Here is a 72,089-nt window from a genome sequence, read left to right on the forward strand (position 1 = left end):
AAAGGTTGAGAAATGAGGAAGTTATGCTCACTTAAGTGCCTTAATACGAATCTGATTATCTTCTGTCTTTTTCTATAGATTTCAACTGATTTGAGAGTGAATTTGAGTGTGTTGTAAAGTGGAAACTGTGTGGAAGTCACTTGGGTTTTATAGGGAAGAGCTAGGTTAAGTTGGTGGAGTGTATTTAATGTAGAAAACACAAAAACAACCAACAAAACACACTAACTTGGCCAATCCCGTAACTAGCTGTGATTTGTGCGGATTACACGGCCTCGCTGCCCGCGAAGACCCCCTATGGGCGAGTCGCGGCCGGTGAGAGCCCAAGGCTGAGGTTCAAGTTTGAATTTTTGACATTTTACACCCCTATACTTCCATTCTTGCAAGTTTCAAGTACTTTTTAGGTGTTTTAAGCGCAAAGGATCTTATATAAGGGTATGTTAGGTAATTATTTTATAAAACAACCATAAACAAGTATAAACATGTATAATTGTTGGGAATACGTGTCGAATTTCGCATAAATTGAGTATATAGGCCGTATGTTTGCAAGTTGACATATTCTGCACAAATTGTGATTAAAGTGTTACATGATTAACAATTTCAAACATATGAACATGTATAAAGCGTGTATAACATGAATGTAAGAAAATACGAATTTCATTATGATCCAAGTCTCGGATTTTACATCGATTACAACGAAAGAACGATTACAAGAATACAAGACTTCCAAAAATAGAAATACAAGCAACGGTTTCTAATAATGGAAAGTATGAAACAGCAGGGCGTTACAACATCACCAGCGATCCTACATACATATGAGAATCAATCAATGAAATAGCAACAGGTAGACCAGACCTGGATTTCCTAGCCTTAAAATGCAGAGCAAAAGGCATTCTAATGAGTTTTTTTACTGATGTAGTGCTGTTTTCAAAAGTTTAATCAAAACTAGTGCTGCCTTGGAAAACATTACACAATTGATGCAAATGCCAATATAAATGGCGATTTTTTAGAAAATAGTAGGCTGTGTGCAGGCTTTTGCAGGATATAGCAGGCTTTTTGCAGGGAATTGCAGACCAATCAATGCCCAGGAACTTTCAGCATTACAAATGGCGAAACTTTTAATGTCCCTGCACAAAGCCATTACAAATGGCGAAACTTTTATATCTCTGCACAATTTGTCGTTACCAATGGCGAAATTCTGATATATCTCTGCTATTTTTACTACATCAGTAAAAAACTCCACCAGAGATGGTTTTTTGTTTGCGCTTACTACTTATGGTGAGCAAAATCCTATCGGACTTCAGTTTGATTCAGCAACCTCAGCTTATATGTTTGATTCTGGTAATTTTGTACTCTATAAGGACTCTGAGGTCGTATGGCAAAGCTTTGATTACCCTCGTTATACGATATTAGGAGGACAAAAGCTTGTTGCAGGGCATACGTTATACTCTAGTGTATCAGCCTCACGTCACTCGAGAGAACGCTTTGTGCTGCATATGCAAGATGATGGAAACCTTGTGGCTTACCCTCGAAATAGTTCCTGGTCAAGTGATGAATCATATTGGTCTCGCCGCCCAAACCGCTAGCCCAACCGCCCAAGTTGTAGGCGGAATGAAAGATCGTATGTTCCCTCCGCAAACCAGAAATCCACCTCTCCAGCAACTTCAAACCACCATGTTTGCTGCAAATAGGCCACGAAACGAAACTTGAATTAAAAAAATGAACAAAAAATTTAGTGTTTCATGCTAACAAACACTAAATTTTGAAATGTTGATCCAATATCAAGAAACCATTATTTTGTTTTACCTTGATTCTTCGATAAGAATCCTACTCCGGTATCTAAATTTAACTTTTATCTAATAAACCACATAGCCATAGCCAAGAACTCATTTCAGAGTAGCAAAGTGGGCAATCCAACGAGTCAGGATCAGGAACGCCAACTGTAATTCTCCAAATGCATAATAGGCCGATTTGTAACAACATTTGATACCCTCCCAAATCCAATTCCACACCTCATCGATTGTATGTAGTAGGTTATGACATGCAACCTGTAGTATGATTCAATTGTATGAAGTGGGTCAAAAAAGCAAGATAATATAAGAATTACTATGTATTTAGACACATTAAAACTATAATTAATCTAATCAACTCACAAACTGGTCAAATAAGTTTTATGTCAAAATTAACAATTTCAACTCCAGTATTGTAAATCATAATCTCAACTTCTGATAGTGTTATACATATTTGGAATAGATATAAACGGATTCTATGGTTGTATAAAAAACCCAAAAGGTACTTTAAATGAGTATTTTTTACCAGGTACAATATAGTCATTGTAAGCCTCACCAAGAGGAACTTTTAATAGGAACAATACCACCTATTTCTTGACCATATGTTGGGCAATCCAACCATCCTATAATACCAAAAAATTGTCAACGTGTATATCTAACAACTTGAAATATATTAACCAAATTTTACTTCCTGAGATTAGAGTTTACCTGGAGGAAGCCTGCTCTTATCGTAAGTTCTTTGACTCTTTGTTTGAAATAAATGATCATTCATGGCCTGGTAAGCCTGTTGTTTTGGTTTGTCATATGGGCGTTCTCGTTTCAGTCTTAGCTTTCTTTCTTCACGCTCCTGATTCAAGAATACGAATGGGTGTAAACACATAAGTATTGCATACAAAAGTAACTTGTTTGTGACAAGTAGCATCAAGGTTTAAATGTTAGTGAAGTACCCGACGCATAATATCCACTGCCGACTCTCCATGTTCTACATGATGATGGCTTTGTTTTTCTTCTGGTGCACTATCTTCACTGAATTTTGGTTAAAAAATTTCCTCATCTTCTTCAGGTTCTGGCCATGCATTTAAATCCATGCTTACGTTCATTCAACGCACAATACTCCCTTAGTACACCAAAAAATGGTCAAATAACATCATACATTAAAACATTTTGTTATAAAATTGCTTATATATCTTAGCAGCTCTTAACAAGAGTGTGAACCAAAACATAGGGATGTTAAATCCGGTTCAACATAGTCAAACTAAAACAACTTCACACTATGATATGTCAACAAATTCAAAATAAAAAATCACATTTACACAAAACAACTACAAAAGATTAAAAGAAAAAATACCAGTTTACAACCATCTTCGATCAAAATTTCACACAATACCGAACAAAAAAAGCTTACATGACTGTAGTTTAAATTTACCAAAACAACAAACAAATATAATAACAAAATCCAGGGAAAACAAACAAGAAAGAAGCTACTCCACTTCAAAATTGACTTTAAACATCAAACAAACCCCCTTTTTAACTTCAAAATTGGGACAGGAGGAAAGCTCATAGTTGCAGATCTGACCAAAGTTCTTAATTTGAAAGAGCGAAACATTGTCATTCTACAATACTCAAAAGAACATAGTCAGTTGAGGTTGGAGATGTGACAACTCGAGTTTCCAAGATTTCCATTTTCGCATTTATTGCACGTTCACTGCTTGTTTAGTATTTACTTGCACAATTGGTTTGCCTTGTAACTGTATACGTTTTGGATTTGATAAGGTTTATGAATGATTTGACAAATACTTAAATGTGGTGGTGAAACTGTAAATTGTATATCTTGTGCATGTAATATGTGCTAGATAATTCTTTAGGGTGCTTAGTGCTAATAGTGAAACTTAAATCATTCTTAACCCTAATCCCTTTCACTAATCATCACAAAAGAAACAAAGCACGTACTTTCACATTCTCTAATCCTCTCTGGCAATCATCATCTTCAACATTGGCACAAGTTGTTCATCACTCTTGATTTCCTCTTTTTGTCTAGAATCAATTCAAGGTAATTGTTTAATCATTGTTTGTTGTTAATCGTTGATTGATTGATTCATGTTAAAACCCTAGTTCCACATGTAATGATTCTGTGTTATTGAATTTTGATTATTGTGAAATGATGTTGATTATTGTGTAATCATTGCCTGATGTTAAGATACAAGAATTGTAGAATGATTGATTGATTGTTGGATTACTGCAATGCACATGAAAGAATTAGGGTTTCCTGATCGTGTGAAAACCAAAAACGTAACTGTTATAATGAACTTGGTTGATACGCTTGTTATTAGTCCGTAGATTATGTCAATAGATTATGTCAGGACTTTTGTGAAGTCACAAAAGTCTGAACTTTGCAAACACACGATGAGTCCGAGTTTTATTGGTGTAGGGCATGTCCGAACTTTATAAATCACACAAGCTGGTCCGACTTTTATGTAACTTAAAAAGTCCGACTCTTATTAACAAGTATATGTCCGAGTTTTATGCTATCTTCACTTATCCGACTTTTATATATTAAAACTAGTCCGACTTTTAAATACAACATAGTCCGACTTTTAGTGATTCATCATAGTCCGACTTTTGACAAGGAAACTCTTGTCCGAGTTTTAATGGTTACCATGATGTCCGAGTTTTGCATGTAGACCACAAAGGGTCCGAACTTGTGCCTAGGGAAGCTTATGGCCGAGTTTCATACATGAAGGGGGGGGGGGTCCGAACTTTAAATCAGGGACAAGGGGGGTCCGAGTTTCTTAAGGGGGAAGACCCATTGTCCGACTTTGTGAAGGAAACCCCCATGTCCGAGTTTTTGAGGGGTGTACTACCCTGTCCGAGTTTTGGGGGGGGGGGGTATTACCCTTGTCCGAATTTTGTAAAAGAAAGCCCATTGTCCGACCTTTTTGAATGATACAAGGAGATGAGGTCCGAATTTATGTATATGATGCATATGGGTCCGAATTTGTTAAGTTAAAGATGTTAACTCTAATAGTGATTAACCTTGCTAACTTATTGTTCAGTTAAATCATTTACTTTGGTTAATTCCGTTAGTCTGCTAAAACTGTTAAACATTAACTGTTAGTTATCAACTCCGTTAGTTGTTAATTTAGTAAACATGTTAACTCTGTTAGACATGAAACATTGCTAGTGTGTGAATCCTGTTAAGTGTGTTAACTTGGTGAAATATGTTAACTGCCTGTTAATCCTGTCAAGCATGAATTGTACGGTTTAGACTAACTGCATATATGAAATGTGATAACTGCTTAAACACACACTTCGTGACATAAATGACATACGAACTTAAACTGATCATATACACGTGCGTACTATAGGTCGTGATTGATTAATTGTGAACGTGTAACCCTTTGAGCATACCGAGCAAACTAAGGTGAGTTCACACAGCCAAGGCATCGGGTTCCCAGGGTGGGAATGGGTTTGGATTATTTACTTGTACTTACCTAGCTTATGGAACTTAGTTATATGATCCTCGGGCGAGGAAGGGTTATTGATAAGATACGACTAGACTAGTGATACTTATAGAACTGATCTTCGCACACACGCCGGGGTTGGCCGCGATAATATGACTAATCTTCGCACACATGCCTAGGAAGGCCGCGAACTATACACTAAACTTCGCACACATGCCGGGTGGCCGCGATGCAAATATACCTAGTCTGGAATACTTGGGAAACTTTCCCTAATCTTCGCATACATGCCTAGAGGGCCGCGATACGAACTAATACGATACATGACTTAACGAACGAACACAAGGCGTACTATATTATTATAATTTACTGAACTATTAACTGTGAACTCGCTCAACTAGTTGTTGACTCTCTGCTGCATGCCTTGCAGGACCTTAGGTACTTATGGAGCTTGCACAGGAAGGATCAGGTCGTTGTGGAGCATGGATCGTGGATGTTATGTTAAACTTTATGACACATGAACTTATTACATACATTGGGTTTTCATATTATGCTTCCGCTACTTAAACTATGTTTGGTTTGAACATCAATTGTATTGAATTGGGTTTTTACAAACTACTTCGATAATTATATACTATGTTCAATATGATTGGTGGCTTGATCCTGGTCAGTCACGCTCCCAAGCGGTGTTACTCCGTAGGTGGATTTTGGGGGTGTGACATGAGAGTTTACCTTTAGTGATGGACCCAACAGATTTGCTTGATTTGGACTTTTGATGAAACCCTAGAAGACGACATAGTAGTTGTCAAAACGATCGACTCGGATTCCAGCCACAACTAAACAACAAACCCTTGAAGCAATTAATAGAATTAGAAAATCAAAGATAAATCAGAAGGCACCCTCATAAAATCGCCAAAGCAAAATCATATGTGGAAAATAAAGAATCGTAACTTACCAAGATCATAAGCTCTATCAGAGGAGGAGATGGTTTCGACGGCGCTGGTGGTGTCATCGGTGGAGAAGTGGCGACGAAATAAAATACATCAGGAATTAGGGTTGAGCTCTCTCTTTTCTCCTTATCCCCCCCTCTCTCTATGCAAATGACAAAAAAAAAAAGCTCAGCAAAGCAATGGTGGGGGTATGGGGAAGGTGCAGAGTAATTATGGTGAAAAGACTTTGGGTATGTTTCAATCGAGAAAGTTGGCTCAGACAGAGTAATTCAAAATTCAAAAGAACCGCCCATTTACACAAAAGAGGTGTACATGGGTGTTGAAAAGTCTCATGCATTGAATCAATGTACAATATGCTTTAAGGGGTTGTAAATGTTGAAAAAGTGGCAAATGACCATTTCTGCCATTCGGATATGCATTATATTTCTTTTAATTATTAATTTGACAGTAAGGGTATTTTTGTCATTTTACACGCACCTAACACAAAAAACTAACCCCCATTCACGCTAGGGACTATCTGAGAACGAAATTCAAAAACTTGGGAACTATAGGTGTAATTTTAGAAAGTTTGGGACTAAAGGTGAAAAATAGGCAAACCATAGGGACTATACCAGATTTTCTTTTTTATCTTTGGCAAAATTGTTGCAAAGTTTACTAATCAAAATCAGAATCGATTTACTATTATTCTGCTAGAATTTAGACGAAGAGAATTCAGAAACATGTGCATATTCACTTGATCACTTCCAATCTAGGGTTTAAAGTTAGCCCCAATTGCAGCTGACTGACAATGTGGTGAAAATCTCGTTAAGTAACCCGGAGACGTTAATATTTATGCACGACCTGATACAAACCCTAATTCAGATGAAAGTTTTGATTTAAGAGATAGATCGAGGGTTTCAGTTCGAAAACAAACAACAATGGCGAGATGGTCTGGAGGTCTCCGATGCTTGCTTTTGCTAACTGCAATTGCATTTATCTACACACAGGTTCAGCTACTTTCATTTTTCATTTGTTATTTCATTAGTTTATTAATTGTGTTTGTGTTTTGCATTAGGTGAGGCTGTTCAAGGCACAGTCTGAGTATGCTGAGAAGATTACAGCTGCTGTCAGTTCATCATATTAAACTCTTTCTGCTTTAAACTGTTACTTATGTGCTTCAACTTAATATTAAATATCAGTTTATAATGTTGCTTTTTTAGTTTATTGTTTTGTTGTTTCTCTGAGCCACACTTTAAAAAGGGTAGATGCACATTACCCCCGACCGCGGAAGGGATCCCCTTCCCAAGCTAGCGACCCGACACAACGCTGCCTGGCGGTGAAACCCCTGCCAACCCGAGGGGCTGAAACATGTTTCGAACCCGTGACCTCAAGTGTCCTCGGGCCGGTTTAAGGTGGGGGGTCGGTGGCCATTGGGCTGACACCCAATGGTTCCCTGAGCCACACTTTACGTTTCTGAAATACGTGTTTTTGGAGCTGGGGGTCTCAGCCTCCCTGTCTTCCCTTCCGGGATAGAGGAAAGGTTTGCCCTCATCCCACCCTACCAGTAGCTTGCTATGTGCGGGGTTTTACTGGGTATGTTTGTTTGTGCCAGGTACCGACTACAATGGTTGAAAATTGTCTGTCTTTAACTCCTATAGGCATTACTTGTGCTTAAGTTTGTGTTAGAAAGTTATTTAGATTTTTTCGTTTTCAGTTCTGGTTTTTAGAAAGCTGTTTTGTTTTATTTATAGAAACTGGTGTGGAGCAACTTGAACTGGCCTAGATGGTTATGGAAGTATGAAAGTTATACACATGTAATTATTGAACCGGCCCCCACAACCATCCCATGAAAAGCTTGATGGCCTGCACGCCTGGGCAAGATAGCTTTGTTGTGTTGGCCCAATTGCTGGTGCCTGGTCCTGAGTTCCATTGTTGGGGCTCGGATGGCCGATTCTAGAAAAAAAAAATACAGTTTTTTATTTTTTCTGTTTTTTTACCCCGTTTTAATGTAGATAATTGGACTTGGGGATATTTTTTCATTATGTTTTGCATAGAGCCATAGTTTTGAAATCTGAATTTTTGTCATAAACGCGAAGTTCTCTTTAAGATATTGTTTCTCTCTGTTTGGCTAGAAAGCATCTAGTCTACTCCTGTCCTGCACCAGAATAATAAATTATTTTAAAACAGTTTATCCACAAAGTAGTGGACTTTTACTTGAATCTAACCCCACATCCACCATTAGGATGTTATGATTGCTTAATGTTAGTGTATCATGTCACTTTCTGTGATAAAACCAGGCATGTAGCCTTAGGGTTCTTTTTATATATTAGTAGTCCTGTTTTCTAAATGATCCCACCTATATGTGGACGGAATTTCAACACTTTTGCCTTTATTCACATAATGTTTCTGTATACAGTATAATCCTATAGAAGTATAGATTCCCAGGGAGAAAAAATAGAGATGTCTCATTGTCTACTATGTGATCCGTTTTGAACCATCAAAATTTGAATATAAATTTAAACTAATGCTTACAGGACTTGTTATTTGATTTAATTTTTTGAGAATTGAGACGAAGAGGCTATTTTATTTAGTCATGGTTCATGATGTAAAATTAAATGTTAAGATGTTCTTCTATCCAGTCTGTTGTCTTGTAACCTAGAGCGGGCGCTTTGTAAAGAATTAATGCATAAGAATTTGTTGATTATAATAGGTGGAAGGGGAAAATCATTGTACGAGCCAGATGCGGTTACTAATTGATCAGATAAGTATGCAGAAGGAAAGGGTTGTGTCTTTGGAGGGTAAGCCGGACATATCTTGATGTAATTAGGGTGGTAATTCCCATTATATTATTTAAGAAAGTTACCAACTTTGACGATTGATGAAAACATCACAATTCGTTTTTCTAATTTATTTTGAGAATGTGTCTTGCTTCACTTCCCTAGTTATTCATTTTCATAAGTACCAAGGGCATGTTTGGCAAAAGTGGCTGGTGGCTGGAAGCTGTTAGCTAGTAGCTGTAGTTTTTTAGATATATTTAATGTTTGGCAGAGTAGCTGAAGCTTTTAATAAAATGTATAAAATGACCAAAATGGACATAACAAAAAATTTAAAAAGCTTATACATTAAAAAGTTCATTATCTTTAAAGGTTAAAATAATTATTTTTTCCCTAAAAGCTTGTAGCTCCTTCTAAACGCTACTAGTAGGAGCGTTCAACCAAAAGCTTCAAGCTCCTAACATAAAAGCTTCAAGCTCCTTCAACCAAACAAAACTTTTTATTGAGTTGGAGCTTTTTCTTAAAAGCTTAAACCTAGAAGCTCCTAAAAGCTCAATGCCAAACATACCCCAAGTGTTTTCAGTAACAATTGTTAATGTAACATTTTAATACGTATGAGGAGGTAGTTTAATTTGATTTCTTTTGTTCTTTCTTAGCTGGTAAACATAAATTATTCACATCCAACCTTGTGCACCTATTACTTGTATTTCAGAAATTGTGAAACGCCAACAAGAAGAGCGTGAACAATTGAGGACACTTGTTCAAAATCTTGAAAGTAAGTTCATACCATCACTCTCTTCTTTCTCTTTCTTTCTTTCCCCCTCTCTCTCTACACACACACACACAAGATTAAAAGTTATTATTGCTCTGCATATCCTGATATACTTATTGTTTACTTGCACTATATGAGTCTAGCCTTTTTGTTATCAATTTGCAGGGAAAGGTGTGAAAAACTTGTTTCAACAAAATCAGGTTGGAATAAGAATACTAAATTATGTATTTCTCTCTTGTTGAAAGATCAATTCTTTTATACGGTGAATGAGCTTTCTACTTCATTTGCAGGTGCCAGTGGCAGCAGTTGTTATTATGGCTTGCAACCGTGCTGACTATCTTGAAAGAACTATTAAATCTATCCTTAAGTATGTTTTTCTACTTACCAAAGTATGCTCAATGTTTTAAACAAGCTAAAAGGTCACCAACTTTCATTTTTGAGTAAATTACAAGTTTTGTCCTTTACGTTAACATCATTTTACAAGCGCTGTCCTTTGGTGCAAAAGTTGACAAGTTCTGACCTTAATGTTTCAAAATCCTACACGTTATGTCCTTTAGCCCTAACCCAGTTATATTTTTCTGTTAATTTAGATTACACAAGGGTAATTTGGTCTTTTTACCCATTTATTTAATATATTTTAATAAATAAAACAAAACCAAATTATACAAAATAATATATTATGATTATATATATAATAAAAAACCCATTTATATATCTCTCTCCTCTTTCTCTCTATGTATATGTTTACACATGGCATTGATACATACCTGCAACTTCACATTCCTTTTAACAATCTCACAATTTTCTTTCATCCATTACACCAATGAACACAACATCTTCAACAACCCTACCGGCTACCACCACCACTGCCGCTGCCTCTTCCGGCCATCAACCCCCACGCTCCGCCTACGTCGGAGATCTCCACCCTCACACCACAGACAACGATCTCCATCGGATTTTCTCGATGATTGGATCGGTGAGTTCAGTTCGTGTTTACAGAGACCGACCCTCGCACAAATCCCCAGGCTACGGTTATTCGTTGATTTCAGTTTATTGATTAGGTTTTGTTTGTTAAATTGTGATTTGATTGAATTTGAACTCTGAATTTGGCGTTGTTTAGGTTAAATAATACGAAATTGATTAGGGTTTTTTTTTTTTTTTTTTAATCTGGAATATGAACAGTGAATGGTGGGGTTTTTAGTGAATAACTGGACATTTCGGGGTGGAGGTGACGGTGTTGGGAGTGATGATGGGGATGGTTAGGGTTTCGTCGATGGTGGTGGGAGTGGTTAGGGTTTGGTTCACGGTGGTGGTGGTGGTTTGTGGTGGTGGATCTGACATTTCGGGGTGCATGGTGGTAGTGTTGGGGGAATTGGAAGTGTCTTCGTCTAGATCGTCTTTGTAGGTTGCTTGAAGGTCGTCCATGGCGGATTTGGCGGGTAAATTGGGGGAAATTAAAGTGTTTAGGGCTAAAATCTCTCTATCTGAAATCTCATTTTTTAAGCAGGTGGTGTGGGGGTGGCGTGGGGTGGGGTGGGGTGGGTTATGGCAGTGGCAGATGGTGCGGGTGAGGGTGGGTGAGGGTGGCAAGTGGTAGAGAGAGATGTGTGCAGAGGTTGAGATAGGGATTATATAACCCTTTTATTTTTTAGTTTGTTACAAAATAGTCCCACAATAAAAGTTCTTTACACAATAGCCCTTGAGAAGGTGAAATGACAACAATACCCTCATGTGCAAGGCACATGACCAGATTAACCAAAAAATCTAACTGAGTTTGGCCTAAAGGACATAACGTGCAGGATTTTGAAACGTTAAGGTAAGGACAAAGTCTTAAAACTTTTGCGCTAAAGGACAGCGCCTGCAATTTGGTGTAAACATAAAGGACAAAACTTGTAATTTACTCTTCATTTTTTATACCAAATATGGTGTACATCGACTGTTATACTTTTCTTTAGTTAATGAAAAGTAATACCAACGTGACACTTTTATTTCAGATATCATGCTTCTGCATCATCAAAGTTTCCAATTTTTGTATCCCAGGTATATTATATCTGTGAATATATTAGATTTATCGTAGCGCTTATTCCTTTCTTTATAATTACCACACTTATCCCTCCAATTGTTTACATTGTCAGGACGGGTCAAATCCTGATGTTCGAACAAAGGCTATGAGTTACAAGCAGTTGACCTACATGCAGGTACATTTTATGTTGCATACATGATGTATACAGTATAATAAAAACATTTATTTTCAAATTAACTTGCTATAGTTCGGCAGTTGAAAAAAAGAAGATAATTAACTCCAGTTTGTTGCAGCACTTGGATTATGAACCTGTGCATACTGAAAGGCCCGGAGAGCTAATTGCATATTACAAGATTGCACGTAAGAGATACAGCTAGACTAATGTTTGCATCAATTCAATATGTTTGCTGTAACTACCGTGTTTTCAGGTCACTACAAGTGGGCACTTGATCAACTGTTTTACAAACATAGATTTAATCGGGTCATCATACTTGAAGGTACAAGTACTCCCCTACTTTTTAATGCATATTACTTCTTTTTATTTATTCTGAGGTTCATAAAATTATCTATATACTAATTGTATGCAGATGATATGGAGATTTCTCCAGACTTTTTTGCTTATTTTGAGGCTGGAGCAGACCTCCTTGATAAAGATAAGTAAGTCTTTGGAATGATATATATTACTTTTTCATTCTTTGAATCTTTTTAAAATTCTTTTATCAATGTTCAACGATAGGTCCATCATGGCCATATCCTCATGGAATGACAATGGGCAAAAGCAATTTGTGCATGATCCTTGTAAGTCTGTAACTTCATTCATACCAACATGGAAGCTTGAAGTAAAATATCATAATTATATAAAAAAGGTAAAAAAAACAATTGTAATTACGGTGTATCCCTGTAAAATTTGAGTGAATCTCGCAGATACGTTATATCGTTCGGATTTTTTCCCTGGTCTTGGATGGATGCTATCTAAATCTACATGGGATGAGCTATCTCCAAAGTGGCCAAAAGCATATCCTTTTATGCTAATTTTCATTTTTTTGCGGTTTAATCTTCATGCCTAATTGTTTAGTTCCTTTTTTTGTTTCAAGAGGAAATTTTCTTTGACTGTGTATTACTTACTGGGACGATTGGCTAAGATTACAAGAAAATCATAAAGGGAGACAATTTATCCGTCCAGAAGTTTGCAGAACGTACAACTTTGGTGAGCATGTAGGTATCCATCTCAATGTCATAATTAGTGTGTCAAAATAAGTTCTTTTTTTTTGAATAAAATAATTTCCATCCTTTTCAGGGTTCTAGTCTGGGCCAGTTTTTTCATCAATACCTAAAACCCATCAGGCTGAATGATCGCCCGGTATGTAAAAGTATATCTTACAGTATGTAAGTTATTGCTGCTGGTACCTTGTATTGATTAATTACTTTTTTTTTTCTTTCTTCTGAAAGATTGATTGGAAATCGATGAACTTGACCTACTTAATGGAGGTATGAATAACATGATAGAATGAATTCCTTTTACAAGATAAATGTTTAAAAGAGTTGGTTAAACTACATTCATGGTAAATCTTCGACTTCTTTTTTTGCAGGATAAATTTGTCAAACACTTTGGAGACTTGGTAAAAGGTGCAAGTCCTGTTTTTGGAACTGATCTTATTCTAAAGATAAATAATGTAAAAGGAGATGCACGCATAGCATATAGAGATCAAGAGCATTTCGAAGAAATTGCTCGCCAATTCGGTATATTTGAAGAATGGAAGGTATCACCAATTTGGCATTTTCAAAAAGTGAACTTTTTATATATATATTTTTTTATGTTAGTAAGTCATGATATGCTATGCTTCAGGATGGTGTACCTAGAACTGCATACAAGGGAGTAGTTGTTTTTCGGTACAAAGCAACAACGCGAAGAATATTCCTGGTTGGGCCGGATTCCTTGGAACAGCTTGGGATCCAAAACTAATAGAGGTACACAATCTTTCTAATTTGTCACATTTTCATATTAATTAAGAAAATATATATAGGAACGTTTTAAAATTTCCTTATGTAAGTTCAAATTGTTGAGTTTGTACATTTGGAGTACTAGTTCTTACATTGGATCTAGCAGTTTTGAATCATATAATTTTTGAAATTGATTTTGACATAGTATTGGAGTTTCTTTTGTAATTCTGAGAAACCATTTGAAGTTGCAAGACAGTTGGCTGATTGAACAACACTCGAGACACAAGTTTAAGTGAGATCTTTCTTGGGTGCAAAATTCCCGTGTAACCCGAGTTGAATGTATGGGGTTTTATGCTCTGCTATTTGAAAAGTTTCTTTGGGTTAGCTTGGTTCGGAGTTGGTTAGAATTAATCGAAACCAGAACTGAAGCAGTTTCACCTTTTGTGGGTAAAAGTTTGATAACAGTATTGCTTCATCTTTTTATCTAGATTTAGGGTTAGTAGCGGGGGTGTCCACAGTGGAATTTCTGGACCACACTGATAACTATAGTTTTGAAATAGCACATCAATCCGGTTGGTTTGTTAGGTGGTGGACCGGATTAAAAAAGACAGTTTGGGCATTAACCTTCTAAAAGATGAATACTAGAGATGTACAACTTAAAACAATTAAATATATCAGAAAAGTTGAGCTCGGCTGGTTTATTTCAATGTTTTCAGAACCGGACCGGATGTCGAACCGGAAAGTGTCGTAAATGTTATAAATTTAATTGGGTTAAATCTGAAATAATATATAAAAAAACCGGTCCAACCCTTATAAAAACAGGTTCGACCGGCTAGTTTTCCCGGTCCAACCTCGGTTCAATGTATTTCCGATGCGATACCATGACCCGGATCGGCTCAACCTCCGGTTCAATGTATTTCTGGTGGTCTGAAAACATTGATTTAATTTACTTTACCCGACCGATTTCAAGGCATAAATCACCGGTTAAATATGCTTTCGTCTAACCCGTGAACCAAACTGTATAAAACCGGCATGGTTAGATTGTTAACTTTATCTTACAAGACATCAGAATTCAAATCTACCATAGGAAATTATTCTCACAACCCCACAAAGACAAGTTGAAAATTAAAGACAAAAAAGACAAAGGGGCACTTTCGTCATTCCCCCCTCAATTTTCAAATTCTGTGCTCTCTACATCATCACTCCCAAAAAAATATGGCAGCTGTCACCAGCCCATTTCCCTCTACCCTTTATAAATTCCCCATTTCCATTCACTATACATCTCACCCACCCATTTTATCCCATACCAAAATGTCCATTCTACCCCTCAGCATATTCATCCTCCTCACCACCACCGCTGCTTCTCTTCAAACCCTAAACACAAACACCTTCGTCAACCCAAAACTACCACCCATCACCTTCACAGATTCCAAGAAAAATGAAGGTTCATCTGAGCTAGTGAACCTCCGGTACCACATGGGTCCGGTTCTTTCATCTCCGATCAACATCTACATAATCTGGTACGGCAAATGGGCCCCATCTCAAAAACTAACAATCAAAGACTTCATACGATCAATCTCCACCACCAACCACCGTGCCGCCCCCCACCCCTCCGTCTCTGACTGGTGGAAAACCGTCACACTCTACACCGACCAAACCAACGCCAATATCTCCGGCAACATCCTCATTGCCGGAGAATATTCCGACCGAAAATACTCTCATGGGACCCACCTCACCCGCCTCACCGTCCAAGACGTTATTGCCACTTCCGTTAAGTCAGCTCCTTTTCCTGTTGATCATAAAAACGGCGTTTATTTAGTACTGACCTCAGGTGACGTCACGGTTCAAGATTTTTGTCGGGCTGTTTGTGGGTTCCACTATTTTACTTTCCCTTCAAAAGTTGGGTATACTTTACCCTACGCATGGGTTGGGAATTCGGGTAAACAGTGCCCCGAAGTTTGTGCTTACCCGTTTGCGGTTCCGGGTTATATGGGTAGTGGCGGCCCGGGTTCGCTTGCTCCACCCAATGGTGACGTTGGAGTCGATGGGATGATTAGCGTCATCGGTCATGAGCTCGCGGAGCTTTCGTCTAACCCGCTTGTGAACGCGTGGTATGCGGGTGAAGACCCGACCGCCCCAACGGAGATTGGGGACTTGTGTGAGGGGTTATACGGGTCGGGTGGTGGAGGCGGGTATATTGGTCAAGTGATGAAAGATGGGTCGGGTCGGACTTTTAATATGAATGGGAGACGGGGTAGGAAGTTTATGGTGCAGTGGATATGGAGCCCCGTTTTGAAAGCTTGTAGTGGGCCTAACGCTTTGGATTGATTGATTGTACATTGAGCTTTGATGATTGTTGCAATCTCAAGGGGGTATATTGGAAGTTGGAGGGCTTGTGAGGATTTCTTCTTTGTTTTGTTTTAGGTTTTTTTTGATTCTTTGGTCACTTAATTTTGTAATTTGTTTGTTTTTTTAATAATCTCCAAGTAAATAAAACAAGAAGGAAATCTTTACTTCAGCTGGGTTCACAAACAAGGTAATGATTATGGTGTTTGATATCTAGAAAAAAAATTATGAATAAAAATGAAGGTATTCGTTTAAAATGTTAATTTTTAATACAAAATATATAAACGTTTTGAGCTATAGTGCTAGTAATGGTTTTTAAATTCTTTAAACCAAAGTCAAACCTTTTCATAACTGAAACAAAACTAAGAAAATATATGAAAGTAATCTACTTAACAAAATACCAAATTTATACAAGCAATATCCGAAACATTTTCTAACTAAAAGTGATTCCCCCGCGTTGCGGGGCGGTTTTTCTAACGTGATTTGAGCAAACAACACAAATCAAAAACCAAAAGCAAAATACTGGTCAAAACAAATTATATACCGAAATGTTAGAAAACTTGTGCGTTAAAGAGTTGCAAGGTATGCGAAAGAAATTATAAAATGTAAATGGTACATGGTATGAGTGGCATCAACATTGTTGTTGGTTTTTGTTTGACTGAGTCGACTCGCCTTTTGACTCAAGTTCTGCCTTGATAACCAAGTATGATCATCGCACCCAAACAGGACCTGTATCTTGCTCGCATGCGCAAATGGTCCTTTGTTGCGCACAGTTCTTTGGGCCCCCTATTGATCCTTCACCGCCATATTCTGCCATCATCAAGACCTTACTGAATCTGAGCAGTTCCAATCATGAGCGTCATCATTGAAGGTTCCTCATCCATAAACAGATTCACAATATCAATTAATGAATATTAATATATTCAATTGGTAAGTATATCATACTTGACATGAACTGTTAATCGGCACCCTCATCTAAGCCGGCAGCCACCTGTTGACCAAAGTTCTTTCTGTGACAACAATATCATATTGGTAACCGGATTCTTCACCGGAGTCAAATTAGCTCAGAATGTTTTTAAGATAGATTACCCAAATTTGGTCCACTGGACTTTACCTTCGAAAAAGTTAACTTTTTAAATTTATTAAATCTGGAAAGCATATCGGTTGGCGTAGCCTTTTGCATGGATGAGCTGATGCTGTATCAATTTCTACATAATTATAATTTGCAAAGTCATTAGATTGCTCTTTTAAACTCATAAAAATTTATAACAAAGTTAAAGAATGGGTTGCAACATGTACATATAATAAACCCTACCAAAAACCCACTTCACAAAAAAAAAAAAAAAAAAAAAAAAAAAAAAAAAAAAAAAACAAAAATTGTGACCAAAATTAGCAATAACAATTAAGCATCAGCAGAAATAAATCATAGTCTACATCTTAATTCCTATTTCTTGAAAGAAAGCCACTCAAAAGAATGTAAACCAAACTGGAAGCAAAAACATATACTCAAAAATGAGAAACGATTGAAAAAAACTCATACCTTGGAGAATAATATAGGACGAATGCGATTCAGCAGATGTCATGAAACAGAAACCCAATTGTATACACATTTTTCTTATCATATTCATGCCGAACTATGGCAATCTAAACCAATTCCAACAAATATATTTATAGAGGTCCGTAACCTCAAATGCATTTCTAAGTAACTATTTTATGTAACAACAAATGTATACAATTTTACATAACAATTTGATGCTACACAAATGCAGATAACAACAGGTAACAACCACAAATCTAATACAATCCTTCCTAAGAATTTCATGCTATGCAAATTGAATATACTTTAACTGAAAGCATTACTTATATTTTTCTTCTTTTGAATGTTTAAAATGAGTACAGATAAGTGAAGTCATAACCTAGTTTCTCTTATGAACCTGCTCCTACAAATCTACAATAGGTGCTTGCTTACATTTAACATCATCATCATCATCATCATCATCTATATTAATATGAAGGTTTGTTGAATTTGTGGTTTTATATTCTCACACATATACATAAGCTTCTAATTCTTCTTGAGACATTTCATCGAACATTTGGTGTGCAACATTGTAAATAAAAACTCATTGCTATAGAAGTACCCAAAAGCAACATCAAAATGCATAGAATGTCTTTTATATGAAAATCCAAGGTGAAAGCGCAATCTGATTCCTTATCTCACAAACGGCGGGGAAATCATAAAGCCATACCTGCTGGCTGCTTTCTACGAACAGAGTAGAAGAATACCCAACGACGGTTCACTCCTTCAACCATAATCAGAAAGGGCCAACGGAAAACCTAGACTCGCTGCCATCAGTTGATTCCGTTGCCGGTAGGAGGTGGCGTCGGAAACAGCAACTACCGTCGTCTCTCTTTCTCTCTATCTCTCTCTGTTGTTGTCTTCTTCCTCTCTCTGTTGTTGATTTCCATGTTTGTCTGAGTAGAAATACCGTGGAAATGTTTGTCGCCTGATGTGGATTTGGGGCAAGTCTGGTGGTTACTTATAGGTGGTAGAAGCGGGTGGGTGACATGTGTGTATTATACAGCGGTGGTAATGACCGATAGGTGTAAGTTGGTAAAACCTGAACTGTGGCAACTATGTAATTAATTTGAATACGGGGACTTCTTTGGCTACTGTAGCCAAGAAGCTACCCTAAGGGTCTGTTTGGTATGGGGTAATGGAATGAACAAAGAAATGGAATGGACGAGGTAATGGAATGGACGAGGGAATGCAATGGATCATTACCATTCCATGTCTTGTTTGGTTACCACGTGTGAATGTAATGAGTTATTATTGTGTATTGTTCGGTAGCCAAGAAAAACGGAGTAATAAAATCAGCGGTGAGTGGTGGTGGTCGGTGGTAGTGATTGTGGGTGGTTATATGTGGCGGTGGTGGGTGTCGGCGGCGGCGATGGGTGGTGGTGGTTGCGGTGGCGGCGAGTGGCGGTGTGGCGGCGACGACGAGTGGTGGTGGTGGCAAGGTGGTCGGTGGTGGGTGGTGGGTGGCAGCAGAGGTGGCGGTTGGTGGCAGCGGCGGCGGTTGGCGGTGGTGGTGGTGGTGGCGGTGGCGTCGACGATGGTGGTGGGCGTCGGCGGCGAGTGTCGTTAGCTATTGGTCGCAGTTGTGGGTAATAACGGTGGCGAGTGGGTGGCGGCGGTGGCGGCGGTGGCTGTCGGGGTGAGGTGGTGGCGGGTGGCGTCGGTGGTGGTGGTGGTGGGTGGTGGTGGTGGTGGTGGGTTGTGGCGAAGGTGGTGGGTTGTGGTGCTGTTGATTAATGGTGCAAGAGGGGATGAAATGGAAAAAAACATGGGGGGTGGAAGGAATGATGTTGAGGGAATGGAATGCATTTTGGAATGAGTGATTCCATTCCTTTGACCAACCAAACACCATTTCCTTCATTCCGTCGTAATCATCCATTCCATTCCACCTCTCATTCCTGCATACCAAACACTACCTAAATGTTATTATTAGGGATGAGTTCGGTACCGCCCGGTACCGAAAATTCTCAAAAGTGGATACCGGTACCGAATATACTCGGTTCGGTAACGGTACGGTACCGGTATTTGAGGGTAAAAACCGTTACTGAACTGGTATCGTACCAGACCGGTACCGAAAATGTTAAAAATCGGTACCGAAAAGGTACCCGGTTCGGTAAATTCGGTACCAGTACCGGATCCATTTTGCTCATCCCTAGTTATTATGTATAATAAGATTGTAGTGGGGTACGAGTGGTCAAAGGCTTAAAGCCCTGCCACGTAGACAGCCAAAGCACAAAATGGAAGGATGGTGAAAGGTAAGAGGCAGGGAAAAGGGCTAAAAATCAAGTTGGTGGCGTTGATAATGTGCCCCACGCCTATGGAACTTTTGCCTTGGGATTGGGAATGCCCCACATGATCATCAACGGGGTGCTGGGTAAGGCGTGAAGGGGCTTGCCCCCTCTCTCCATGCCCCACACCATGTAGTAGAAGGGTTGCCAGTTATGAAACAATTCCTATTTTCTATTCCGAATGCGGCCTCTTCCCTACTACTTTCACTCGAAGGAGGCACAGACGCGTTGATGTTGAATATTAAAGTCAAATCAATCTCACTTAATGGAATTGAATCTGACATATCCAATATGTAAAATGACTTTCTATTGGATTTCTTTCATATTGTACATCCAAATACAATTTTTTTGGTCCTTCACTGTTTTCGTTCACATAATGAAATTGAACCTATAAAAATCTTATTTCATACATCAGATAAGAACTTGGTGAAGTATAAGATGAAGCATATAAACATTATACGATTTCGTTTTAAGCTTGAAAAAAGGATTAAAGAAAAAAAAACAAATAAGTTCAAGTTGGTTCAAGTCCGGTCTGGAGTGAACCGAGCTGAACCCATATGTAGAATTATAGAAACAACTTTAATCAATAACTATTCCATAAAATATAAAATCAAGAACCATGTTGGTTATAAAAAATCTTAATCGAGAATCAATTTACTCATGGTTTTCTTCTTTGATTTTATTCATGGAAGCCAATTTTTACACAACCCTAAATGAATCAGTCATATATGGTTCCACACTATCTTTGTTAAGATGAAGGTGGACCACTCATCCTAAAATTTAAAAATATCATGTGTAACAAAGTACTTTGCATTGATTTGCGGGGTACCAAGAAAAGATGACACCAATTCAATGACTTTAAAGTTACAACTTTGAGACTTTACTCAAGTTGATTGTGTATTTATTATAATTGATGTTATCTGTTTGACTGTTTGGTTCATAAAACTCTATACGCCAAAAACAAAGACTATGTATGGGTGGGTATATATCTACATTAAATTTACTATGGGATATAAACATAAAACGAATGTTGTAGAAGGTGTTAGGCGCTAGTCGGCTAGTCGGACGGTGAGGTACCGCCTAGGGATTAATCGGGATTATTGGGATTAATCGGGTTGCAGGTCTTTAATGCTTTCTATAGCAGTGGTGACATTAGCAGGGGGTGTGCTAACTCCTTTATAGCTCTAATTCCTAAAACTAAGGATCCCTTGGGTTTGAATGAGTTTCAGTTGATCAGCCTCGTTGGTGTTATTAGCAAGGTGATATCAAAAGTCTTAGCGAACTGTCTTAAAAAAGTCAGCGGATCGGTAATTTCAGAAACCCAGTCTGCGTTTTTGAAAGGAAATTTTATTTTGGATGGCCCACTCGTCGTAAACGAGGTTACGAGTTGGATAAAAAAAAGTAAGAAGAAAGCTTTTATCCTCAAATTAGACTTCGAGAAGGCGTATGACAATGTGAATTGGGGCTTTGTTGAGACGACTATGCTTCAAATGGGCTTCCCTCCGTTATGGTGTAAATGGATTCATGGGGTGCTCTCATCGGCTAGGGCTTCAGTTTTGGTGAATGGCGCAACGACGTTCGACTTTCAGTGCCATAAAGGAATGAGACAGGGAGATCCGTTATCCCCTTTTCTTTTTCTTATAGTCATGGAAGTTCTATCATGTTGTATTGATAAAGCTAATAGTGGTGGAGCTTTTAAGGGGATTCGGCTTCCCAACAATGGCCCGTGGTTTCTCATCGTTTGTATGCCGATGACGCTATTGTGATCAGGGAGTGGTTTAGGGAGAACGTTATAAACATGGTTAGGATTTTAAGGTGTTTCCATGTGTGTTCGGGATTAAAGATTAATATCGCCAAATCCAACTTATATGGCATTGGGGTTCAAGAGTCAGATCTGGAATCTATGGCGTCGGTGGTTGGTTGTAAAGTGGACAAGTTATCGTTCAAGTATCTCGACTTAACCGTTGGGGCTAACATGAACCGGGTTGCGAACTGGAGACCAGTTTTCGAGGTTTTTGAGTCAAGACTTTCCCTTTGGAAGGCCTCGGTGATGTCTTTAGGTGGTAGGGTGACTCTCATAAAGTCGGTTCTTGAGAGCCTCCCAAACCACTACCTATCTTTATACAAGGCACCAGTTGGGTGATTAAGGATCTTGAAGCCATTATTCGTAAGTTTCTTTGGGGTGGAGCTAATAATGTTAACAAGTTGCAATCGGTTGCCTGGGATCGGGTTGCGTCTCCGAAAGAAGCCGGTGGTCTTGGGCTGAGAAAGTTAAGCACTATTAATAAAACGCTCCTCCTGAAATGGGGGAGGAGGTTTAAAATGGAAACGAAGAATTTGTGGGTTAGAGTTATTACGACTTTACACGCACATAGGAACTCTTGGGATTTTCTCCCAGTCCGTGCTACGCTAGGAGGGGTGTGGGGTAATATAGTCAAGACTGCTTCCAAACCGATCATCGGGGATGATTGCTTGAATGGCAAAGTGTGAAATGGATTGGATATCTATTTCTGGCTAGACCCATGGATGCAGAAGGAGCTTTTAAAAACTGCTTTCCAAACCTTTGTTGTTTGGAATCCGAGAAGAAATGTAAAGTTCGGGATCGTATAGTTAGGCCAGTGTCGAACCCGAATGCTAGGTGGCAGTGGAAAAGCGTCCCAACTACCAACGAGGAAATGGCTGAGTGGGCCAGTCTTTGTCTGATGCTACGCGGCGTTAATATTTCAGACAAGAAAGGTAAATGGGTGTGGCAAGGAGATCAAGTCGGTGAATTCAGTGTGGGTTCGATCAAGAGACTCTTTGACAAAACTTGGACAACAGCTCTAGGTTCGTATGGGATTGGTGCAAATGGATTATGCTGAATTGCAACTTGTTCGCGTGGAGGGCCGAGTTAGAGAGGATTCCAACTAGAGTCGATCTTTGTAAAAGAAACATACCTATCTTGGATGACGTTTTCCCGTTACGTAACTCAAGTTCGGAAACTGTGGTCCATTTGTTCACCGCCTGCAACTTCTCTTCGAGTCTATGGTAGAAGATCAGTAGTTGGACCAAGACTCCTTACTTGGTGGCTTTTTTACTTTAAAGATATTGTGAAGGCAATTAAGTTCAGTGGGCTCGACAGTAAGGCGAAAGAGGTTTACCATGGGTTGGTTCTGATAGTGTGCTGGCATATATGGAAGGCGAGAAATGAGGTAATTTTTATCCGGAAAGATCTCTAAGATTAACAATGTTTTCAGCGATATTCGCTCAACCGAGTATCTCTGTTTTAAGAATAGGTCTAAGTCGAATCAGGTCTCTTGGGATAACTGGTGTAAATTTGTAATTATGTAGTTGTGTGTCGTTCTGTGTCGCCTGGGTTTCGGGTTGGTTGTGTTTTAATGAAGTTTTTCAAATTTATATATATATATATATACACACAATAATATAAAAATCATACTTCAAAATTCACATAAATACTTCAAGTTTCAAATAGTATGGTTCAAACATAAGCAACTAGTTAATACTAAAACTGATGAAACAATTAAACTAACAAATCATCAATATAATAAACAAAAATTAAACAATTAAACTAACAAGTCTCGTCGGAGAAGAAGGATGTTGCAGAGCTTGTGGTGGTGGTGGTGTGCCGCGGAACTTGTGGTGGTGGTGTGCGGGGGAGCTTGTGGTGGTGGTGTGCAGCGAAGGGGAGGTTGGAGAAGGATGTTGTAGAGCTTTGATGGTTGTAAATATTAGGGTTATAACATCTGCAACACTGTTAGAACGTGAATAACCCTTTAAAACCATGGGCCGGATCTAAAATTGGGGTTTATTGAATAAAAAACCTAGGTCCGATTAGTCTGATTTCTTCCGATTAACACCGACTAGGACCGCCTTGCACCGATTTTGACCTGGACCGATTTTTTTAACCAATTTGCTCATTTTTAGGCGATGGCCAACCGATTACCGCCTAGGCGCCGATTAATCGGCCGCCTAGACTGCCTTTTGCAACATTGTATAAAACGGTGTCAATTAAAAAAATAATTGGGTGCTCGTACCTTTTGTTCTACATAATGTATATTTTCTTAATGCATAAATCGATTTATATAAAAGCAATTAATAATATTGATTTTATAATCACAAAATCAAGAAGATTTTGTTTGTACTATAACCCTATTGATAATCACAAAATCAACAAAATTTTATACGATAACCCTATTATTACTGGGTAAAAGGGTTGAGCGGAACAAGAAGCCTCACAAAGTTTAAACCTAGCTTGTTTAATTTAATAGAGCTTGAGTTTGAGCTCGACATGTTTCGAGCTTTAATTCTGAAGCTCGAGCAAGACTCACGTTTTATTTATTTAATATCTAAACTATTTTTTAACTTATTATTAATTATTTTTCATATCCCTGCAGCATATAGTTACATATAACCAAATATATTTCGTTTAACTCATTATAATGATATTATTATTATGTAAGTATATGTTACGTTACTTTATATTATATTATATTATAGTATATTATATTATATTATAGTATATTATATTATATTATATTATATTATATTATATTATATTATATTATATTATATTATATTAACAGATTCATTTTAACTCGTATATTTAATCAAGCTCGATTCATAAATCTTAGGCTCAAGCTCATTTCTATAGTAAGTTTCTATTTAGGTTTGAGCACACTTTCAAGTTCATTTAAACCTTATACGATTCGAGTTTTCAAGGAACCAATCTCAAGTAATTAAGAACAACTCGACTCTCGTTTCTATCCAATACAAACCATTTAGAAATTAAGAAACCTTTAATATTGCTCAATCTCATGTCAAAATATGTTTACATGACATGGCTTATATAATATAAAATGTATGTCAAAATATGTTTACATGACTTATATAATATAAAACTAGCAGGGCTAGGAGGACATGCTTTGCAACACAATCTTCACATCAAGCCTAATGAATTGTACTAAAGAGAACACCAATTTTCTCGCTACACGTGCCAACTGCCACTGTAGCTAAAAAGCTGGTTTTAATATAAGGTATAATGTGCTTACCACTTACTGGTTACCACCCAATTTTTTTAATTTTATTTATTCAAATACTTGGATTAAGCTCATCGCATCATTGATCTTTTATATTTTGTTCATAAGGCCAATCTACGACTTTAGGCATCTTACCAAGAACACTAAAACAAACATTTTTACAAGCTAATTATTAGTTCTGCCTGAGGAGTGTGGGCTGAGGTGGTGGTTCTATTCGGCTACCTTTTAATATAGTAACACCAAGCCGTCATAATATGGAATGTGGCCGTGAAATCTTGTCATGAAGAGTTCCACGGGCATGGAATAGGTGGGCAAGAGGAGGTGGGACTAAGGTTGGTAGTGCGTGTTGAAATATGCGATTGAAGATGTGAAGGATCAGTTTCCATCATTTCCTTGTTTGGATCATTGACTCTTGGAGCACAAGCCCACCATATCTCGCCAATTTACAGCAAAATTACAGCAAACCTTTTCAATGCCTTTATTGTATTTCCTTTTATAAACCTTGTGTATTGGTTATTTAAAGCCTTGTATGTTTTGATGTAAAAACACACAAGAAAATACAAACATTCTTTCCTTAGTTCTTTTTTCTCTTCATACCTCTGATTATCATGTTTAACATGGTATCAGAGCAGCGTTTATGATCCATAAACCTTCTTAGCTCATCATCTACCAGACATAATGTCAGACGAAGACAACAACAACTTAGCCGTTCAACTCGCCAATCTCCTAAAAAATGGAGTCCAAACTCAAACCCAGAACCCAAAACCAAATCCATCTGACAGCCTAAAGATCAGTCTTAACCTCACCAGTCAAAACTACCCTCTATGGGCTCGTATGATACGAGTCGCCATAGGGGGGAAATCAAAAGCCCTATTAAACCATCTTACACAAAACCCACCAGAACCTATGAATGATCAGTGGGAACAAGATGACTTAATCGTCTTTTCCTGGCTGATTCAAAACATCGAACCAAGCCTTGCTAGTAACCTTACTGAGTTCCCAACGACGAAAACGCTATGGGATGCTCTCACAGTTACATATAGCAGTGGCAAAGACAAACTGCAGACTTTTGATCTCCACGTTAAAGCGAATGAGTTCAAGCAGAATGGTTTACCTTTAGAAGAATTTTGGATTGTGATGCAGGGTATCTGGGGAGAAATCAAAAGGCGTGATCCAAACCCTATGAAATGCTCGACTGACATCGCCACGTACAATAAACTCAGGTCAGAACATAAGCTATTCCAGTTTCTTAATGCACTTGATAGAAAGTATGATTCTCTTAAAAGGGAGATACTCCGGTGGGAACCCTTACCGTCTGCCGAGGCTGCCTATGCGGCTGTCCGAAAAGAAACAACACACTAAAATATTTTTGGTGACTTACCACAAGGGGCGGCGACAGGGATAAACTCCACTGGAGATTCTATCGGGGCAGGGATTGTATCGAGGGGGCGCCGGTCAAAACAGAAGCCAAATCTGTCATCATCCCGAGTAGATAAAAGTCATTTGAAATGTGAGCACTATGGTATGACTAAACATACGAAAGAACAATGCTTCAAACTCGTCGGGTACCCAGACTGGTGGGCCGATGGGCACAAAAAAGGGAAAGGAGGTAAAGCTGCTGCAGCCGTGGGCAATCCGGAGACTACCAGCAGCGGCGGCAACAGTGAAAACACCCCAAAAATCGCCGGAGAACAAGGCAGCTCAGAGAAAGGGGGAAGATGCTGTTTTGCGGCAGTGAAGGAAGAAGAAACAGGAGCGGTGGCAGGTATAGGGTTTGAAGTTACACTTTCAAACCCTCCTATTTCTAAATCTTCTTTTTTAAAACCCAAAGCTCCTAATATAGCTTTTGAGAACCCTCGATTTTTTAGCCCCCAAATTCTTGGTTTATTAGAGAAGTCACAAATTTTAGGAAATACAGTCAACACCCCTCATGCTCCTAGCTTAGAAAACAAGGAGCCCAAAAAATCTTGTAATAGTGGAAAAGCTAACATGGCAACAAAAAATAACCAAGAAAAAGAATCATGGATATTTGATTGTGGTGCCACCGACACAATGACTTATGAAAAATCTGATATGTGCTCTGTGTCAACACCACAAAAATTTGAAATTCACACTGCAAATGGTGAAGTCCTTCAAGTAAAAGGAGGAGGGACTATTCAAATCTCAGAAAACATGAAACTTCCTAATTGTCTCTACGTTCCATCTTTGTCTCACAAACTGCTATCAATCAGTCATGTTACGAAGGAATTGAATTGTGTTGTTCTAATGCATCCTACTTTCTGTATCTTACAGGACATCAGGACGGGAAAGATCATTGGGCGTGGTACTGAGCGGCAAGGGCTATACTATGTGGATGAAGTGACTCGACAAGGCACTGTAATGCTTGCTCATGGGTCGACAGATAGGGAAGCATGGTTATGGCACCGAAGATTGGGGCACTCATCGAGTGGTTATTTACATCGTTTATTTCCTAAACTATTTCCAACAAATAAAGTCTTGAATTGTGAGACATGTTTTTTGGCTAAGAGCCATAGACACACCTTCAAACCAAACGATACTAAGGTTGATTCTCCTTTTTTATTAATTCATTCAGATGTGTGGGGACCAGCAAAGGTTATGGGGGGGGGGGGCAGAATTTTTGGTATTTCGTAACATTTATTGATGATTGCACCCGCATGACTTGGATTTATCTCTTGAAAAATAAATCTGAGGTTTTCTCAAAATTCACGTGGTTCTATGCTATGATCAAAACCCAATACAAGAGCGATATCCAAATTCTCAGGTCTGATAATGGGGGGGGGGGGAGTTTGTTAACACTTCAATGAAACAGTTTTGCCAAGAAAAAGGAATTCTTCATCAGACATCCTGCGCTAATACCCCCGAACAAAACGGCGTGTCCGAAAGAAAAAATTGTTTTCTTTTAGAAATCACTCGTGCACTCATGATCGAATCCAAAGTCCCAAAATCATACTGGCCTGAGGCTCTTGTCACAGCAAACTATCTTATGAATCGTCTCCCAACAAAATCTCTCAACTTTAAAACCCCTCTTCAAGTCCTTGCTAAATTTCATAAACCCCCATCAAATCTTACCCTTGAACCACAAATCTTTGGATGTTCCGTTTTTGTTCACCTACCAAAAACAGACCGTTCCAAGATTGACGCGTGTGCTGAGAAGTGTGTGTTTGTTGGCTACGGGGTCAACCAACACGGTTATCGGTGTTATAACCCCAACACGCGCCATATGTATACTACCATGAACTGTGACTTCCTTGAAACTGAATACTTCTACACTACCCAACGCACTGGTCAGGGGGAAAAGGCAACAGATGACACATTGAGTTGGATACAATGGATGTCACCCTCTAAAGAAGGGGTTTTCCAGGAAGAAAAAAACTCGTCACATTCCACTAGCCCTGAAGACAGTACCACCAACAATGATCCTCCTAACCTGGCGTCCGAGGTAAGTAACTCTCAAACTCAAGAGCATGATAATTCATCTGAGTTGTTTTCTAACTTTGAAGAGCATGAACATGTTGAAACTCCTGAGTTATTTGAGGATGGGCCACAACAGGTTGAACCAGACAGGTATGTTCTACCTCCGGGATCCAACAGAGGAGTTCCTCCAAAGAGGTACTCTCCAGAGAAGGAAGCTCGAAGCTCTCGATATCCAATGGCAAACGTAGCAGAAGGAACTTTATCTGCAGAAGCCAAAGCATTTGTCGCATCTCTATGTTCTGAAGAAATTCCAACTACAGTTGAACAAGCCCCTGAGTCTAAGGAATGGAGAGAAGCAATGGAAGTCGAAATGGATGCTCTAAACAAAAATGACACGTGGGAAAGATGTACTCTTCCTCCTGGAAGAAACCAGTAGGATGCCGATGGGTCTTCACTGTAAAATACAAGCCAGATGGAACTATTGAAAGATACAAAGCTCGGCTGGTGGCAAAAGGGTACACTCAAACATACGGAATTGATTACTCTGAGACTTTTTCACCGGTGGCCAAAATTGACACAATCAGGGTTCTATTCTCCATAGCTGTAAACAAAAACTGGCCCCTTCTCCAATTTGACGTAAAAAACGCCTTCTTACATGGAGAGCTCAAGGAAGAAGTCTATATGGATGTCCCCCCTGGACTAATGAAAGATTCCAATACTAGAGAAGTATGTCGCTTGAAGAAATCCTTATACGGATTAAAGCAATCCCCTCGCGCATGGTTTGGCAGTTTTACCTTGGCCATGAAAAAATATGGCTTCAAGCAGAGTAACTCGGATCATACTCTGTTCCTTAAATAGAGGAATGGGCTTGTAACCTGCCTAATTATTTATGTTGATGATATGATAATCACAGGTGATGATGAAGAGGAGATGACAAGTTTAAAAGTAAATCTGTTCAGAGAATTTGAAATGAAGGATCTGGGGAGACTCAGATACTTTCTTGGAATCGAAGTCATGAGGTCAAGACAAGGAATTTTCATTTGTCAAAAGAAATATATCCTTGACTTATTGGCAGAAACAGGGATGATCCATTGCAAACCTGTGGATACTCCTATGATGGCAAATCAGAAGCTCTACATGGAGGAAAATGCTAAGCTGGCTGACAAGGGAGAATATTAGCGAATAGTTGGGAAACTAATCTATCTCTCACATACCAGACCCGACATTGCCTACGCAGTTGGAGTTGTGAGTCAATTTATGCATCAGCCTCAAGTTACCCATATGGAAGTTGTGTGGAGAGTTATTACATATCTCAAAGGGACACCTGGTCATGGAGTTCTTTTTAAAACAAATGGGCATCTTGAAACTCATGTTTATACCGATGCAGACTGGGCAGGAGATAAAGGAAACCGAAGATCAACATCAGGTTACTTCACCCTTGTTGGTGGAAATTTAGTAACCTGGAGAAGCAAGAAACAGAAGGTGGTAGCCCTGTCAAGCGCTAAGGCAGAATTTCGAGGTATAGCACGTGGTCTAGCAGAAATATTATGGGTACGAAAACTCTTGACAGAAGTAGGGTATACTCCAACCCAACCCAGTAAAATTTTTTGCGATAACAAAGCAGCAATTCAAATTTCGGAACATGATCGCACAAAACATATTGAAGTTGATCGACATTTCAATAAAGAAAAACTTGAGGCAGGGATAACTGAGCTTCCGTTTGTCCGCTCAGAAAACCAGCTAGCAGATATACTAACAAAGGCGGTCAGTGGAAAAATATTCAATCATTGTCTTAGCAAGTTGAGCATCGAAAATCCCACTACTCAACTTGAGGGGGAATGTTGAAATATGCAATTGAAGATGTGAAGGATCAGTTTCCATCATTTCCTTGTTTGGATCATTGACTCTTGGAGCACAAGCCCCCCATATCTCGCCAATTTACAGCAAAATTACAGCAAACCTTTTCAATGCCTTTATTGTATTTCCTTTTATAAACCTTGTGTATTGGCTATTTAAAGCCTTGTATGTTTTGATGTAAAAACACACAAGAAAATACAAACATTCTTTCCTCAGTTCTTTTTCTCTTCATACCTCTGATTATCATGTTTAACAGTGCGGATCAATGAGATGTAGACATGTGGAACCTGTGTGGAGATAATGTGGTGCATACGTGACTGTTTCCATGAGCTGTGAAAAATGGAACCACACCCTGTAATGTTAATATTAAGTTTTAGGTAAATTCAAAATAATCTTACAAACTTACTTTCTTCCGCACACCTTTTTTATTTCAAAATGATACTATTTTATTTATCAAATACTAAAAGCAATATCTTTTTTAAAGAGTAAGTGCAACTTGTGTCTTTGTGGTTGATATGAAATTGCACCTTGAGCTCCTAGCTTTTTGTCATCTGAGTCCCCGTGGTTGCAATTTCTTGCACTATGATTCCTTACTAACAGATTTATTTGTTGACCATTGTTGACAAGGGTATATTCGTCTTTTTATCTCAATTACTAAGGGCATTTGTGTCACTATCCCTTTCCGTCATCAATTCATCACCTGCAACCCAACCTTAAATCATCAACATATCTCTTCCACCCATTTCATCGTCTTTTTTTCTCCTCACTTTCTCTCTCTAAAAAAATTGAATTCCAAAACTTCTTGTTAATTGGATGCCATGTAATATATATATATATATATATATGTGTGTGTGTGTGTGTTTATGACGGTTATAATCATACGATAATATTAGAAAGTAAACATAACATCAGCAACACTTCACCTCTCTAGTTTTTTTTCATAACTCTGAGCCAGTGGCGGATCTTGTTCGTTGAACGTGCCAGGGCCGAAAGACACGGGCACTAAAAAAAGCCCGGACAAGCCCGGGCCAAACATAGTATATATAAAAAATTTCGATCGAAATGTGGAAAATTAGCACTACGCCCAAAAAACTTGCCCGGGCCGTGGCCCTACCACGGCTCTTCTAAGAACCGCCCATGCTCTGAGCTTCTTAACGATTGATGTGCGTTAGGTGTAATATATTTTAGGTGTATATTTTAAGCCCTTTTACACTTTTTAGCCAAGTTTTAAATTTATAAAACACGATATTTACTAACACTAAACACACATATGGGCAAGTGCACCCATCGTGGACGTAGTATAGTGTTGGTAAGATACCGAGGTCGTCCAAGGACACAAGAGCTTTTAGTACCGGTTTATCCTCAACGTCTAATCAAATCAAAATGTTAGAAAAAGGTTTTTTAAACTAAAATAAATAAAACTAACTAAAATGCTGAAAATAAAATAAAAATAAAAACAGATAGACAAGATGAATCACTTGGATCCGACTCGTGCATAGTGTAACCTTTGATTATTTTCGCACTTTTGCACTTGTTTAAGAGATTATCTTAGTTATTGTAGTAGGCCCCTCTTTTGAAGGTGACGTTACCCTCAACCCAGTAGTTTGAGTCAGCAAGGATACAATCCTAAAGGGTTGGATTATTGAAAGATAATTAATTAAGTTATTAATGCATAATGTGGTAGGCCCCTCTTTTGAAGGCGACGTTACCCTCGGCTAAGTAGTCTGAGTCAGCAGGGATACAGTCCTAAGTAGCCGGGTTAAAGTTTTAATAGTAGTTTAACTTATGAGGGGATCAAAGAGTTTGGATCCCCGCCATCCAATACCGGTGAGTATTGAAGGAGGTCCTACTAAATTTGACCCAGGCCCTTTGCAGGATCTATACACTGAACAATGGCAAGACTCTTACCAAACCGTTCCCTTAACCCCCGACCAGGTAGCCAACATACCTCCATATAGACCGTGGAGATATGAATGGTGAAAATCTTTTATTTTATATAGACAGTAAAATAATGCCAAGACACCACGGACAAACGATAAGGAAGAATCACCTTCAACATAAGAAACTAGTAATTAAAGTCATTAGTACAAAACCAATTAAAAAGTGCAAAAGATTAAAAATAAAAAGTATTACACTAAACACTTGTCTTCACCAAGTGATGTAAGAGACTTAGGCAAACATGGCCTTTGATTGTCAAGAACTCTTACGATCAATCTTGGATCCCGAGACGACTCACACACTCTACGATGGACAATGGATGACGGTGGTGGATGATGGTGTTGTGATGGTGGTGGGTGGTGGGTGGTGGGTGAAGTGTGAGAGAGGTGGTGTGCCAAGGGATGAGTTGCAAGAGCTCCAAGCACTCCTATTTATAGGCTGAACAGAAGCTCAGGCACGACCCCGTGTCCATCCTACTCTCTTTCTTCATTAAATGCAGTTTGTCTGCATTAGTTGACCACGCCCCCGTGTCCGCTGGGCACGACCTCGTGTGCAGAAGCATATCTGTACTATCAAGATTTTCCTGGATTTCGCGAATCTTATAGTTGACCACGGCCCCGTGTCCGCTGAGCACGGCCCCGTGGTGGGCAATAGAAGCTTCTACCACTTTGTCTTTTATGCTGACACTTGGGCACGCCCCCATGCTCACTGAGCACGGGGCGTGTTCAGTCTTCTGTCTTCTTGTTTTGATTGGGAAGATGCTGTCGGGAGGTCGGGCATGCCACGTTTGTTCCTTTTCTTGTATTTATGTTAGATTTAGCAGCCTTTTTTGCTTCTTTTGTTCATTTGAGCTCATTTAATCCTGAAAATACAAAAGGAAGAAAAAATCACACTTTTTCCAACATTAGTACTAAAAAAGGGTTAGTTTTATGCCACAATTGATGTAGTTTATATGTTGCATTTTGTGCACGTCAAATACCCCTACACTTGAATCTTTGCTTGTCCTCAAGCAAAACTCTTTATAATGTGGCTTTTTCACTCCCAAATGAAATGGGTAGAAGAGAAGGTTTTTGGGCTTGTCATAGAGTGTCGGGATTTCCAAGATTGTTTATTAAGTTTTATTTTTATTTATTTACAATCCTATTCGTCATGATTTATTAAAAACATTTCATAAGATAAATTACTTATTAGGGCATAACATGCTTTTTAAATTCCATTTACATACAAGTTCACATACCTCACGGGGGATCACTCAACACTCGGCCGAATGTGTATTTTTAGTGAATCACTCGAGAGCGGCATGGAACTTATTCCTACCATAAGCTTGCCAAGCAATCAATCCTCCTCCTTTTTAACTATATACCTTTGTAAATATCAAGAGGACTTTTTGGGTGAAGGGTTAGGCTTGGGCTAAAGGTGGGTGGTTGGGTTAGTGATTAGTAAAAGGGCAAAAAAGCGTAAACAGCATCGGTTTTTGAAAGACTTTTTATTTTTCACAATTTATTTTATTTCGGTGAACCATTTCTTTCAAACAAAGTTATTTTTGATGAACTTGTTTGTTTATTTGGTTTCATCATTATCATCATTTTTTTTTCAACATAAGTCATAAGAAAAACCGAGCTTTATTACTAAAAGAAACGGTAAAAAAAAATAAAAAGGTTTAGGTGGGTAAAAAGGGTGATTGTTTTGGGTTAAGAAATGAAAAGGTTTAGGCTCAAAGGGGTTAACTAGGGGGATTTTGGGTAGGTGGTAAAAAATGAAAAATAAGGGTGTAGAAAGAAAAAAGGGTTAGTCTTAATGCCTCCATCGTTTACTTACTCTGGTTTAAGTTGGTAAGGACCGGGAATGCATTGTCGTGGCAAGTTCTAGAGTCGTAAGAACCAAGCGGCTATTCACACAAGAAACGAAAAATGAGCATTTAGTGTAAAGATATGTATTTGTATGCTCAATAAAGGCTCAAAACTCACTTTTGTGGGAATGGGTTTTTATGTGATCAAGTATATATAATCAAATTTTAACTAAGCTTGTCATGCCGTTTCATAATTTTCTTATGTTGATTCTTTTTATCACGACGCTATCGGTTGTAAATTTGTAAAAATATAACCTTTTTAGAACTTGAAATTCCCAAGTTAAACCTAGACAAGTAAAAAAAATGAAAAATTTTTGAAAAAAATTGGGGTGATTAGCGGTTCCAATAGAGTTTTGTGTAAGGCTTGTAATTAGGACTTGCAAGATTCAAGGTTTTAGCATTCCCCCCACACTTAAATTAAACATTGTCCTCAATGTGTCCCAAAAGTAAGTTTTTCGGTTGATTAAAATGTGTAAAAGTGGGTTAAAAACAAGATTTTATATTACTGGGTAGCTGAACACGGGGTGGTGTTGGCTGAGCACGACCCCATGTCCAGACTGCCAGTACCAAAAGTAAACAGAAGGCTGGGCATGGGGGCATGTTCAGTGAGCACGACCCCGTGTCCAGTTACCTGAACTGGGCATTTTCTGCAGAACCTTGGGCACGGGGCGTGTTGGGTGAGCATGGCCCCGTGCTGAACTTGCTGTAATGAAGAAAAATTGTCGGGAGGCTCTGTTTTTGTGCATGGGTTGTGGGTTCAAACTTCCCTTAGTAACCTCCACCATTTCGAGTGTGTTTTATTCCTGAAAAGTAAAACTAAACTAGAAAACATAAAAGTTAATCTAAACTAAAACTAAGGATAGTTCCGCGGAATGCCTCCGTGGTGCGCCACATTTATAAGGGTCCTTGGCTAGACCCTCCTTATCGGGTGGTTCTGACTCATCTTCAATTAGGGGGTCGTCATTGCCGATTGGATATTTCATTGATCGCTCAAGATCGACACTTTTTTTTTAAATGCCCCTAATTGAATAGATAGATTATTATACTTCCGGTTTTTCAAAGCTTCGTGTGTTTTTACAAAAGGTCGTCCCAACACTAGAGGAGCGTCATCAAGGATGACAAAGTCTGTTGGGATTACCGTTTGATTTGTTTGGACCAAGACATCCTCAACTACACCGATTGATTTTATTACTTTCCGATTGGATAGAAAAATGGGTATTTGAAGTGGAGAAAAATCACTAATACTTAATTTTTTGAAAATATAATTAGGCATTATGTTAACACAAAGATCTTTATCAATCGTGATATTACTAATAAAGGAATTTTGAAAAAAACATGGAACCAGTGTAGTGTTGATTTCAAACGGGTCTTCTTTTATTAGTGAAGTTTGATCATTAGTTAACCTAATACTTACCATTTCGTCAATTTTAGTGCTAGTGTTTAACTCTTTTAAAAACTTAGCATGAGTGGGTACTAAACAATGATTTTCAAAAGAAGGTGACAAGAGATTAATTTCTTCAAAATTAGACTCTTCTTGAATTTTAACGTTATCGGCCTCACCTCTTTCGTTGTTTAACTCATGTGTCGGTTTTTCACTTATTTGTTCTTCCATTTTTACCTCTTCAACTATCTCTTTTTATTCAATTCTTCTCTTGCGCGGGACTCCTCTTCCTTTGCGCGAGATTCTAGTATGCAACGTTCGATAGTTTTAATTGTTTCTATTATCCTATCGGCTATGTCAGTGATAGAGTAAGGATCGGGATCCTCAAAGCTTGAATCCGGTTGTTCGATCCTTGGTTCCTCATAGTACTCATATGAAGTAGATGGTTCATACCATTATTCTTCATTGTAAGTATATGATGGATAAGGGTCGTAATTTTGTTCTTCATAGTACTCATATGAGGTGGGCTGTTCACGCCATGGTTCCTTATAATAAGAATATGAAGGTCAATATCTTGGTTCCTCAAAGTATGAGTATGAAGGCTCATACCTTGGTTCATCAAAATATGAGTATGAGGGAGAAGGTTCATACCTTTGGTCTTCATAGGATATGTATGAAGTCGATGGCTCGTACCTGGGCTCCTCATAATAGCTGTATGAAGTGGATGGTTGAGATGAGTTGTAATATTGAACCAAGTGCGGGTTACCACAATTAGTGCAATAGTCTCTACTATAATCATCCTCCTCATAGGTGTATTTGTAGCCTCCTGAGTATTGATCCATAAGAATCACTCAGCAGACCACAACAGAGTCTCAGGACCAGAAAACAGAAATTAAAACGGGAACAGAGGCTGGACACGGCCCCGTGTTCAGTGGACACGGCCCATGTTCAGGATCTGTATCTGGGCGTTTTAATTAAATTTACTGGTTTTGTGCAGCACGGGGGCGTGTTCAGTGAGCACGACCCCGTGTTCAGACTCTGTATCTGGGTGTTTTATGAAAAATATGCAGCACGGCCCCGTGTTCAGTGAACACGGCCCCGTGTTCAGGCTACTGTAAATGCAAACTAAACTAAAATGCAGAAAAAATGTGCGCGCGTTTTGAAAAAGTTTTGTAAAATTGATTAGGCCATCGATTTTAAGCTTTCTTAAAATCCTTGTGTCCCCGGCAACGGCGCCAAAAACTTGATGTGTGTTAGGTGTAATATATTTTAGGTGTATATTTTAAGCCCTTTTACACTTTTTAGCCAAGTTTTAAATTTATAAGACACGATATTTACTAACACTAAACACACATATGGGCAAGTGCACCCATCGTGGACGTAGTATAGTGTTGGTAAGATACCGGGTCGTCCAAGGACACAAGAGCTTTTAGTACCGGTTTATCCTCAACGTCTAATCAAATCAAAATGTTAGAAAAAGGTTTTTTAAACTAAAAAAAATAAAACTAAGCTGAAAATAAAATAAAAATAAAAAACAGATAGACAAGATGAATCACTTGGATCCGACTCACGCGTAGTGTAACCTTTGATTATTTTCGCACTTTTGCACTTGTTTAAGAGATTATCTTAGTTATTGTAGTAGGCCCCTCTTTTGAAGGTGACGTTACCCTCAACCCAGTAGTTTGAGTCAGCAAGGATACAATCCTAAAGGGTCGGATTATTGAAAGATAATTAATTAAGTTATTAATGCATAATGTGGTAGGCCCCTCTTTTGAAGACGAAGTTACCCTCGGCTAAGTAGTCTGAGTCAGCAGGGATACAGTCCTAAGTAGCCGGGTAAAGTTTTAATAGTAGTTTAACTTATGAGGGGATCAAAGAGTTTGGACCCCCGCCATCCAATACCGGTGGGTATTGTTACTAAATTTTGTAGGATCGATTGCTGACCCGAATGAGTCTATCAGAGGAGTTTTAATCAGTTACAGGTGCGGAAAACAAGTAACTGACGTAGAAACAGCTAGCAATTCACTTTTAACACACTTTTGTATTGATTTTAACAGTTTACACGCAAACGTCACACCGGCAGCACTTCGGTATGGAATACAAGGAACAGTTACAACTGATTTCGCTCAGAGGCTATTTATAATGGCCTTGATTCCGCTCGAAATAGCATGAAGTCATCTGGAGCGAAATCAGCACAAGTCATCTGGAGCGAAATCAGCACAAATGTGATTTCGGGCGAAATCACTTACAGGTGATGTTTCGAGCGAAATCAGCATCTAAACAACCTAAACTTTGACATTTTTTCGTACAACGTGCCCTGATCTAACAATCCTAGACTAAGACTCGATACAAGACGAAGTCGACAGATGCATGCACTAACAGACTCCCCCTCAGATGTTGACGAGTCTTAAGTGTCGAGTCTTCGCATCTTCAGTCTTGATCTGTCTCTGGGCTTCACTCTCTCAATCTTTTCTTGCAGGACTTCAGACTCCCCCTTGCGATATGCTGGCATTTCTTCAGTTCATCAGCATCATCAGCTTTAGGATCGTTGTCTGTTTTTCATAATCTGAGTTCTCATGTATTGTAACCTTTCTTTCTAAACCATAAGCTTGTTAGGATCGAATGACCTGGCTTTTCAGACTTTCTTCTGCTCTGGATCATCACCTAGCTCAAACCTAAACCTGCATAAGCTCTACCTCACAGTAAATTTCTCTCACTTACACATTTCAAAAATAAAAACATGCACTAACTCAGACTCTCCTTCAAAACCAAACAAAAATGATTTTTCATATCAGTCTGATGAACTACTTGAAGATTTGATAAAAAAAAATCAGTTTTAAAAACAAACTCCCCCTTAAATTATACTCATCATGTTTAGCACTCAGAATTTTGAAAATCAGCTTTTCAATACCAGTTGTCGAAAATCTTTTTGGATTTTTGAAACTTTATGCTAAAACACACTGAAAATCTTTTTAGATTTTGAAATAAAAGAAAAAAATAATGCAGTAAAGAAATATTTTCAGACAATATTTTTGTGAGTTCGTGTAAGAGGATCATATCAGATTTTGAGACAAGTCACCAACACCGTTAAGCTTTATTTCATTTTAAGTTTTAAACAATTCACTTAGATTGTCAGTATACTGGTCCACTTAAATTTTCACACAAATTTCAACTGATCCAAGATATGATATTAATGTCTTAAAAACTTAAACTTATTTGCGTGTCCCACTACCTGAATATACTCCTGTATCCAGATCCCAATATTCAGTCTTACAGGTGAGTATACCACAGATGATATCTGTAAAGGGTTAGATGCGAGGGCCGTGAGAGCTCAGGTCGATACTTCCGTATACGCAGAGAGATGACGACTTCGACTTTTGGTGTGTCCCCTTTAGAGGATCGTTTGTTTCAACAACAATGATTATCAATTTTATTGTTTAATCAATTTGCTGAGGGCTGCGCTTATATTTCAAAGCATTTGCAGAAAGTATTATACGAGGACTAGGTCAGTATTTCCATACAGCAGAAGTCCCGGGATAATACCCCAGATATCACTGAGCATAAAGACCTAGTATCTCAGAATAAGGGACCTTTCAAACAAGATTTCAGGGGTTACCTATATATCTAAGAAATTGTTACCCACAGAATAAGCAAGTTTGAATTTTTAGGTTTATATCTTGTCACAATTTACTAAATGTGCAAAAACCTACTGGCATATCCGCAGTGAGATTGTTTATCACATTTTTACATTCCAATTCTTTAGCATGTTGTGACAGTCCACTGATGTACTATCATTTCCTCTTTTTACAACAAAACTCATTTTTGATTTTATCATGTTTTTGAATTTTTCAAATTTTCTAATGTTTTTGGATTTTCTGAAAATTTTCTACTCCCCCTAAAATGCAAACACATTAAAGAAAATTGAAAACAAACTGTACAGAAACATGACAACCGATATTAAATCGCATCAATTCGCCATTCACTTGGCATAAACAAACAGAACTCCCCCTTTCAACAAACTATTTTCTCATTATGATTTCAAAACACTTAATTTTGTTTTAATCAAAATGATTTTTCCGGAAAATAAGTTTGTTATAACCACTTGTAGGTTCACTTGTAAGTTAGGGGCATGGTTCATCATATTGTTCCTCAAGCACTTGTAGTAGATCAAGTACAAATTAATGTCCCTGATTTACCATATGCAAGAATGCACCCTCTGTACCAATTTGTACAAACACAAACACCTGTATCATGTGTAGGAAACAAACATCTACACAATTCATTTTACAAATCAAAGATGCCGATTCCTGCTTCGCACTTACCAACCTGGAAGCTCCGGCGTAGTCCTTCATCCTGTAAAATTTTAACAATTTCAAAATCTTTTCACAAAAACACTTTACAAGAATGATGCCGATTCCTGATCCACGATTACAAACTTGGGATTTCCGGCAAGTCAGATTTTTCAATCAAAGAAAATGTCCACCCAAGCCTGACCAGCCTTGGGTGATTTCAATTCAGATTTAGTTGGGACATAAGTTGCTTTCTTTTTAGCATAAAAATCTTTAACCCCTTTAACCTTTCCATCGACCATCTTTCCAAAAATTTTCTTCACATTTCCATTAAAAGTTTTTTCAACATCAAAATTTTTAGTTCTCAATGGTGGAAAGTTCTCATCATCCATTGAAGGAAGTCAGTTTTCATCATTCTCATCAAATTGTGGTTCCTCTGATTTTGTGGAATCAGATTCATCACCAGATTTTACTTCAGATTTCTTAACAACCCATTTTTGGTTGTCAAAGTTTCACACTTCGCGTGTAAAATCTTTTCGAACATTCACCAACTTCATATGTAGAATTTTTAAACACTTTAAACTTCTCGGTTGGTGGTTCTGTTTTATCAACAACAACTTCTTTCAATTTTCCAGAAACTCCCTGTTTTGTGTTGGTTGTTTTAGGACAGTTCCATGCAATGTGACCAACTTCATTGCATCTAAAACAGGTTCTGGTTTCTTTTCTCTGATCTTCATTCTTCTTTTTCTCAGCAAGAAATTCTTGATTTGATTGTTTCCAGAATGAGCTCTTCTTCTCTTCTTCAGCAGACGGACCTGAAACAAATTTTGTATTTTTAGAAATTTTTTCATTTTTATAGTTTTCAGGTGGAACAAATCCAAGACCTTTCCTTTTGGAATTACACTTATAGTTAGGTTTCTTTCGAAATTCCGAACCATAATTGTAACCCATTTTCTTGTTTAACCGTTGTTGAATTCTCGAAGTGTATTTTTTAGGTTTTTCAGTAAGATTTAAATCTTTTATTTCAGAAATATTAATTTCTGTCATTTTGAAAACCTTTTTGATCATTTCAAATCGAACACTTCTTATTGGAAACTCTTTATCAAAATATAATTTGTCAGAATCATTCAAAGTATATACAACTTCAAATGTCTCATCATTCAAATTAGATTTTGACAACAAAAACTCTTTACTTTACACCCGTTTTCCTGACGATTTAGAACTTTTCCCGGACGAACTCGGACTCCTGTCAGGCTGACACAAAATTTCGGACTCAGATTTAAACTCGGACTCCTCATCCTTATCCAACACCTGATCGACCATTCTTTTTATTAATTCTGACTCATGATCTGTGTTGGACGCTGTGAACGTGACATCAATGTTGTCTGGCAATACATCGGTTATCTCGGACTCTAACTTTATATTGATCGCCTTTTTTAGTTGTTCCTCGTTAGGTTTTCTAGGCGAGCACCCTTCCCAAATCGGAGGCGGACATTTGTTATAGCTAACACACGATTTCTTACCAGTATCCTTCTTCTTCTTTGTCTGTTCATCTTTAATTGCCTCAAAACCTGCAACAGTAGGGTAAATTCTGTCAATTAAGTAATCAGAACATGTATAACTTTTCAGCAAACGTCTGATTCTTTCATTTTCAGTCTTTTCAGTATCCAGCTCTTGCTTCCATTTCGCACATTCTTCAATGTAGAAATTTATCTCTTTCTGCTTTGACATCATTGTTGCATTCAACATTTTCAACGCTTTTTCTCTTTCAGTGTTTGTCGTTTGCAGACTATTCACTGTTCTGTTCAAGACATTGTATGATTCTTTCAAATTCTTCACATCAAACATCAATTTTTCTTTCATCTTTTCTGATTCACTAAACCTCTCATCTTTTACTTCACATTGTTTGCAAGATTCCAAACATGAGAGACATGGTTTCGTAACTTCAACAATCTTCTCGACCTCCACAATCTTTTCAACTTCAACTATCTTTTCCACTTCCACAATCTTCTCAATCACTTTGAATTCTTTCAATTCTTTTGCAACTTTCCTCTCTTTGAATTTCTTAAGTTTATCTGCAAAATAAAATTCAAAACGATCAGATGATAAATGAGTTTTTCCAATATTTATCTGTTCAAACTCCTCATCATCATCACTGCTTTCAGAAGACACAGATTTTTCATCTTGACTCTCCTCATCATCCGACATCACAGCCATCCATTCCTTCATCAACTTTGGCTTTTGCACAATCTGAGCAATAAAAGCTCGAACATTTGAATCAGCTGGAATGTACTTGTCCCAGCTAAATCCTTTAGCCATTTTCTCATCTTCTTGATCAATGATGCCATAGTAAGCCTTCTTGTTTGCATCTTCGATCATTTTTCCATGAGCAGTTTGTGACTCCTTTTGCTGATGCGGTTGATAAGTGATTTGTTGATATATGGACTTCTTATAATAATCATCTTTTCCAAAAGAATCCTTTGGTCCTCTCGGCTCCTGATTCTTGCACTCTCTTTTAAAATGGCCTTTCTCCCTGCAACGAAAACAGACAACTTTAGATTTATCAAAACCTAAATTAGAAAGATTTGCATCCAAGAAATCACTTCTTCCTGTAATCATTCTAAATTTTTCTGCTCTCCTCAAAACACTAGCTAAGGCCCATTTAATGTCCATCAGTTCCAACTCCTCTGCATCGATCTGATCATAATCTTCCTTTGTGAGCATCGGATTACCATTTTTTCCGGCAATCAACCCTTCATAAGATTCTAATGCAATGACCAGTAATCCCATATGACTTTTCATAACTTCTTCAGAATAATTTTGTCCATTTTGAAGATGTAAAGCCACATTGCACTGAATCAGATGCCCATTTCCAATAGATGCACTTTGAACACTTGGAGGATTCACATTTGAAAATCCACTAGTATTGATTGAGCTTTGACTGCTTGTTCCGGATGAATTTCCTACACTAAATGCTGTTTGGATTTTTGGACTCACTTCAACTGTCTGAACATTTCCTTTATAGTACAGTTTGATATCTTGCTGATTGCTTGAATTGTTCATTCTGGCAATTTTCTGCTGTTCAAGATCCTGTGCCTCCAGCTTCTCAATAAACTGAGCAATTGATAATCTGCTAAACTGTCCAGAATTTATCAGAATCATCAGATATGTTCCCCATTCCTTTTATGGTAATGCATCAGCAAGCTTTTCTACCCATTCTGCTGGAGTTTTTGTAATCTTCAACTGTGACATGGTGCGTACAAGATGACAATATCTCTCCATGAGAGTCTTTGTTGTCTCACCAGGAATACAAGTAAACAATTCAAACTCCTTTTTCAACAAAGCTGCTTTACTCTGTAGCATTTCTGTACTTCCTTCAAATTTCTTTTTAAGAGCTTCCCAGATAGAATAAGCACTGTCATCATGTTGAAGCAACACAAATATATCCTCTTTAACAGCTTGTTATAATAGATTGATCATCATTTTCTCTCCTTTATAACTTTCTCTCTCTTGCTCTGTGAATTCTGAAATGATTTTACCAACTCCCACTGAGTTTTGTGGCCTCTCATATTCAGTTTCAATGCTTTCCCAAGCTTTTAAATGATTTGCCTGAACCCAATTCTCGAAACGTTTCTTCCATCCATGATAATCTTCAATTCCCATAAGTTTTGGGGGTTTTTGCATTGTTAAGGTTTCATTTTCCATGTTCATGTTCTTAGCAATGTCAGCCGGAGTCGGGGTTGTTGCAAATGCGTTGTAAAATTCAGAATCCATGTTTACTTATCACGTTTTTCAAAACAGTAGCTTTCGAGCGGAATAGCAAAAACAACTTCTGGAGCGGAATCACTAACTGACGTTTGGAGCTAAATCACAACAGACTTTGGAGCGAAATCAAACAGTTTGTAACTCAGGAGCGAAATCAGAAGTATAGTTGGAGCGAAACCAACAGTTATGCACCCTGGAGCGGAATCAGTTGATATTTTGGAGCGAAATCACTGATATAGCACTTCTGGAGCGAAATCAGATGAATCGTTGGAGCGAAATTAACAAGTCTTTTGGAGCGGAATCAAAAGTTTGGAGCGAAATCATATTTAGTCTGTTCGAGCGGAATCAACTCGGGAGTCCATTTTGTCCATTTTTAGCCCGAATTTTAACCTCAAATTTTCAGGGATTTGTTAATAGTCAAATATACACAGTCTATGAAAGTTTGAACAGGTTTTGACCAGTAAATCTCATTCTGATGAAGAAAGAAGGTGTAGAAATAAGAAATCTCGATAAAATCCAGCTAATCTCTGCAGAACTCCTCCTCCTGTGCTCTGATACCACTTGTAGGATCGATTGCTGACCCGAATGAGTCTATCAGAGGAGTTTTAATCAGTTACAGGTGCGGAAAACAAGTAACTGACGTAGAAACAGCTAGCAATTCACTTTTAACACACTTTTGTATTGATTTTAACAGTTTACACGCAAACGTCACACTGGCAGCACTTCGGTATGGAATACAAGGAACAGCTACAACTGATTTCGCTCAGAGGCTATTTATAATGGCCTTGATTCTGCTCGAAATAGCATGAATTCATCTAGAGCGAAATCAGCACAAGTCATCTGGAGCGAAATGAGCACAAATGTGATTTCGGGCGAAATCACTTACAGGTGATGTTTCGAGCGAAATCAGCATCTAAACAACCTAAACTTTGACATTTTTTCGTACAACGTGCCCTGATCTAACAATCCTAGACTAAGACTCGATACAAGACGAAGTCGACAGATGCATGCACTAACAAATTTGACCCAGGTCCTTTCCTAGATCTATACACTGAACAATGGCAAGACTCTTACCAAACCGTTCCCTTAACCCCCGACCAGGTAGCCAACATACCTCCATATAGACCGTGGAGATATGAATGGTGAAAATCTTTTATTTTATATAGACAGTAAAATAATGCCAAGACACCACGGATAAACGATAAGGAAGAATCACCTTCAACATAAGAAACTAGTAATTAAAGTCATTAATACAAAACTAATTAAAAAGTGCAAAAGATTAAAAATAAAAAGTATTACACTAAACACTTGTCTTCACCAAGTGATGTAAGAGACTTAGGAAAACATGGGCTTTGATTGTCAAGAACTCTTACGATCAATCTTGGATCCCGAGACGACTCACACACTCTACGATGGACAATGGATGATGGTGGTGGATGATGGTGTTGTGATGGTGGTGGGTGGTGGGTGAAGTGTGAGAGAGGTGGTGTGCCAGGGGATGAGTTGCAAGAGCTCCAATCACTCCTATTTATATGCTGAACAGAAGCTCGGGCATGGCCCCGTGTCCATTGGGAACGGCCCCGTGTCCATCCTACTCACTTTCTTCATTAAATGCAGTTTCTCTGCATTAGTTGACCACGCCCCCGTGTCCGCTGAGCACGACCCCGTGTGCTGAAGCATATCAGTACTATCAAGATTTGCCTGGATTTCGCGAATCTTATAGTTGACCACGGCCCCGTGTCCGCTGAGCACGGCCCTGTGGTGGGCAATAGAAGCTTCTACCACTTTGTCTTTTCTGCTAACACTTGGGCACGCCCCCATGCTCACTTAGCACGGGGCGTGTTCAGTCTTCTGTCTTCTTGTTTTGCTTGGGAAGATGCTGTCGGGAGGTCGGGCATGCCACGTTTGTTCCTTTTCTTGTATTTATATTAGATTTAGCTGCCTTTTTGCTTCTTTTGTTCATTTGAGCTCATTTAATCATGAAAATACAAAAGGAAGACAAAAGCACACTTTTTCCAAGATTAGTACTAAAAAAGGGTTAGTTTTATGCCACAATTGATGTAATTTATATGTTGCATTTTGTGCACATCAACGATCGTTCGATTGCGCAATAACACCTTTATATCTCGATGACAGTAGCTTCCTGGATTGGGCTTCCACTCCTTTCGTGTCGGAAACCACACTGGTTCCGCTTCCAACCCGGCGCATGCTCATCTCTATTGGCGGTGTGGTGGTTATCAGTTTGGAAACAGTGGAAATGGTTTCGCAGGTTATGGTGTGATCATCTGATCCATTTGTAGAGAGAGAAATGAAAGTGGCAATGATAGAGGTTGGATTATTGTTGTTTCAATAAAGAGAAATAAAAAAACTATTAAATGGTTGTGAAAGAAGAGGTGTTTATATATAGGGATTAGGGAGATATTAAATCTTCATGTGCGTGATTGATAATAGTAATTTGACAAAATTACACAAAGCAACCTTTATGTTATACCTAAACTGTACTTTATACCTTTCACTATGAAATCGACCAAACCTAACTTTTAACTTGATATTTTGTTGCGGGGATCAACCTTTTGCACAAACTCTATTAAATTTCTTGGTTAAGTCACCTCACATGCAACGCATGTGATGGTATTTCAGTCTTTTCGAACCCATTTATTTAATATATTTATTTTTGAATAAACCCACGTCTTCATTTTTCTTCTATAAATTTGTTTTAGATTGTTGTTCATGATTGATGTTAATGAATAAGTTGCAAAATTAGAAATTAGATTTGAATATATATATATATATATATATATATAGGTACGGGATCAGGGGAAAACGCTCTAAAGTGTAAGAACGGTGAGAACGGATCCTGGCCTAGCACGTGGCACGTGATATAGTGAAGGGCGTAGGGGCTTTTTGTCCTTTTATATTCTTTTTTTAAATGTGTCTCACAACACCGCTTTATTTTTTTGGCGTTTAGTTAGATTCAACAAATACATGACGTTTTTATTGTTTTTTAGATCAGGAGCATAGTAAATATTTTGGCGTTTACGGCATCCCCAAATTTAATAAAATCATTTAGTAATTATAAGTTATTTTCCCCCATGGCGTTTCCCAAATTCAATAGGCTTTTTTGTAGATTTTCAACAGTTGATATATGTTATCAATGTAAATTTCTTGGCGTTCATGGCGTTTTTAAATTCATTAGAAATTTAAAAGAGCATAACTAAGAGGAAATCAAACAAAAACTAATAGTCTTCTGTGGATGGTATTACATCTGAGATGTAACCATCGCTTTGTTCATCACTCTCCTCAGACTCATCATCGTTATCTTTTTCATTGGCGTATAACGCCATAATCTCATCTCTTCTTTGTTCCATCCTATACTTGAATGTATTCACAACGCTGGATCTAGCATTGTTCGAAGGTGTTAAATCACAGAGCTGTTCAATAAGATGTAGCCTATCTGTGTTCAGCACTTCGTCCATTGTCAATGAATAATCCCCCCTTGTGTTGAAAGCTCACCCTCACCGTTCTTGCTTGTTCATCTAGAATCCAACTGTTAACTTTAGGTAGATCAGTATCTTCAACATCATCATCATCATTTTCCGGAAATTTTATTTTTAATCTTCTTATTACCGTTCGATTCTTCTCACAATCGTAGGCCACTAGGACCCCAAGGGCTAGAATATCCCTCTGAACGGATTCATCCATACTAAGTATGGCCTTAATTGTTTTGACTTTCACCATTCTCCTGTCAGAGAACTTTATGACGAAACGTCCCTCTGACCTCTCAAACCTCCATGCAATAACCTGCGCCATTTTTTTAAATTGTATGGCGTTTTAGACAAGGTGTGGCGTTTTTAGTGAATGAGTGGAGTGTGAAGCTTTTGTTTAGCTTTTGTACTTATATAGTGAGCTTTTTTTTTGCGCCAGGTAGATATTTTGTTTCCGGCGGTAAAAAACATCATTAATTTTTTATGTGTATCTTTTGTATCAATTGTTGTGCCATGTAGGATGCAGACCTATAATGTGACTGACAATTATGGCGTTTTGAAAAGATAAGTAAATTCAATTTCCCATGTAGTGACTTTTAATATAATAAATGTTAGCAATAATGTTTCCATCTCTTCATTTTATGTTAAGGCTGTAACACTTCCCATCTTTTCTTTTCTGGCGTTTTGTTTTTTATCGCGTTTAGATAAAGATGGCACGTTGTTTTATACATTGTTTTAATGGCGTTTAGTCAATTAGTGTTGTTTTTAATAATACATTCTTTGGTATTTTCTGGCGTTTTATATAGTAACAACGTGCTTTGTTAGTATCCGTTCTCACAGTTTTCATACTATTAGGTGTTTTGGTTTTTGTAGTTTTTGGCGTTTTATAATCAATTTTTTTTTAAAAGATATAATGTATTTTGTTAGTAGAGAATTAGATAACAAAAAACAGAGAATTAGATAACAAACAATAAAAAATAAAAAAAATTAAAAATGCTAATCTAATTTCTCATCCAAATCTTCACTGTCATCAGCCTCTTCTTCTTGAATTTGTTTTGGCGTTTTGAACCTTTGAATATCTTAGCTAGATGGCAATTTTCCTTCATAACGCCCGTCTTTAGACGAAGCTTATTAGTGGCATCCTGTATTTGTTGTGATGTATTCTTGTTTGGTGACATGTCGTTGAAGATCAACGCCTGCTTGGATGCTATTATAATAATGGAGTCCAAAATAGCATTTACACTAGTATTGATCCTTCATGCCATCAATATATCCATCAAGAACAAAGCTCACATAATGACATATCACTGTCATCGGTTTCTTTTTCTTAAATATTTGTCTATCTCATTCAGCAAAAGCTTATAGAGATACCCACCTCAGAGAAGAATCTATTCATCGAAACTTCATGCAGAACAATACTGGATATAGAAGAAACGAGCTTTGCCATCTGTGGTTTTTATAAGTATTTTTTGGCGTTTTAAAGTGTGTGGTTTCTAGGAAACATGGCGTTTGTGTTTTTGAGTTTGATCAATTGATTGTGCAGAGACGTCTCTTTAAAGGATGTTTTTGGCGGGTAGTTTAGGCGGGATTTTAATATAATAAATGCTAGTAATAGTAATAAAGTAACCGTCTTTTCAATTATTGTGTGTATTTACTGTTTTGTTCAGCTTTATCAGTTTAGGGTGATAGACGTCCCATCTTCCAAGTTTGGCGTTTTTAATGGCGTTTTGTAGACCAAGATGACAAATACACTAACAGAGAAAATATTAAACAGGAATTTTTTTTTATCATTTTTGGCCTTTTTTAAGCAATAACTTTTTGTAGTATTTTTTGGCCTTATGAAACTAAGGGGAGAAATATAGCATTTTATTATCTTATAAAAATTACACAAAAGAAAACAAAAAAAATTAAAACTCCTCGTCAGAAGGTACTATATCTGAGAAGTATCCATCACTTCCTTCGTCTTCTTCTTCGGAGTCTTCTTCTAGTCTTTCATCTAATTCGTCACTTTCACTTTCATTGGCTTTTCGTTGTTGAAGATTCTGAAGGCTCCATTTGAACATATCCTGCATCAACGCCATCTTTAAGTCCATGTCTGTGTTCAAACATGTGGCGTTGTGCAATTCTTCCATGAACCCAACCCCCTGCTTTGTCATGATGTCTTCAAGCAGGTAGTCTTCCTGCTCTCCGTTGTCACATATAACGGTCACCATGTCTGTTTCCTCATCAAAACACCATGATGTTATGATTGGGTCCGTTTTCCATCTGCTTTGCTTGGTCTAAATTTCCTTGTTAATGTTCTCATAAGCTTATGTGTTTGTGAGTGCGTGTGGAGGAATCGATTCTCTCTAAGATGAAGAACGTGGTAGAATCGATCAGTTCAGAGGTGCGGAATCCTTCGGAATCGTAAGAGAGTAATCGAAAACGATATCAACGATTAACTTGTTCATTCTCATTCACTGATATGAAAGTACAAAAGTTCCTGATGAGAATCCAACAGAGCTTCGCTACACAAACTGGCAAAAGGTTCTAAACTATGACCCCTACACTTCTATTTATAGGCGTCATGGGAGAGTCGGTGTCATCCGGTCGGAGGGTCATCCGATCGGATGGCCATCCGTCTGGATGACCCATGTCATCCGACCGGATGTGTTTACAAAATCACGTCCCGTCTCCCGTTTCGTCTAGATACAAAATAACATTCATATACAACTGTTCAATGACACATACAGGACAAAATACATAGACTCAATACAGACGGAAGCTACAGACATATTGCACTAACAGACTCCCCCTTGGATGTAGTTGTAGTCGTCCTTCCTGTATAGCCTTTATTGTATCTTCCTGCTGCGCCTGCAAGCTCTAGCCTTCTCTCTTTATTTCTCTGCCTTCTCAGCTAACATTTTTCGCCTCAGAGGCCTTCCAATTTCGTTCCAGTACTTCCTATACTCTGGATCTCCATCTCTTTTCCTATCCCATATTGGTATCTTGTTCTCCTTAGATTCTATTGGCGTTTGATCAGTTGGAGGAGGTCTTTCGAACTTTCTTCGACCAAGAACAACTGCTCTCTCTCTCTGATCTTCTTGAACTTTTCACTTCGCTTTTCTTTCTTTAAGAACTCTTCTAGCTCGATATTTCTAAACTTTGTCTCCTAGTACCTCCAAGAGTTTATATCTTTTGAAAAGCATAAGTTCACCATTTTCTGGTATTGTTGCGCTTGAGCTCTGTCTGGTAAATCATATACAATCTTGTTGAAGAATAAGCAGTTGATATCCTTCTTCGAGCAGTTCACCAACCACATAGGATCTAACACGTTTATGCGCCTTGTTTCTCCAGTCTTCTTATCAAATAAAGATATCACTGCTTCTGCCGTGCTTTGGTTGTATAACCAGCCTTGAAAATCTTCGTGAAAGTCTCGTTCCATTGCACGCAGTGGCATGTTGTTCAAACATCTCGGAGGCTTTATCTTTAGAGTTATATCTTTTTCTCCTGTCACTGGATCAATCTTTTTAACTTGTTTTGGAAAATGAGGTTTCCAGTCAGGAAATTTGCCTGGAGCTTGATGTAGTTCCACAATTTCTGGTCATGCATCTTCACATCTAGACCGTAGTAGAATTGTTTAATGCTCTTCGTTTGCACGAGCTCCTCCACATCCCACCATGGGAGTGTCTTGATATCAGACAAGAATTCAAAATACTGTACCCCATGCTCCTTTCTAATTGCATACACCTGAAGGTCTTCAAGATAACCCCAAGAAAGAATATCACCTAAAGATTTATCTGGATGATCCGTAAAGTATTGAAGTGGTCTCTTGTACTTCCTTTCCTTCGGCATTACTTTAAACCAATTCTTTCGACCTTCCAACAACTCTTCCTGTGGAACAACCTCAGGAATTCCTTCAGTACTTATTCTTTCAACTACTTACCTCCTAACTTCATCTTCATTATGTGTCTTGAACATTTTTGCAAAAGTAGGAAAAGTATCATCAACACCCGAATAGTGAAAGGGTGTATGTTCATCAGATATATCAGATCCTTCTTCTATAATCACATCCTTGAAGTTATCTGCTTCGTTGGAAAAGTTGAAAGTATATTCTCTTTCGGGCGATGGAGGAATATCATCCTCTATATCAAACTTCATGTGACCATCATCCATTCCTAACTCTTTAACATCGACTCCCTCGTTCTAGGTTCCTCTAACTCCCCCTCAAACGATGAATGCAAATAAATAACTTTGGGTTGAGTTAGGAATACCTGATCACCCGCATGTTGTTTTCCAGAATACGAAGCCTCATGCTGTTGATCATCCTGTTGCTCATTCAATTGACCGTTCAGGAAGTCATTTAGAGTATACTGAGTAGTCAACTTCACAACTAATAATCCCGTTGCCCCTTGATCATCATCATCATCATCATCATCATCATTGTCATTCATGGGATCATAGTTGTCGATATCTTCCAACAACTGCTCTAACTCTTCATCTTTCAACTTTTCTTCTTCTTCTTCTTCTTCTTCTTCTTCTTCTTTAGGACGTTTCTCGATGATCTTACGTCTATCAAGCTTGATCTCTTCAGGTGTAACATCAATCACGTCACCAACAGCTATCATAGCAAGTGGGTTAGAATTTGTAGTACCTTCAGCTTCAGGTTGATCTTGTTGGCTAGAAGACCCAAGAATTTCTTTATTATCAATCACCAACCCTTTCTTCTTTTGAGTTGCTTCTTCAGCCAACTCTTTTTCCCTTTGAACTCTTCATGCCTCGACCCTTTCAATCTCCAAATCATTATACACAGCTTGGACATTGATTCCAAGCTTGTGTTCCATCACAGTGTACAACATGTTTAACTGATCATCTTTTATAGCTTTGTTGGCCCTTAAGGCTTCAATCTCTTGCCTTAGAACTTTGTTTTCATTTGACGAAGATTCATTCATCTCACCGATCATTTGATGTAGTGTCTTGTTAGTTTCACTCAATAGCTCATACTTTTCATTCACTTCATCAAACTCAGCAGTGATTCTATCAATGACTTTGGCTTGATCTTCATAATCATCAGTTAACTCATCAATTCTATCAGCATGATCATTCACTGCTTTCTTTAATTCAACATTCTCTGCTTTCATTTTCTCAAGCTTTTCTTTTAGTTCATCATGTTCAGCTTCTGCTTTTGCCTTTGCTTTTTCAAGAAGACTGACTTTCTTTGTGAGCACGTTGATCTTTCCTTCATTGAACAAGTCACCAATATCATCCAAACTTATAGGCCCTGGTCCAAGATTATCAGGAAACGTAGGAAAACCTTGGCTTGAACTTGATGTAGTAGCCTTCTTTGCAGATGTTGGTTCTTTAGGATCGTCTGGAATATGAATAGTTGGATTGACTGGTGGAGGTGGTGGATTATCTTTCCAACACCGAACTTTGATGTATCAAATTCAGGTTCTGTCTCACTTGAATCACTTTCAACAACACCTTCAGCTTCTTTTTCTTTCAAACTTTCAGCTTCAACGTTCTTTGCAGAAGTTTCAGCTTCCTTTGCAGCTTTAGCATCCTCACTTTGCTTCACAAAATCATCAAGTGTCATTTTCATCAAGTCAAAACCTTGCTGAATTAGATCCGTTGGATTAAGCACAGGTTCATCTACAAGCCTTTGTGGAGACTTCTTCTTTGCTGGCTCTACAAAACAAACATCAACAGAATTAGTATAATATTTAAATGAAGAGTGTATGAACCTTTCTGATGATTCCCCCGTTCCATCTTTACCCTTAATAACAATCTTCAGAGCAACCACTTTGGGTGAAACCTTTGGAGTCCTTTTCCTTTTTCCATCTTTCTCGTACCAAAACCTCAGCTTTTTCTCCACCATCTCACTCAAACATTCACTTTCGTCCTCAGAATTACTTTCCTCGTGTCTCCAGTGATCATTTTCAGGTGCAACATAGTTTGGATTCTTTATCTTTCCTATCATTCCTTTCACCCTTGGCTCCTGATCTTCTGATAAACCTTTATACTTGTTCAATCTATTCAATGTTTCACTGCTCATATGTTATAACTTTAGCTCGTCAGCTGGATCCTTTGGAAGATTAGGTATTTGATCATCCAACAACATTTGCACAAACCTCGGGTACATAATGTGCTTCTCACCTTTGATGTTGTCAATCATATGATTAAAGGTTACCTGTGAAATATTGTAAGGCCAATTCAACACCAAACATGTAATGATATTCATAATGTAGTCTGATGTCTCATCATAAGCTCCTTTTCTGTGCGATAAAGCTTGCACCACACGATGTACCATGAATTTATATGGTCTACAGAATCTAGACTTAAGATATTTATCATTCACATGACCTGTGTATCCCAGTCTAAACCACAATCCTTTGCTCAATCTCTCTGGAATTATGATTGGGTCATCATCATTATCTTTTAAATCCGGAACCCTTCTTACGTCTGCCATTGTAAACTTAACTTCTACATCTATGTCCTGATCATTCTCATCTTTCATCCTTACTGCTGAATATATTGTCTTTTCTTTTTCGTCGTACCTCACATACTTCCAAAACATCCTTACATGCGACTCATAGCATTTATGCTTTTCCGTCAATGCCTTAGTAATTCTACTTTCTTTTAAAAATAGTACAATCTCTTTGAACGGTTCCATATTTACATAGTTCTCATCTAAAATACTCTAGATGTTGTGAGTTGGATGCCAATCAGTTGCTCTTGCCTGCAAAAATGTCAACGTTAGAATCTACACACATATTGAGACATAATAGTGAAAAGTGACAAGTTTCAAAAATTTCAAATTTTTTTAACACTTGCACTTCATACGCTCTATACAGTACTGATGGATCGGGTGGTCATCCGATCGGATGTGTTTATCCAATAAAGATCTCAACATTCAAGACATGTGCATTTGGATCGGATGGCCATCCGATCGGATGGTCTTCCGATCGGATTGTTATTCGATCAAGCAATATTATCAATTGAGCACATTTGAAAAACAACATGTGAGAGTGTGTTTTGGATCGGATGTCCCTCCGATTGGATTGCCATTCGATTGAAAACATACTTATCAGTTAAAACATAATGAACAATTATGCAATGTGATGAACATTTCAACAACACTCAAAAATTTCAAACACTAAGGTGTGCAATGGATCGGATGGCCCTCCGATTGGATGGTCATCCGATCGGATTGCCCTTCGATCCAAGAGACCATGAAGAACAGTTTGAAACTCACATGAAGATCAAAAATTTTATCAATATTTTTCAAAAATTGATCACAGATTCTCTTAAAGAATTGGCCGACTAACAAAACCCTATGTTCAGATTTTCACAAAACTTAACAAATTAGGATTAATTTCACATTTTTCCCTCTGCCCACCGACACCTTCAATCAACCTATGTTCAAATCTAGAGTGTTTTTCATGAAATTGGCTCGGTGAATCCATCAAACTAAGGCCGATTATCCTAGATCTAACATCAATTTGAACATTCAAAGCCTAAACAAGCCTAGATCTAAGATTATTCATGAACAGTCACCGCCGACAACCTTTAAAAACATCAAATACTTGAAATTTAACTGTGAAAATTAGTAAACTTACATTTCCCATAGTGAAGGTTGAGTGTGCCAACAATCCCATGTGCTTGGAAAAACAAGAAAGTGATCAAATCTCTTGAATAGTTGAGAGAATATTTGAGACTGACGAAGGACAATCCGTTCGAATAAGTTTGACTGAAGACCTTTGACTCTTATATATAGCCCATGACATCACTCGGATTGCCATCTGATCAGATTGTCATCCGATCCAACCTCAACTTTTCAAATTTTAAACATTTTCAAGTTTTCAAAATTTTATCTGTTTTGGTCACTTTTTAGATATCCACATAAGTATCTAGGTCCAAATTAATGACCCTTGGTACTCAATTTGCCTACCAAGTCCAAGTTAATGACCTTGGTTGGCCCGAAACGAACAATCTGACATTTTTCTCAAACTTTTTCAATATTTTTTTTCTGAAAAATGTACACGTATCAAGTTAATGAACTTGTTTAAGCGTTGAAATTCTCAAACATTCAAGATTAGCTCCCAACCCAGTTGTTCAGCCCAGAAACTTCCTGCTTCGCTTCACTTCTGAGATTCTGAAGATCGGCTTTCCACCTTGGTTTGTTGAAAAACTAAAGTAGAAAAAAATCTTTTTGGAATTTTAAGAAAATTTTTGCTAAAACACACTAAAAGCTTTTTGGAATTTTAAGTAAACTGAAATGAAATGCTGTAAAGTAAACAGTAAACTATTTACAAACACATTTTTGTGAGTCGTGTTAGAGGATCATATCAGCTGCCGACTAGTTACAGCGTTGAGCTTAATTTCACACTAAGTTTTAAACAGTTCACTTAGATATACTGATCCTTTTAAATTCTTACAAACAGACTTCAACTTATTTAGGATACGATTTAGATGTTTTAAGTACTTAACTTATTCGCGTGTCCCACCTCAAAATATACTCTCGTATCCAGACTTCTATATTCAGTCTTACAGGTGAACATACTCAAATGATATCTGTGAAAGGATAGTGCGAGGCCATGAGAGCTCAGGTTAGAACTTCCGTTCAGACAAAGAGATGATGGCTCGACTTTCGGTGTGTCCCTCTTGGGGATCTTTTCTTCAACAACACATGATTCGCATTTTTGCAATGTTTATCATTTTTTATGCTGAGGGGAGGCTTTAGAGATTAAAGCTGTGCAGAGTGTTATACGAGGACCAGGCTATTGCTTCCGCAAAATCAGAAGTCCTTGTATAATACCCCAGATATCATCAAGTACATAGACCTAGTATGTCAGAAACGGAAAATCTTTCAAACAAGATTTCAGGGTTAGCTATATATCCGAGAGATGTTCCCCACGAAATAAGCAAGATGTAATTTTTAGGATTATATCCCGAAAAAGTCTACTAAGTGTGTAAAAACCTATCAGCATATCATTAGTGAGATTGTTTAACGCTTTAATACTTTACATATTTTTAGCATACCGTAACTGTCTACCTGATGTACTATCATTTCCTCTTATTACACAAAAACTCTTTTTTTTGTTTTCTAATTATCTCATGTTTTTTTTTGTATTTTTGCATTTTTTTTATTGTTTTTGTATTTTCTGAAAATATATCTATCTCCCCCTAAATACAAAGACAACTAAAAAATCGACAAACCAACACAGTCTGCTTTTCAACATCCTCTGCAATTGTTTTCTCATCAACGCCATGTATTTCCTCCCCTAACGACAAAAGCTTCATACCATTCAATTTTAATAGATACTGAAAACGTGATTTATCAAAAGCTTTGGTATGTAAATCTGCCTTTTGTTCGTCGGTGTGGATTTTATCTATTCGAATCAACTTCTTCTCGAAACAATCTCGGATGAAGTGATGTCGAATTTCTATATGTTTAGTTTTAGCGTGATGTACCAGATTTTTCGTTATGTTGATTGCAACCTCATTATCAACAAATATAGGAGAGGTAAGAAATTGCAAACCGTAATCACGCATCTGTTGCTGGATCCACAGAATCTGCGAGCAGCAGCTGCTGGCTGACACGTACTCTGCTTCACAAGTCGAAAGAGAAACAGAGGTTTGCTTCTTACACTGCCAAGTGACCAAGTGAGGTCCGAAGAATTGGCATCCTGCAGTTGTTGATTTTGCGTTGATCTTGCAGCAACCGAAATCTAAATCCGAGTATCCTTCGAGCTTAAAGTCACCATTTTTTGGATACCACAACCCTAGACTTGGGGTTCCTTTCAAGTAGCGTAGGATCCTTTTGACGATAGACATGTGCGAGGCTCTAAGACTTGACAGATATCGGGCCGCGAGGCATGTCGGGTACATTATATCTGGTCTGGATGCTGTCAAGTACATCAGCGAACCAATCATCGAGCGGTATATCGTCTCGTCGACCTTCTCTCCAGTGAGATCAGGGTTGATACCATGATTAGTTGCTAATGGGGTGGACATTGGCGCTGTATCGGACATCCCAAATTTCTCCAGAACGTCGTAAATGTACTTCGTTTGATGTATGAAAGTTCCCTCTGGCATCTGATCAACTTGGAGCCTTAGGAAGAACTTCATCTTACCCATTGACGACATCTCGAACTTCTGCTTCATCACTTGTTCGAAATCTTTGTAGAGTTCGTCGTTCGTTGACCCAAAAATAATGTCATCAACATATATCTGAACTATCAGCAGATGACCAGCGACTCCCTTAGTGAAGAGTGTAGCATCCACCTTTCCTCGGATAAAACCGTTGGCAAGCAAGTGTTGAGAGAGCGTCTCGTACCAGGCTCTCGGGGCCTGATGCAAACCATACAGCGCTTTGTCTAGAAGGTAGACCTTGTCTTTGTGTATCGGATCGGTAAAGCCCGGTGGCTGACCGACGTAGACCTCCTCTTTCACCTTTCCGTAAAGGAACACCGACTTGACATGTAACTGGTATACTTTAAAACCCTTCCATGAAGCAAAAGCAAGAAATATTCGGCTGGCCTCAAGTCGAGCAACCGGAGCGTAAACTTCAGTGAAGTCTATCCCTTCTTGCTGACTAAAACTCTGGACAACAAGTCAAGCTTTGTTTCTAACTATCACTCCTCGATCGTCTCTCTTGCGTTTGAACACCCATTTCGTGTTTATCTTTCTGCGCCTGTCAGGTAGATCGACAAGTTTCCAAACTCCTAACTCCTCGAATTGACCCAACTCTTCTAGCATTGCATTCACCCACGATTCTTCCATCAGTGCTTCTTTATATGTTCTAGGTTCAATCTGCGAAATAAAGCAACTAAGTGAGAATTCAGTTTGTAATGGAGCAATTTTAGTATAGAAACATGTAAGGCCATGGTCAATTTGGCTTCTTGTTCGAACTACTGATTGCAGTTCTCCTATTATCAACTCCTTGGGGTGGTAGGATAAAGTCCTCGGCATAACTTCACCGGGAACGTTCACCTCGCCTTCCAAATTTGTGACATTCTGGTCCGCAACTTGTTCATCAACATGAATTGTCTGGTCTGAATATTGGATCTACTCCCCCTCAGATTCTGAATCACCGCGATCAAAGGTCGGGCTAACCGAGTCAGACTTTGAATTATCATCATTAACGGTCGTCTGATTTTCTGGAGCAGGCTCTTGTTCCGACGCAATCGGAGTTTGCGGAACATCATCATTTTCACCAGCATGACTTGGACCAGCTTCATTATCATTGGAAGTTTGTTGACGTTTAGAAGACTTTGCTCGAAATCTACCTTGAGATGCTTCATAATCCCGAAATATGTCTAAATCATTAAAGTACTCTAGCTCTTCTTCTAAGTCAAATGAATCCCATAAGGCATCATAATTGAATCGCCATGAGTCTGCGGTCTTCTGTGGAGGCATAGTGTAACCTTGACATTCCACGTGCTGAGCTTCGATTATCCTCCCGAGACTTGGAACGAAGACGCGTCTTAGTGGACTGGAATACCCCACAAAGATACCTTCCAAACTCTTTGACCCAAACTTTCCGTCAGGATCTAGAACTGTGCAAGGAGACCCAAACGGTTCTAGATATTCAAGATTTGGCCTGCGCCTGTTGAGGAACTCAAAACACGTTTTATTATGCTTCTTCATAGTGAGTACCCTGTTGAGAGTATAGCAAGCGGCAGATACAGCTTCTCCCCAAAAGTTGATGGGTAACTTTGAATCAGCTAGCATCGTTCGTGCCGTTTCGATCAGCGTCCTATTCTTTCTTTCTGCAACTCCATTCTGTTGTGGAGTGTATGGTGCGCTGAACTCTTGCAATATACCTCTTTTGTCACAGAATTCTTCCATTTTGTTGTTTTTGAACTCCGTACCATTGTCACTTCGTAGTCTGCAAATGCGGGTCTGGTACAGATTCTCTATCTTTCTGAACAACTTCAGCAAACTCTCAAATGTTTCATCTTTTGACTTCAGGAACATCACCCACGAAAATCTGGAATAATCATCAGTAACCACTAGGCAGTAAAGATCTCCAGTAATGCTTTTGACATTCACGGGATCGAAAAGATCCGTGTGAAGTCTTTCAAGTTGTTTCAAGACTGAGTTCACCATTTTTCTTGGGTGGGATTTCTTGTGTTGCTTTCCCTTCATACAGCTAATACATTCTCCCTCCAGGTGAAAATTCTTCAGATGAACACCTTTGACAAGATCATTATGCACCAGATAGTTCATCTTACTTAGGTGAATGTGGCCCATTTTTCGATGCCACGGCACTGACTCATTTTTGGTAGCTTTCGATACGAAACATTGAAGGTGACCCGTGGTAGTCGTAGCAATGCTCATGTCCAACACGTACAGATCATTTACCCTTGGTGCTCGCATGATGATCCACTCCTCGGGAATAACAAATCCTGGCTTCAGAATCAGACATTCCTTGTCAGTAAAGTGAGTTGTGTACATCCTGTCACAGATCTGAGAAATGCTGAGCAAATTGTTCTCCAGCTCTAGAATGTAGTTGACTCTTTCAAATGTAACGCCACCATTAGATAACGTGCCCTCCCCGATAATACGTCCTCCTTGATTTCCCGCAAAACTGATATAACCACCGTTGAAACCTCTAACATCGTATAACAGGGTCTTTCTCCCTGTCATGTGCCGGGATGCTCCACTATCCATAATCCACTTCGAGATAGATCTTGGGAGCTCCTGCATATTTCACAATCAATTAGTTAGAAGTTGAAGCAACCCAAGCCTCCTTTAACTCGGGTAGCTTGACGTTAATGTGAGTTGTTGCTGTGTATAGTGGTGGGAAGTTGTTGTCGTTCACTTTCAAGCTCTCCTCGGTTCCAACCTTAACCTCTTTGTATAAGAAAAATTCGTCTTTTTGAGGTTGACCAGATGGTTGAACCTTATTTGGAACATACTTCTTGCCCGGTGGGGTCAAAGAAGTTTGTTTCTCAAGCTTTTCGTAAAAATCCAAAGGTACATTCATCTTAACTGGTTTGGTTGAAGATGATTGTTTTGCAGTAGTCTCAGAAACCTTTGGTTTTGACTCGTTTGATGTCACTGCTTGAGATTTAGGCTTCCATGTTTGTTGTAGAGAAGCAATCCGTTTGTAAAAATGATCATTTTCCTTTACCGGCTAACGGGTTCAAATTTGACTTTAATGTTTTCAGATTTCAAAATCTTCTTCTCAACAAACATAGGTGCTTTGCCTTTGACATCATTTTTCTTTTTCGGATTCTCCACAACCACATACTTAGGTTTTGAGTTGGTGCACTTTCGTGCAATGTGACCAACTTGGTTGCATTTGAAGTAAGTGCGGGTGTCAACTTCTCGACTTTTACCTTCAGTCTGAGGCTGTGAGGCCTTCTTAGCAAAAAATTCTTCATTCGTTTTTGAAAAGATTTCCGATTCTTGTTTGGAAATTGAGCTTGAGCTCTTCACAAACACTTTCTTTTCAACAAACTTTTGTTTCTCAAAATTCGTTCTTGGGTAATTCTTACCACCCTGATATCCACCCGACCATCTATTTTGATTGTTTTTGTTAAAACGTGGTGGCACAACAGGTTTCTTGTAGTAAGATTTATCACGTTCAAAGTTCAAAAACCTCTTAGAACTTGTTAACCCTTTAACCTCAGAAACATCTATCTCAACAAGTTTGAAAACTTTCTTCAGTTTGTCCACATTCACATTCTCAATTGGAAATTCAGTATCCGAGTACAACTTATCAGACCCGTTCATCTTGTACATGACAAGATTCGGTTCATCACTTAAGTTGTCCTGGGACTTAAGTTTTGGAATGTAATTGTTTAGAAAACATTCATCCTCTTCTGTGGAATCACTTTATGATTTTAACACATTCTCAACAACATTTTTCATAACTCCAGATTGAATACTGTCCTCATCAGATTGTGAAGTGAATGTGACATCAATGTTCTCAGGCAAGTTTTCAACATCTGTTTTCTCACTTGTTTCAGATTCGTTAGCCAACCCAGATTTTTTTCTTTGTAAAATTGTTGCACATGGGTGGTGGAACATTATGATAACCCACCCCTGTTCCATCTGAGTAAACATCCTCACCGACTTTGTTCTTCCAAATTGGTTTGGGAACTATGTGCTGAAGAACAAAGCTAGCGGAGTTATAGCTGTTAAGCTTCAGATTTATCCTCTCATTTTCGATCTTAGCTTCTTGGTATTGAAGCTTGAGATTCGCGATCTCATCCAGTTGCTGATTTATCAGTTTTTCTTTTGCTTGAAGAACTCCAGATAAATGAGTATTTTCTTTGTGAGTTTTACCGTTGCGTTCATCTGATCTTTTACTGATCTTTTGAGCTTATCAAAATTTTCTAAAATTTTTCGGTTTTCAAGTATTAGTTTTTCATTTTCCTTTTGAAAATGTTCAACATCACTTTATCTTTTTCAATCTTTTCACTTAATTCTTTGATTCTTTCACTTGAAGCTTTAACCAGTTTATCTTGACTTAGTACTTCTTTATCGATTAAAACCATTTTTTCAACCAGCTCCTGGATTCTTTTGTTTGAGAGATATGTATGTGTGTTGCAGACTTTGCACTCTTTCGTGCAACCTTTGCAAACACTTTCTGTTTGAGCACTATCAGCCTTACCAGATTCATTTTCCGAACCACTACTACTGACCTTTCCTGATAAATCAGAACTAGAAGCAGACTTGGAATCTACCTCAAGTGCTTTCGCCATTAGAACTTGGTCTGCCATCTTTTTCAGATTCTCGGCTGTCATCTCCTTTTCTGTGTCGATGATCCATTCGTCCACTTTCTTTTGTTCCAGGGACTTCAGATATCTTTTACGAATCTCCTGTTTGAGTCTTTCTTTCTCGGCTCTCTTTGCATCGCTGATCTTGATCTGTTCTTCAACTAGTGGAATCGCTTTCATGAGAGTTTCGAGATCAATGGTTAATGGATCAATTAAAATGTTGCCCTTTGGATCTAAGTAACATTCACGATCCGGATCCCACCTTTTTGCCTTTTTAGCTTCTTTGTAGGCGTCGTAGATCTTTTTCTTTTGTCTTTGTGCCAAAGACCTTTCTCGATTGTATGTTGACTCTGTTGCTGCTGGTTCAGTAGTTGCCATAAATGCGTAACCAACCGCGTCCTCTTCAGGCAAAAACTCACTCCAATCAAAACCTTCATCATCCAGGATAACCGCCAAGGCTCTAGATTTTTCATTTGGAGTCTCCTTAATCTGTTTCATCTTCGGTGGCTCCTCACGGTTTCGATGATAAACCGCTTTCCTGTAATAATCATCATGAAAAGGATTTGCTATTTCATCAGCTGCTGAGTTTCGACATTCTCGTTTGAAGTGTCCCTTCTGCTTGCACTTAAAGCAAGTGACTTTAGATTTGTTGAAGCCGAGTTTCGTTGAAGGACCTCCAATGGAATTTCTCCCAGTAATTTCCATAAACCTTTGTGCTCTACGAATCACACTCGCTATGCACCAACGAATATCAATCAATTCAATCTCTTCTGGATCTATTTGGTTGTAGTCCTCTGTTGTGAGATTGGTGTTCCCAATCTTTCCAGCTACTAAGCTTTCGTACGACTCTAGAATAGACGCAAGGAATACCATCTGCTGCTTTGTTGTTTCTTCGTTGAAATTCTGTGCGTTGTTTAGAATAACAACAATGCTGCATTGGAATACATTCTTCGAAGCATTTTGTGGCTGCTGATTGTTTGATGCGCTGATTGTTTGATGTGGATGAAGATGATGTATTAGAACCAGTTCCATGGTAACCGATGTTTGGTGAAGAACTGCTGTTGGGTTTTTCTTATGTCACAACATTTGAACTTTCAGCACTAAAGGCAGTTCTTGGTGAAGTAACTTTGGGAATCATACTGCCCAGATAGTATAGATCAACGTTTTGTTGATATGGCATGCTGCTCACCTTGTTCTTCTTCTTTATCTCCAACTCATGACCTTCAAGTCTCTCGATTAACCAGTCTACCGTCATGTCTGCCATTGGTTTGGTGTTTTTGAGCACTAGACCGAAATATTGCCAGCCTTGCTCGTTTGGCAAAGCCTCGAACATTTTGTCAACAATCTCATCTTCGTCTTTCTTGATTCCATATCTGATTAATTCTGCCTTCAGATGACGGAACCTTTCGATCATTTGACGCACACTTTCGTTTTTCATACATGTGAACAAATCAAATTCCTTTTTCAGCAAACTTTTCTTATTTTTCACTATTTCCTCACCCCCTGTACATTTCTTTTCAAGTTTACCCCATAAATCTTTCGAGTCGTTATAATCAATTAGTGATATGATGTCATCTCGAACTGAATGATGTAGTAGGGCAATACATTTCTGCTCAGCTACGAACTCCTCCTGTTCAGTATCATCCAAGTTCTCATGATCTTGCCTTGAAGCCTTGTAACCATTTTTCATGCACTTCCAGCTATCGTATGCGAATGCCTTTAACCACCCATCGAACCGCTTAGCCCATCTATTATAATCTTCGATCGCCATTAGCTTTGGGGGTTTGTCGTACGTGCCGTACGCATTGTCGACGCTCAAAGAGTCTAAGATCGCCTTGGTAGCAGTCTTTGGGTTCGTGCTGGTATTTGTATTGGAAGATGTGTCTCCTGTGTTGTAGGCGAAATATCACCGAAAGGATTCAAGAAGTCGTCTGCCATCTTTAAGATCCTAAAAAATCAAACACTTAGTCAAATTTCAAAAATTTCAAACACTTGGATCGGATGGTCGTTCGTACGAATGGCCGTTCCTATGAATGACTCAAGTAACGAATGGCACAAGTGATGAATGGCAATCCGATCGGATGGTCGTTCGTTGAATAAACTTGAAACTTTAAACCTTTAAAACACAAAACTTATTCGGTCGGATGGTAATCCGATCGGATGAGTATGACGTCAGCAAATAAAATAGAACAAGAACTAGTGCAATCCGATCGGATGAGTGACGTCATCAAGTTCGAAGAACAATTCATGATTTTGATCAAATTTGACGTGTTTTAGCTTGAATGTTTACTTGAAACTTTGTAGGATTATGCTATAACTAATTGCGAACATATTGATATCAATTTTAGTCCATTTTGTCCGTAAATTGTGTCTCAATTTTGAGTTTTTATGAGTTTTAGGTGTGAAAATATAGAAAACAGATAGAAATGTAGAAGAAGATGATGAATTGGTCGAAATCTTCGGTGAGATTTGACTGAAAATAGCTGAAATCCTCGTGAAATCGCTGTAGTTATCTCCGATTCGACATCCTGAGGCTCTGATACCACTTGTGAGTGCGTGCGGAGGAATTGGTTCCCTCTAAGATGAAGAACGTGGTAGAATCAATCAATTCAGAGGTGCAGAATCCCTCGGAATCGTCAGAGAGTAATCGATAACTGTATCAACGATTAACTTGTTCATTCTCATTCACTGATATAAAAGTACAAAAGTTCCTGATGAGAATCCAACAGAGCTTCACTACACAAACTGGCAAAAGGTTCTAAACTATGACCCCTACACTTCTATTCGTAGGCGTCATGGGAGAGTCGGTGTCATCCGGTCGGAGGGTCATCCGATTGGATGGCCATCCGTCCGGATGAGCCTTGTCATCCGACCGGATGTGTTTACAAAATCACGTCCCGTCTCCCATTTCGTCTAGATACAAAATAACATACATATACAACTATTCAATGACACATACAAGACAAAATACATAGACTCAATACAGATGGAAGCTACAGACATATTGTACTAACAGTGTTTCATGCCATTCGTTATCCAGGGCGATGCCAAGCGATAGGATACCCCTCTATACCTCTTCTTCCATCTTCAAAATTGTTTTGATTGTCCTAACATACACCCTCCTTCTGTTGTCAGAACTTATGATGAATCTTCTGATTCTCGAGTGTACCTCCATGAAATGGTGGTTGCTATTTTTGGCGTTTTGGGTAAACTTAGCATTTTTCGTATAAGATGTTTTTTAGAATGATGGATTGAAGTGATTATGGAAGCGATGTTTAACGTCGTTTATATAATGATGTTTTTGGCGCGTAATTTAGGAGGGTATTTCTTCTAATAAATGTTAATAATTAAATTTCAGTTACTGTGTTGTTTCCTCTTCCTGCAATCTCCAACGCGATTTATCACTACATTTTGGCGTTTTGTATTAATGGCGCTTTATTTGTTTTGAATGGCGTGTTATCATTTTAGTTGGCGTTTTAAATTTGAGCGGTAAAAGAGCCTTTTACCCTTAATGAAGCGCGCCCACTTAATAGAATTGGTGTTATTTACTAAAATACCACCGCGCCAATCTAGTTCATAGATTGTTTTGATCGGACGATCCATAACCATTCTCACTGTTCTCACACTTTTCACCGTTTTCCTTAAATCCTGACCCTATATATATATAGATATGTATGTATTATGGAGAGATAGATAAAGTGTGAGGGGTACCAATACAACCCCCTAAATATGTATCTATTAATGCGATTTTCTATGAGCGAATGTGTCAATACTTGTTCATCATTAGAGGACACTAGTCGTAATCATTTTCCCTTATTTCTTCTTATTTTCTTTATAAATTTTTCAAAATTTATGAATAAAATCTGATTAGGATAAAGTACAATAATATAAATAAAAATAAAGTCTTTGTTACGTTTCCACATCAAAGTAAAATATAGTACATAGTTCTTTTTTATTTCATTTAATGTCTATTGGTGTTCCAAAGGTACCTTTTCGAAGTCCTGAGAGGAAGATGCATCTTGGGTTGACATATAGTGCGACTTGTTAGATATATCGGGTCATATGGGATTTCCCCGTTCTCTCCCCAATTGAGATATCCTTTGTTTCGCCCATGAAAGATTAGTCAAATCATAAAAAATTTGGAGCGTGAAGTGCAATTAGATCCATTTTTGGGGGTGATTCGAATTACTATTATCAATTAGAAGAATTTATGGTTGGCTTAGTTGGACTACTACATTGAAGTATCCAGGCTCCGTTAAAAAAAACAAGTGGTAATATATCTATTTTATATCATAAAGGATTCTTATTTTTAAAGAAATCTTTTTTTTTGTAAGTAGAAGTTTTTTTTTTCAAAACTCTGGAGGGATAACAAAAAGAAGTGGTAATTGGAGCATTTGTACTATATGTGCAAATCAAAATCGGGCGGATCTTTACCCGGAGTAGAGCATAAACCCTAAAAAGATTAAAGAGGCCCATTTAAGAACAAGAAAATGACATCATGATTTGGATTGGATGTCGATGAAACAATCTATCAATGAGAAGTAAATTGGATAAGTTTAGAATTATTTTTTTGATATTATACGTTATAAGGAAAGGAAGACAAAAAGTAAAGGAAGACAAACTCGTATTTAGTGAAAAATCAAAGAAAATCCTATTATTATAAGTTAGAAGGAACTTGCTATGAAAAAAAGAAAAAGTATTGGAATCTACACATTGATTTTTTTTTTGAACCGTATGCATCAAAAGGCGCCTGTACGGTTCCGAAGGGATACAATTCGACCCTAATCAACTGACTTTATCGAGAAAGATTACTTTTCTAGGTCAAGAGGTTGATAGTGAGATCTCAAATCAACTGATTGGTCTTATGATATATCTCAGTATCGAGGATCATACCCAAGATCTATATTTGTTTATAAACTCTCCTGGCGGATGGGTAATACCGGGAGTGGTTCTTTATGATACTGTGCAATTTGTGCAACCAGATGTACATACAATATGCATGGGATCAGCCGCTTCAATGGGATCTTTTATCCTGGTCGGAGGAGAAATTACCATACGTCTAGCATTCCCTCACGCTTGGCGCCAATGAGGCTTTTATTTGAGAGACAAAAGAAGACTATGTCTTCGCCATATGAAATATGAATATTACGTAATACTAGCATGGCACTTTGCATTTTGATATAACAAATTTTGTTTTCAAAACATTAGATTATGTATCGAGAGAGTAAGGTGGTGTTTGTTTTTTCAGATGCAAAAGGTCTGCAGTCTGCGGACCACATCTACAAACGTCTGCACGAGAATAGGTGGAACAAAAGTCTGCGAAGTGTAATAAAAAGAGTGTTTGATTGTCTCAACTCTTTACCCCACATCTGCAAACTTTTTTCCCTTTCTCTTCTCCCAAACCCCTTTCTCTTGAACAATGCGATCCCAAACAACATTTGAATTTCGCGAAATCGAAGCTTTTGAAGCCTTCTACGAAGTCATAAACCCTACGCTCATCGATTAGTTTAGCTATTTGACCGATAAACATTAAAACACTAATCACAATCCAAATTTCAACCTACACACAAACTAACAATCTGTACAGATGAATCAGTAATCATATCCGAATTCGTTGAATGCAATAACATCACACTGATTTAGAAACTTATGATAAACACTAAATTAGGTCAAAATTTCATCTGAGTTTCGCGAAATCGGAGCTTATTGAAGTCATCTACGTGGTGATAAATCCTACGCCGCCGACGAATAATAATCGTTCATCGAATAATTTCGCGTTTTGACTTGACATAGAGCCGGTAAGCAATAATCTTCGCTGCAATTACGAGTTTTAACGGACGTGAAGGATGATTTGCAATTTGTTTAATTCGTATCAACACGTCCTGGTTTGGATTCTGTTTGCTTACGTGCACACTAAGATCCCTGTGTCCTGTTCCGGATCTTCGATTTGCGGTGGTGGCGGTGGCTTGGAGGCAACAGGTGGTTGTCGGAGGAGGTGGAAGTGACGGCTAGGAGGAGTAGAGGGGTGGAAGAGATGTCTGTGTTTTGTGTTTTGAGAAAGAAGAAGATGTTAGAAGGGTTGGAAGAGGTGGGAATATATTGGACCATGTCTGCGTTGGGAAGAGGATGCATAGAGGTTTGAAGACCTTTTTTAATGAAATGTCTTCTAAAAAAACAAACGGTATGCAGAGCTAAACGTCTGCTCGTGGCCTGCACGGCGCAGATATAAGAGGTCAGAAGAAGTTTTTCTGAAAAAACAAACACCCCCTAATATGATAAAAAGGTATTTCCTATTTTATTCTTGGAAGTCAAATTCAGCGTCGCAAACTTTTTTCATACCTGAGGTCTCTTAACAATATTTATAGAGCAAAAAAAATCTTTTTTTCCTTAGTTTATTTGATTAAATAAAAAAGCCACTTTGGGATTGCTGAATGACAGACAAATAACAGACAAAAAAAATATAATCAATATATAAAGCAACAGAGCCATCATAGTATTTTTGAATTCCTCTGAAAGGAAGGGTGGCAAGTTGATCATTTACAGATCGAGGTCTCATCGATCCTATTTTTTTCTTTATTTTATGGAAGGTAAGGGTCAATTTTATTGTAGAGCCATATGCAATGCATAATGCCTGTACTTTTGTTCATTTCTATCTTTTTTTCTTATTATTCTTTTATCTTTCTTTGTATCTTCCCCTCATATCATGAAAAATAGAAAAATCCTTTTATTATCTTATTATATTATCAGGGTAATGATCCATCAACCTGCTAGTTCTTTTTCTGAAGTAGGCAACAAACATGCAGAAGAGTTTCTAGGGCAATGAAGAGTCCATCTTCACTTAAGTCAGTTGATTGTTGATTGTTGTGATCATTCGTGATCTTATAACACATTTGGTTACACTGTTCACACTCTTTTTTACATCTCTGTAGGGGTACAAATAAGGGTGGTGGTAGACCTAGTTTGGCTCAAGAAAATCAACCTATAAAGAAGCAGAAAATTAAAGTAAGAAAAACAAAACAGGTCAACATCAATTCTTGTTCTATCATTCTCATCCTACCCATCTATTATAAGTTTTAATACTGACTATTTTCATATAAATTACAGATTTTAATATCAAATTGAAGACCAGGTGTTGTCATTGAAAAAACTGCCACCACACCAGCTGCCAAGTTCAGAAAAAAGAAAGGTTTGTTTGACTATTTTTTATAGAATTTTCTCTGTTTTATTATGATCTTATGCACTGAATTTGGTTTTATTTTGTTTTCTTCATTATGAAAAGTGCAATTTAGTGAGAAAGAATGACTTCAGTTTGTTGTGATGGCGGAAATGATGAGAAAGTTTCAATCTGGCACAAGGGATATGCATATGACTCCCTAACCTTCGTCTTTTCTCTAACATGTAAACTTCACACGCAATAGACATTTTTTTTTTGTAAACAATTGGAATATGTTTGGAAGACGATTGAAATTTTATTTGAAACGATGATTTCTATATTTATAGGTTTATTTTTATTTTGTATTGTAAATAAATAATGATTTTATTAATTAATATATACATGATAAACGTGATGTGTCACAAAAGATTTTTTATATCTTTTATGGCAAACAAAATGTGCCATTAAAAACTCAAACGTTTGCAGTGCAAGACAAGACGAGACGAGACGACACGACACGATACGAAACGACACGACACGACATGACACAACACGACACGACGCGAAGCGACGCGACGCGACACGACACGACTCAATACAACGAAAACCTGAACGCTTTTACCTTTTCGCTTAAAACACATTATATTGGTATTATATAAGTGTTTTTAGGCTTGACTGACTGTACAATGCATGCTTGGTTGTTTCTGTGTGCGTTAAATCAAAGGTGTATCGTTAATCGGAAACTGCCTCGTTTAATGTGCCCATATTTGTTAAGGCCTCAAACCCTAGGTTATGGTCTATGTAGTATGTCTAAGCAATTATGTACTCTTAGAATCGTTCACGGTACTTTCGTTCGTATCAAAATCGTTATTATAGGGTCTATGCATTGTTAAACAGAAATTATCCGTTTAACCTGTTTTCAGCACACTGAGGCATCAATATCGCACTGTTGGTCAATGTTGTTCACAAGTTAACTATAACGTATCCTCGGATTCATCTGAGGCATGCTCAGGATCGTTTTTTATATTCGCTAATTCATGCTTCGACAATCGGGATTTAATTCATCGTATTTATTCAGGCATCACTACAAGCATTATAATTAAAACTTGTCCGCTAACGCATCTCTGTTATACACTATAGTTCATGTATAAGCCAATTCGTGTTTCAAGAGTTTTCCAAACATTCACGACTGCATACTATTACATATGTAACACACTGCATCAATTTAGGGTATACGGAGATTTTCATAGTTGTCACAGTCTCCCCAGGTTAAAAGAATTTCGTCATCGAAATTTAGTTCGCAATCAGCTGGAAAGCTCAGTGCACATGTTTGCGTTAGTCATCGAGCTGACAAGTATGTTGCAGCTCTCAGTTTAGTATATCATCACAATACAATGATTATGTTCCTACTACATAGTAGCTTTTTGATATGTTAATCCACATTTCCTACGGTACTCTTACGAGTGGAGTTTGCTATTACATCAAAGAGTTTTGTTGGACTCGCGATATGATAAGAATCATATATGTTTTTTTAGCTTGCGACTAGTTGTAAATACCACGTTCGTTCAGGCTTCACTAACCTCCAATACTTTGGAACGATATCCCAAGCACGCTTTGTTTGGAATTCTTGTCTAACACTTTTAGAACAACCCGATAAAGAAAGAAACTTATAATGGAAGCAGAAGACTTAGTTAGTTCCCTTTTAGAAACAGATTGGCGTGATGACTTTCAAAGTAGATGCACTTGAGAACACTTGTTGACATTTTTCTTTAGAAAAATTGTTCAATTTGGTCCTTTATTTGTTTTTTTTTTGAATTACAATAATTATTGTTTTTTCACAATTTTTATCAGAAAAGGACAAAAAAAAAAAAAAAAGAAAAGAAAGGGCTAGAAAATCTATTTAGGAAAATCTTTAAAATCCATTCACCAGTTAATGGGTTCTGTAAATGAAAAGCCCATATTCTTCAAGCCCAGCCACCCGGACCACTAATATTCAAACCCTAGATCCTGTATAACAAGCAGGTCGCTTTATTCAAAGTGTAGTCGCTGAGAATCAGGAAAGAACATCATATCCTGTTGAAGGAGCTATGCATGGGTTGTCTGAATTGTCTTCTCAGCATGCCGCTCTGTAGACAGATGTTATTCAATTGCAAGGGATGATTGAAGCAGCCAACAATGAGAATCAACTTTTAGAAATGGATCTTGGTTTTTTGGATCAAAATATCGCCGATCAAAATGTAGTGCTTGCATCCAAAACATCCACAATTAACAACTTACAACAGCAAGTTGCCTCTGAGGGCTCGAAAGTTGAAGGAATGGTATATTATTTGCTAATATAATGCATTAGGGTTCCTGTGGGTTTTGGAGTTTCATTAATGTAATGCTTAGCTGGGTATCTTGGGTAGAATTTTAAAACTTGATCTGCAAAGTCATTCAACAGAGTTTTTTGCACATGTTTAAAAAAAAACTTGTTAACTTTGTGTAAATTAACTATGTTACCCTGTAACTTGTTTTGGCAAAGTGCGCCAAACAACGAGCAAGAAGACCGTTATCAAAGAGACCTGCGTACGGGTGAGCTTGGATATTATCCGATGCCACATAGCACCCCAACTTCTCCTCATCCGACCAGTCCGCCGATTCCCGGTTTTTACATGTATTATTCCCAACCTTCATTTTTCCCCAAAACATACCCCAAACCCAAAACACAACCCAAACCGAATATGTACCCGAAACCCAAGCCGAACCCACTTCCTCAGAAAGGAGAAGTCATCGAAAGAAAAGATGAGATCGAAAAACGTACTAAGAAGATCGAATTTTGGTCGCCTAAGGAAGAATTTGAGTTGGCAAAAGCATGGCTCGACGTATCGGAAGATGAGATTATTGGTAAATTTTATCTCCATATACTTTTTTTACATATTTTTATAAACATATACTTTTGTAAATATATTTTTTAAATTAAACATATACTTTTGTAAATATATTTTTATAGGAAACGACCAAGATATAAAGGTATTTTGGGGTCGTATACGTGAGAATTTTTCGCCGCAATGAGTCGTGGCGAATATCGAACGCCCGACTCTTTTTCAAGAAAGTAGAGCACTATAAAAAAAGGTTAGCAATTTCAACAATATAGATACTAATCTCGTCAACAATTATATGAAGCTTAGACACTTGTGTTGTATTTTAGTAAACTTGCATTTGATTGCGGCAAAAACCTCCAAAAACTACTGACAATGATTTTCTTTTAAACATTAATTTTTTTCAATCTTAGACCGTGGGGTATGGTGAGGCGG

At 38.1% G+C, this 72,089-nt stretch overlaps 3 protein-coding genes and 1 long non-coding RNA gene across 5 annotated transcripts; 2 read left to right on the plus strand and 2 right to left on the minus strand.

Annotated features, from left to right (window-relative positions):
- The first annotated feature begins 6,854 nt into the window (after positions 1-6,854).
- Positions 6,855-16,202, plus strand: LOC110885392 (alpha-1,3-mannosyl-glycoprotein 2-beta-N-acetylglucosaminyltransferase). 2 transcript variants are annotated; one of them, XM_035978518.1, is made up of 19 exons: positions 6,855-7,181; positions 7,250-7,300; positions 8,885-8,972; positions 9,661-9,723; positions 9,886-9,920; positions 10,011-10,087; positions 11,715-11,760; positions 11,856-11,918; positions 12,037-12,103; positions 12,172-12,240; positions 12,331-12,400; positions 12,480-12,541; positions 12,668-12,758; positions 12,865-12,958; positions 13,041-13,103; positions 13,193-13,231; positions 13,333-13,503; positions 13,590-13,711; positions 13,890-14,151. In XM_035978518.1, the coding sequence occupies exons 1-18, from the start codon at positions 7,113-7,115 to the stop codon at positions 13,704-13,706; spliced, it is 1,335 nt and encodes a 444-aa protein (XP_035834411.1). In that variant the 5' UTR covers positions 6,855-7,112; the 3' UTR covers positions 13,707-13,711; positions 13,890-14,151. The 2 variants fall into 2 exon arrangements, with proteins under 2 accessions (XP_035834411.1, XP_021988774.1); XM_022133082.2 differs by having other exon boundaries at positions 13,590-16,202.
- LOC110885393 (protein EXORDIUM-like 5) lies at positions 13,331-16,202 on the plus strand. Its single transcript, XM_035978519.1, has 2 exons — positions 13,331-13,503; positions 13,590-16,202. The coding sequence occupies exon 2, from the start codon at positions 14,900-14,902 to the stop codon at positions 16,010-16,012; it is 1,113 nt and encodes a 370-aa protein (XP_035834412.1). The 5' UTR covers positions 13,331-13,503; positions 13,590-14,899; the 3' UTR covers positions 16,013-16,202.
- A 248-nt stretch (positions 16,203-16,450) lies between these two features.
- LOC110885394 lies at positions 16,451-18,692 on the minus strand. The gene is made up of 2 exons (XR_002562145.2): positions 18,277-18,692; positions 16,451-17,238 (listed from the first exon to the last, which is right to left on the minus strand). It is a non-coding gene; the product is annotated as an uncharacterized LOC110885394 (long non-coding RNA).
- Positions 18,693-53,608: 34,916 nt separating this feature from the next.
- Positions 53,609-57,057, minus strand: LOC110882151 (uncharacterized mitochondrial protein AtMg00810-like). The gene is made up of 3 exons (XM_022130237.1): positions 56,383-57,057; positions 56,128-56,205; positions 53,609-53,647 (listed from the first exon to the last, which is right to left on the minus strand). The coding sequence occupies exons 1-3, from the start codon at positions 57,055-57,057 to the stop codon at positions 53,609-53,611; spliced, it is 792 nt and encodes a 263-aa protein (XP_021985929.1).
- Between the last annotated feature and the right edge of the window lie 15,032 nt (positions 57,058-72,089).

Source organism: Helianthus annuus, chromosome 10, assembly GCF_002127325.2.
Source record: "Helianthus annuus cultivar XRQ/B chromosome 10, HanXRQr2.0-SUNRISE, whole genome shotgun sequence".
NCBI classification, from domain to species: Eukaryota; Viridiplantae; Streptophyta; class Magnoliopsida; order Asterales; family Asteraceae; genus Helianthus; species Helianthus annuus.

What these genes read in the sequence shown, in the direction of transcription:
- LOC110885392 (XM_022133082.2), top strand. Translation starts at nt 7,113, where the DNA reads ATGGCGAGATGGTCTGGAGGTCTCCGATGCTTGCTTTTGCTAACTGCA. An exon ending in ACTTGTTTCAACAAAATCAG is followed by an intron (nt 9,921 to 10,010) that starts GTTGGAATAAGA and finishes CTTCATTTGCAG; the next exon opens with GTGCCAGTGGCAGCAGTTGT. An exon ending in TCAGGCTGAATGATCGCCCG is followed by an intron (nt 13,104 to 13,192) that starts GTATGTAAAAGT and finishes TTCTTCTGAAAG; the next exon opens with ATTGATTGGAAATCGATGAA.
- LOC110885393 (XM_035978519.1), top strand. Translation starts at nt 14,900, where the DNA reads ATGGCAGCTGTCACCAGCCCATTTCCCTCTACCCTTTATAAATTCCCC.
- LOC110882151 (XM_022130237.1), bottom strand. Translation starts at nt 57,057, where the DNA reads ATGTCGTCAATGGGTAAGATGAAGTTCTTCCTAAGGCTCCAAGTTGAT. An exon ending in TCAACATAACGAAAAATCTG is followed by an intron (nt 56,206 to 56,382) that starts GTACATCACGCT and finishes AATGGTATGAAG; the next exon opens with CTTTTGTCGTTAGGGGAGGA. An exon ending in TTGAAAAGCAGACTGTGTTG is followed by an intron (nt 53,648 to 56,127) that starts GTTTGTCGATTT and finishes ACATTTTTGCAG; the next exon opens with GCAAGAGCAACTGATTGGCA.